The sequence below is a fragment of the Cryptomeria japonica genome, chromosome 3, assembly GCF_030272615.1.
Source record: "Cryptomeria japonica chromosome 3, Sugi_1.0, whole genome shotgun sequence".
In the NCBI taxonomy this organism is placed as follows: Eukaryota; Viridiplantae; Streptophyta; class Pinopsida; order Cupressales; family Cupressaceae; genus Cryptomeria; species Cryptomeria japonica.
Window position 1 is genome coordinate 631999722 of NC_081407.1, and position 72089 is coordinate 632071810.

A 72089-nucleotide genomic window follows, 5' to 3' on the forward strand; every position below is an offset into this window, starting at 1 on the left:
CTCTATAATTAGAGACATCGGAAATCTCTAGGAATGGCTCCATTTACAACATTATATGAAAGGACCACCAAATATCATTGAGAAGGATGGGAGTTGAGGAAAAGATAGCTGTGAGACCAAACTTATTTCAAGAAATGGGGTAACAAGTCATATAAATTGATCAAAGATTAAAGGAAGCACGTAATCAACAAGAGTTATGTTGATTCAAAGCGAACATGCAGAATCTTTGAAGTAGGAAGCGGCTGAGAAAGGGAATCGTGAGATTTTGAAAATCATCCAAGTTGTCTCTTACATTTATAGGACCCTTTAAGATTCAAGACCAAATTGGACTGCCCCATCACTTTATTACAATACATAACGTTATTTCCATGTATCTATGGTACAGAAATATAAACCTAACTCAACCCATGTAATTGATTGGTTTTGTGAAGATAGTGAAGAACTTAGATCGAAATATATACCTAACTCAACCCATGTAATTGATTGGTTTTGTGAAGATAGTGAAGACCTTAGATCATTATGTTTTTCAACTATGTTCATTTAGCATTGAATAGGGAAGAGGGGTCACTAGTTGTTTAGTTGTACATCTTTTTGTGCTTATAATATCTAGGCTTAACTTATATTATACCGGATATTGTAAATAAATAGTCTACATATAAAACGAAAAATAATCAAATGTTGATAAAAATGGATCAAAAAAAAAGTATAAATACATTCATTAACAAGTGAAATATATATGTTTATGTTTCAAATAAAATATCATAGCTATCAATTATAAATTTGTCATTTATAAAATAAGATACTCATTAAGACAAGTATTGTTGTCATAGTGAAAAAATATTATTCCTCTATGTACAACTATTAGGGTAACAACGATGCATGCATCGGAGTATTTCATATTAATAATTTGTCCTATCATGAATATAAAAGGGAGCACAATAAATACCTTATATTTTTCCAAGAAATGTGAAGGATTGTCAATAGATTTTAATGTTCAACCATTGGTCCATTTGTGTTGAATATAAGTTATATTTTATATATTAATATGTTGTTTTCATAAAAACAAATAATTTTTTATGTTCAACGGTTGGTCTATTTGTGTTGGTTATAAAAGTTAAAGATAACAAAGATTTATAGTTTTTTATTAAGGCAAAAACAAGTTTTGAAGGGACCCGAAACCCTTTACAGTCAAATTTTGAATGGCTCTAGAACCCTCAACCAGAAAGTTATCCTAACATAAGGAGCATGAAAGCACCAGTCAACCATGCATAAATATGGTACCCATAGCCAAATACATAGGTTTTTTTAAAAAATAGGCTCCCACAACCTAAAACAATGTTGCAAAAAGAACAACCAGCAGCCAACCTAAAACCAGCCCCCAACCAAGAACCATCAAGATTAACATTTAGAGCTACTCTTGTGGAAACAGAGAGTCGTGTCAAAAGAATGCTTAGAGAACTTAGCTTTCTTTCCGTTAATAGAAATCCAAGCCTCTTCCACTTGAGTTGCCTTATCATGCCAATGATAGTACTGATACTTAATATAAGTACAGATCCAATAGCCAACAAGATGAGAGGGGGGGGTGAATCATACAAACTTAATCTTCCATAAAAACATCAGATTCAACCTCGATAACATATACTTCATTAATATAACCAAAACTACTAAACATACAAACTCAAAAGCATATAAACATCATAAACCTCATCACACCAGATTTAACGTGGAAACCCAAATAGGGAAAAACCACTGTGGGATTTCGGACCCACTAAGAAATACACTCTTCTAGAGTATGCTCGGTTAAAAGCAAATCCTGTTAAAGATTACAAACACATTGCTAGATGTGACCCGGTTAAGGGATTTCCCTCAGATCTGTTAGGATCTTCACCTTGTTAGAAGTGACCTTGTTAAAGGATTTCAAACACTCAATCAGAATGTCACCTTGCTAGAGGGTTTTACAAATAAGACTGTTAAGTCCACTCGGTTAAGAGATTTTCTGTCACTTTCACAAAATAGCAGTAATAAAAATCTATTTGCAACTTCACAAATAAAATGCTAAAGCAGATTCTTATTTGTTCAATACAATCTAGACATAGAACTAATCTTGTCCATCTGCTGGGCTTCTATACTCTGTTATTCAAACAGGTCTTCAAGCTTCTGTGCTCGGTAATCACTATGTAGCATCCCTGTGCATACACTTGCCTGCATACATTGTTTATCAATAGTTCCCTATTTATAAACAATTAGCTAACCGCTTAATCTCATTGATCACATTTCCCATGATCAATCATAGCCATCAGATCTTCATGCTTGACCAGGTTTCCTTTATGTACTTGGATTGAGTAATGAAAATCTCATTTTTCATTTGCAGTATTTGTAAACCTATAAAATACTTTATCTCACCGATTAATGACATCTCAAATTCTTTGTTCATTTCATTTCCAAAGTTTTTACATAGAGAGTCATTTCCACAAAATATACTATCATCAACAAATATGGCTGAGATCAGTATTCCATTTTCATCATTCTTCATGTACATATTTATGTTCTCACTTGTCCTTATAAAACCAATCTTAATCAAATAAGAGTGCAATCTTTCATACCATGCTCTAGGTGCTTGTTTCAAACCATATAAAGCTTTGTTCAATTTACATACCTGACCTTTATTCTTGTCTTCAACAAATCCTTCAGGTTGTTCAATAAAAACTTCTTCTTCTAATATTCCATTCAGAAATGCAGATTTGACATCCATTTGATATACCTTGAAGTTTTTGAAAGCAGCATATGCCAACAAAGTTCTTACTCCTTCAAGTCTAGCAACAAGTGCAAAAGTTTCACCATAATCAATTCCTTCTTCTTGAGCATAACCTTTGCAAACTAGTCTTGCTTTGTTTCGAATGACCTCTCCTTTTTCATTTAGCTTGTTTCTGAAAATCCACTTTGTACCGATTACATTTTTGTCCTTCGATCTTGGGATTAGTGTCCATGTGTCATTCTTCTTGATTTGATCAATCTCTTCTATCATAGCATTTATCCAATCTTCACTGTTAAATGCCTCTTTCACTATTCTCGGTTCAAATTCAGATATCAGACATGTGTTATGTCTCAGTTTGTTCCTTGTCATCACTGGATCATCCTTATCTCCTATAATCTGACTTGGTGCATGATGTCTTCTGACATACTTGGCTAATACAGGCTCGATAGGCTCTGTATGATCTTCTTCATCACTCGGTAACTAGATATTCTCTTCATTTTCTTCAACAGTCTTCTCGGTAAGACTTGTCGGTTGAACATAGACAAATTCATCATAGTCTTCTGGTTCCTTGGAATTTCCTTCATCATTTCTTTCTGCAAATTCATCAATTTTCACATTTGCACTTTCTACTATTTTGTTAGATGATTTGATTAGACATTTAAATGCTTTGCTTAAAGAAGAATAACCTAGAAATGTTCCTTCTTCACTCTTCTGATCAAACTTGCCATTTCTATCATCTTTGTGAACATAGCATCTACTTCCAAAGATTTTAAAATAACTTACATTAGGTTTCTTATCATACCAGATTTCATATGGTGTTTTCAAAGTACCTTTCTTCAATTGTACTCGGTTCAGGGTGTAAACTGTTGTGCTTATTGCTTCTCTCCAAAATGTTTGTGGCACTTTCTTTTCAATCATCAGTGTTCTAGTACAATCCACAATAGATCTGTTTCTTCTCTCAGCTATTCCATTTTGCTATGGAGTTCTCGGTGCAGAGACTTGTCTTTTAATACCATGATCATTGCAAAATAAGTTGAATTCATCAGATGTGAACTCTCCTCCTCTATCGGATCTAAGACATTTCAGTTGTTTTCTTGTTTCATTTTCAAATCTTGCCTTGTACCATTTAAACATTTGAAAAGCTTCTTATTTATCTTTTAAAAACATTACCAACATCATCCTTGAATAGTCATCCACAAATAATATGAAATATTTATCACCATAATAACTTTGAACTTTCATAGGACCACAAAGATCAGTGTGCACAAGATCTAAAATTCCCTTAGAGGTGTAAGACTTACTTGTAAAGCTTGATCTTGTCATCTTACCCATCTGGCATCCTCAGCACATAGCATTCTCAGGTTTTTCAAGACTCGGCAGACCTCTTACTCGGTGCTTCTTACTTATTTTGATCAGATTATCAAAATTTACATGACAAAACCTTTTATGTCATAACCAGGTATCATCTATCTTTGCATACAAACACTTGTTACGAGTTGAGTCAAGGTAAAATGTGTTACCTTTTGTTTGTGTCCTGGTAGCAGCTAACTTTCCATTCTTGTCATGAACTTTGACAATTCCTTTCTGAAATTCTATTCGATAACCTGTGTTGTTTAACTGTGCTACGCTCAACAAATTGTATTTCAAACCTTCAACCCAATAAACATCATTGCATCTTGCATTGTCAAGAAGTGTTATAGATCTTTTACCTTTCACCAGACATGGTGCATCATTACCAAATCTTACATAGCCTCCATCATAATCTTCCAATATAACAAACTTGTGTTTATCTCCTGTCATATGATGTGAGCATCCACTGTCTATGATCCAAGAATCATTAGTGTTTATGTGAGATATTAGGGCTTTTTCTTCATACTTTTCTTCATCTGATCCATCTTTGATAGCCACATAAACTACTTCCTCTATATCAGTTTCATCCGATTTATCATCGTTGGATTCCTCATCAGCTATTAAGCATGTCTTTCTATCTCTTCTTCTGAAGTCTTGGTGTCCTCTGTAATGATTATCTTTCTGTCTGTCATCTCAGTAATCTCTCTTTTCAGTAGAATCTTTGTTAGGACAGTTAGAAGCTATATGTCCTATTTTATCACAATTGAAACATTTCAAAGGTAGTTTTCCTTTATACTTACCTTTGCCTCTCAGTAACCTTCTGGCTAATAGAGCTTCAAACTCTTCTTGCTTTCTGATTTCCTCATACAGTTTGTGTACTTCTTCCATGTTCTTATGAAATCTTTCACTTGCTCCACTATGATCTCCTTCAGAGTACTTATACTTTCTTTCATTGTAATCATTAGATTCATCAAGATGAAAAGAACTAAATGTAGATTCAACTTTATTTACCGAAGATCCACTGTTATCAAAGTTACTTAACTCAAATGCATGTAGCTTACCAATAGTAGCATCTAAAGAAACTGGCATATTCGGTACAGACCTCAATTCATTGATTGCAGAGACTCGGATTGCATAAGCTGGTAGAAGGGTTCTTAACAACTTACTTGTTATATCCTTTTCTTCAATAGTTCCACCTGCTCCTTTGATTTGATTGACAATCTCCTTTAGTCTTGTATTGTACTGAGTTATGTTCTCACCTTCATTCATCCTCATGGATTCAAGTTGTCCTCTTAGACTATCTACTTTTGCTCTTTGAACATGTTCATCTCCTCCATATACTGATATGAGCTTATCCCACATTGCCTTTGCATCATTGTAGCCTTCTAGGTCATTAAACTCTGAATTAGTCAATGCAGATGTTATTTCAATCATTGCTTGGATATGTTCTTGCTTTGCCTTTATCTCTTCCATTGTCAATGGATAGGTGCTCAGTGTAACAAAATCGTTCTCCAGATAGTATACAGCATATTCTCCAACTCCTGATAGGTGCAGCTTCATCCTTTTCTGTCATGTAGAGAAACTTGACTTGTTCATCTTCGGTGCATCCCTCTTATACATCTTTGGATCTTTAACTCAAGTGCCTTTAAACTTTTCTTCTGGAGTCCAAAGCTCTGATACCAATTGATAGTACTGATATTTAATATAAGTACAGATCCAATAGCCAACAAGATGAGAGGGGGGGGTGAATCATACAAACTTAATCTTCCATAAAAACATCAGATTCAACCTTGGTAACATATACTTCATTAATATAACCAAAACTGCTAAACATACAAACTCAAAAGCATGTAAACATCATAAACCTCATAACACCAGATTTAACGTGGAAACACAAATAGGGAAAAACCACTGTGGGATTTCGGACCCACTAAGAAATATGCTCTTCTAGAGTATGCTCGGTTAAAAGCAAATCCTGTTAAAGATTACAAACACATTGCTAGATGTGACCCGGTTAAGGGATTTCCCTCAGATCTGTTAGGATCTTCACCTTGTTAGAAGTGACCTTGTTAAAGGATTTCAAACACTCAATCAGAATGTCACCTTGCTAGAGGGTTTTACAAATAAGACTGTTAAGTCCACTCGATTAAGAGATTTTCTGTCACTTTCACAAAATAACAGTAATAAAAATCTATCTGCAACTTCACATCTAAAATGCTAAAGTAGATTCTTATTTGTTCAATACAATCTAGACATAGAACTAATCTTGTCCATCTGCTGGGCTTCTATACTCCGTTATTCAAATAGGTCTTCAAGCTTCTGTGCTCGGTAATCACTATGTAGCATCCTTGTGCATACACTTGCCCGCATACATTGTTTATCAATAGTTCCCTATTTATAAACAATTAGCTAACCGCTTAATCTCCTTTATCACATTTCCCATGATCAATCATAGCCATCAGATCTTCATGCTTGACTAGGTTCAATGTATCCTTCGATCTGAAAAATGTTTTACCTCGCCTTGGAACTTGCATATATTTATTGGAACTTGTGCTAGGGTATTGCGATTCAATCTGAACTGTAGATCTTCCTGCCGATATTCCATTGCCATAGATTCATTAACAAACTTTATTTACAGCATACCAATCATTTAATCAATTCCAGCTCATTAGATTCCTTCATTAAATAACGCATGTAAACATTTAATGCATTCTGTTACAGCTCGGTTACAACTCGGTAAATACTAAACTTCACTCGGTAGACATTCCGCCTTCATTAACCGATAGCGATAACCTTAGGGTTTATCGACTAGGTTCCTTAGGGTTTACCGACATCTTTATACTCTTCAAATCATACTTCTCAAGATATGGCAACATCATACTGAATTAGAAAATCAATTTCTTGACATCAATGACAAAATAATAATATCAAGACAGTAAACATCCTTAATCAGTTATATCCATAATCATCAACAACCTTCTCAATATCCTTATTGAAATGCCAACAATCTCCCATTGTCTGTTATAATGCCAAATTGCTAACAGCCAAGTCACCACACCATTGTCCTAAGAATGAATTCCTGCAACCATTGTCTTAGAGATATCATCAGTATTCCTCCCTGCAAGCATGGCCTTGTCAGAAAAGCTACCAGATTTGATAGTCGGATCCCTATCACCAATAATTGCATCTTGGGGCCCAATCTCTCTCTCTTTAGGAGTTTCAACATGATAATCTTGCATAGCTTGAGCAACCCCATCATTTATGGCATCCGAAGAGGACGCCCCAAGACCCTGTGATTCCAATGCAACCACCTTAAAAAAACTCCTATGTTGCTCAGATTTCTTCTCAACCGTATAATGTTGTTGAGAAGCACCTTTCCACCATGTAGTTGTCATTGACTTTTTCTCAAATCCACATTGTGCAACCGCATGGCCTGTTTTAAAACATCTTCTGCATCAGAAGGCAATCCCTTCATAGTCCAAAGATTGAGCCTAAGAACCCTTAGAAGATTTGAGTAAAATCTTAGCATGCAGCCCTTTTGAAACATCCATTTCAACCAAAATGCAGGAAAAGGTGGAGTGAAAAATATCAGAGGATTCATCATCCACCATCAAAAAATCTCCAAGGCCATACCCACTTCCTCTAAAAGAGGATCAGCCCATAAATGAAGGGGGATATTAGGAAGTCGAACCCAAATCGGGATCTTATTAAACGTTTCAAAAGAAGGGTTGAAATCAGAGTGTCAATGCTTAATCATCAACAAAAATCTGTCCTCCCAGCTAAAATAATGATCACATAATATTTTGTTTATATCCGGAGCATTATCAAACTTAACAATATAAAACCTCTTAGCCATGGGGAAAATATGAACTTTACCAATAATAAGAAGCTCCCACTATTCTAAGATCCAATTGTGCAGTTGAGGGAGGCTAGGCGAGAAATCCTTAAACTGACATATCACACAATGTAAGGAGAGAACAGAAGCATTATGATCTATTTCATCTTTCGTCTCTTCTTTCAGATTAATGGAAATGGCATTTGCAACAAGAATGAACCCACCATCAAATGGTCTTCTCCCTTTCCATGACCTCGAAGCCTCACCATTCCGCCTCTGCCCAACTGACACAGTCGCGCCAGCAGCGGCATTCAGCAGCTTTCCAGAAAGTTGCACTCCCTGTGGACCACCAGCGATAGAGGCACAGGGGTGGGATGAAACATCATTCACAGCGAAGATCTCCACTTCACCCACAGGGGAAGAGGCATGGAAGCTTCCCACACTAGTGGCAATGCCACCAAGATCCACTGCAGGAGCGACGGAGGCCAAGGGTCGTGAAGCTTCATCGATATTTTTTGAAATTGCCCCATGGGCGGGAAGAGTCGTTGCACACATATTCGAAAGTTTTGAAATGAAAATAGTTACTCATAGGTATTTGGTCCATTTAGATTACATATAAGTTACATTTTACATAAAAATATGATATTCTACTAATAACAAATTATTGTTTTTCAACTTTTAGGGGTTTTTTGGACACTTTAAAAAGTCTTTTTTTGGACACTTCTCACTAGACATGCTATTTTGATGAGTCGCATCTTCAAACCTTATTTATAGATAGACAAGTCTATATTTTACATATCTAAAAAAAATAGAGGTTTACAATATTCCATGTAGCGACTACATGTTGATGAAGTTAGCCCACATGACTATTGGTCCCTTTCCCCTCTGTTAAAGTTCAATGAAATCAAGACCATCCTGACCTAACCATTTTGAAAGGAAGCTCAAGAGGTTCGTGAGCTATATCCAAATTTAATTTAAACTTGGATTGTGGGAATGAAGTGCCCTAAGGGAGAATAATTGAAATACCCTTTTTGTTCCTAAAGTTTTCGTAGGGCTAGTAGTTATATAAGAATTTTGAAGATCATATAACCAAATTTAACATATCTTCTTAAGAATTATAACGAATGATATTATTTTTATTTGTATGTTTGTTCAGTATTTAAAATTGTGGATTTCAATTTAAATCTAAATTAATGTTTCAATTCAAAAGTTGTCACAAAATTGGATTAGATGAAATGTTTCTTTTAGCAATGGTTTAATTGTAATATTATGAAATATAAGTTAAGGACTAAGTCTTAAAGGTTAACTTTAAGCTAGCTATACCTATGTCACTTAATACATGAGATTTCATAGCATTTTTTCTCAGTGTATAGGTCATCACCGATGCAGAAGGATTAAACAAGTCAAAGGTGGACCAAATAGCTTTATGGGGAAGATTATCAAGTCTTCTAGTGATGTTGCATAAGCAACCAAGAAAAAGAAGAATGGTACAGCTATATGCTGAATAAAGCCAAGTGTCAAGAGTCATGAACATCATAAGACAACAACTTGCAAGAAACAACAATTACATTGTTCATGAGGATAATATGCAAGTGTAATTGAGTCTAATGAAATTGTGTGCATAAGTAAAAGAAATATCACCTATTGAACCAAACTACCATGCAAATAACCAATCAAATGAAGCCAAAAATCCACATGGCACAAGAAGTCTCAAAATGAAATAATGATTATCTTGATAAATAACCACTCTTCCTTTCCTTTAAAGTGAAGTTTTTATTGGTCATAAAATGTTTCTAGGATAATGGTTGTCATAGTGAATAACCTAAAAAATGTTGTCTTGCTACTAGAAGGTGTTTCCTCGTCATCAAGGTGGTTCTTGCTCACCAAATTTGGCCTTTGTAGAGTACCTTTTCCCTTCTCATACAATATGTAGTGGTTACGCTAGTGATTTGAGGCTTGGGTTGGTTATGATTGAATGCCACATTTGTCAACTTGTGCCAAATAGTAATGGTTGTCATCAAGCGTAGGGGTTGTTTCAAAATTCACTATTGCCAAGTTAGTTGCAAAGATTGTTACTCCTCATACACCTCATCAACACCCTTACAAAGCTAAATGCTCCATCATGAGGGTGGCTAGGTGAAAAAGCAAAATAAATACTTGTTGGTCATCAAGAAAAGAATTTTGCACTCAATATTTGTGTTTGGTGAAATTTAATCCTTTGCCCAATTTATTAGTTTTATCTTGGTTGTAATTTCTACATTGTATGAATTGTCCATGATAATCCCTTAGAATGTTTTCTACTTGGCATTAGAGTAAATTGAGCATTAAAATTGATGCTAAAGCATGTGGAATATTTTGTGCAATGAGCTCATGTACTTCAAGAGTGAAGATGAATTATCTTTAGATTCTTGGGTGTGTTTGTGTGTGGCCAAATAATATTGGCCAAAGTGTTTAGCTTCCATATAGCTTAAGTTAACAATAACTTATAAAATGATATTTGTATATTGTAAGATTCCATTCATGAAATAAGTTGAGTACATTTTTTGCCTCAGTGTGTCATAATTGGTTCAGGGTTGTGTATGAATCTCACCAGAAGGCTTGGAAATTTAGTTCTTGTATTGATATAGGTCCTCGATGCACTAATTTAACTAGTGAAATCTATAGTAAATCTTTGATTCGTCAATATAGGCAAATTGTAAATGGGACGCCAATTTAAAATAGTTCTTAATGTTATTTATGAAGTACTATTTTATGTTTCTATCAACTAACTTGTAAACTATATGATATGATCTATTGTTAAGAAAACCATGATAATCTCTAAATCCTGAAATAGTAAGCCTTAAGCAAGTGATTAATTTCCTGTCCTAGGTCAAACCCTTAGTAGTTGATTGTAAAATACTAGAGATCTTATAAACAAAGATGGTTACACATGAATTGTCTATAAAATGATTGATTCTCCATGCCAAAGGCCATTGTTTTTATTTTCATGAATGTTGTGATGACTTATTCTAATTTCAAACCAATGGCATAATTACCTACTAACACCCTTATGACTATCACTTTGAGAGTGTGCAATCCATATGGTGAGAAACAATCAAACCAATCATACAAGTCTAGGAGCTTGGTAGTCTCTTATAATATTGAGGATTGTGAAAGTTGCATGATGCATTTAATATCCAACAACCAACACAACCCCCAAAGACTTGAAATATTTGACACCATCTTAAGAGTTTATGGGTTCAACATGTCACTCCAATTATGATATATATATATATATATATATATATATATATATATATATATATATATATATATATATATATATATATCCTTAAATAGATCAAGAGGGGTGGTCCACCAATGATGATGTGGACTCCATTGATGGATGGTGCATCAAAAAATTTATGCATCTAGAATAACCTTTAAGAGATTGTGTGAATAATAGATGGATTTTTTTATCAAACAAATGGTGATATCCAAAGAGCCTAGAAGCTGTAAAAACTCCATGGAAAAGTGAGACCTTGCCATAGAGAATCCATTTAACATCATACATCATGTAATAGTTATAATTTACCTTAAACCCACAAGGTTTAACCTTACCCATAGTGATATCCCTTAAGGCATGAGCTCATAACGTAGTATCCACCAAAATGTTGACTTATAAATATAAAACCAATGGCGCACTTCCTTCTCTAATATATTTTTTATGCCTTGGGATTATGAAGACCCTATGATTTGAAATGGATATGATGGATGTCTCAAGCCAAAGACCTCAAGGATTCTAATAAATATTCTAAAGGTGTGATGGAAGGATTAGATTTGATCCAAGAACTAACATAAAATCAAGGGAAGAGTGCCGTTAGCATTTAGGATTATGAGGACCGCTACATCTTCCACATCATCCAAAGATCTTGATTCCTTCTAATGTCAACGAGTGCAATACATGTCTTCAATCTAGTCCCTAGATTGTATTGGTTGAATTGCCTAAAGTATACTCATTTGACTAGTTGACTAAAGCAAATAGAGTGAACCAAAGAATGTCAAGTGTTAATATCAAGTAGCCAAATGGCCAAATGGCCAAATGGCTAAACAAGAGTCACGTAATTATCATAAGCTCGTGTTGTCCCACTACACAATCTTCAATATTTTAATTATATCTATTCACTCGAATGCTCTGTGATTAATACGATTACCTAAACTTGCGCATGACACTCCAAGCTTGATGCTGCCTTTACCTCTAATAAATATTGTTGTTGCCCATGAGCAAATCAGAATGAATTTCAAAGGAAATCACTATATTTATTCAATATTTTGTTACTATACATCTTATGTATAATAACTTAGTGTTGGCAGGAAAATATGAGCTTCATTTTTAGTAACCCTATTTTGGGTGTTACATATGGGGTGCGAAACAATTATCAACCTCAATTTATGCACCATCTATGTGGGTACAAAATTATTAGTGTTGCTTCCATTAGTGACTAGCTTGCAACACTTTCCTCTCAATTTACACTTGATTTTTAAGAGGCTCGTCATCAATGATAATTCCTTATCACCATGTGTAGATTTCAACAAAACCTTGTATATCATCAACTTCCCCCAACCTCTAGGATTGTGCTTTCTAATTTACTGATTTTCATGCCTCCTTCATCAACTTGTGTAACATGAACACACTTCTCTAGATGTCCTCTCTCACAATCTCAACATACTCTTGAATATCTAGTGAATGAAGCACATCCCCACTAAAGACTTTGCTGCAACTTTGCATCCCTCCTTTCAAGAAGTATTAGATGTCATAGAGGAGGGGGATATTATAATGGCATTCGTACAGAGTAGAGGGAGGGTGATAGGATGACGTGCAATCAAAGTGACATATGTCTATGCCATGTTATTTGATCAAGAGACATATACTAAACACAGTCACATGCATGTTCGGTGTCACCCAAGATATTACACAAACCACATGTATTTAGGAGTTGTCTATGCAGGCACCAAAAAGGAGCCTAACATGACAGATTTCTTCATTTAATAATTAATTTAAAAATTAAAATATAACTGTATTGTAATTTTTAAATTAATTATTAAATGAATAAAATTGTCTTGACATGCTCCTTTTTGGTGTCTGCATAGACAATTCCCATGCATTTACATAGGTGGCTAGGGAGGTGGGAGAGTGATGTCCATAGGTGGATAGGACGATAGTGGATGATTAGCGAAGATTGCAGCATACGGTATGGGATATGCACAACAAGGTAAAACCAAACAAGCACTCGAATTAGGCCAAAGGAAATTCAATCAAAACACAAAATAATTGAAGCATTTCATGTTGAATATCTTGTTGCATGGAAATAGTTGTGCCAAATCAATCAATTAGATGTGTGCTCACAAAAAATTAATTGCATAACAACGCAATTGTGAAGATAATTGAATTCTTTCAAAAATGGCTTAAGTGTTGGAGGTTTTATAGATTTAGAGGAGCTGAGATGGAGGGCTAAGATGTAATGAAGAGATCAAGAGTAAGATTGAGTGGGATCTCTTAAGCTATGAGATTATGTCAAGTGGCACAATGGGAGGAGCTGAGAGGATAAAAGGTACATTTGAGTATCATAGAAAAATTTGCCACAAAGGCAATTTTCTCACTTGCACTCAAAAGGGACAAGTGTAGAATTTAAAATCACCCATTTATGAAAAAGACGAAGGGAGAGTCATGCCTCCAAGGACATGGGGTTTTTTCAAAAAAAAAAATAGTGAGGGGAAGAAAGGTTGTTGGAAGAATATTTGGAATGGATTAATCATGTATTAGGAATGTGAACATCCTAAGAGAGGATTAGGTGAAGATTAGGAAGGTAATGAGAAAAGATGGAGAATTTGACATGTGGGGAGAAGTAATGAGAGAAATTGATTCAAATGAAGATCGAGATGGGATGAATATTAATTAAATAATAGTATTATTTAATTAATATAAAAGATTGGGAATAAAACAAATTAGGAATAAAAGTGATCAAACGTAATGATCAATTTTAGGTGTCTACATTATGTCCCTCTTTTAAATGGCATTAGAATAATGTTATTTCAAATAAAAATAAAATATAGCCCACACAAAGAAAACAAAGATGGGGATGATGCCTCGATATGAAAGGAATTGAAAAAAATTGGCTAGGGTAGTGATGCCCCCTCAAAATAGTGGGTAATAAAAAGGGGGCCGAATGGCCTCTCAAAAGGAGAAAATTGCAAAGGAAAGTAGATGGATGAAAAATGAGGATGGATAGAAGAAAAATGGAAGAAAATGGAGCTAGGATGATGAAATGAGAAAACAAAATAAGATTAGGGGTTAAATAAATAGTGTTTATGGGGTAAAAAACTTCATTTAACTCTAGTTAATAGTGAATCAAGGTTGAGAGAAAGAGTGACCGAGTGATGGTGATCAATGTACCCAATGTGGAGCACCGAGTAGGCCAAGTGAGAGGATAGGAGTGGACACCAAGGAGCGGACCTTGGGTATGCAAATCGAAACTTTGGTTATGGAGTAGATAGGCACCATAAATACTACTAGAAGAAACATGTGGGAAACATTCATCAATCACAAATTTGGTGAATTCATTCATAATGGGGTGCTAGCATAGGTAAACAAGAAAATATGGAGCGAATGCACAAATTCACAAGATCTTGTGTGAAAGCGTGAAAATTGAGGTGGAAGGGTGGAAAGATAAGTGAATGCGTCAAAAAATTAGTGAATACTCTAATGAATTAATGAATATACAAGAAAAGGGGCAAAAGAGTCACAAAGTGTCGAATGGGTAAAAAAATGAGTGAATGCATTATGGGAGAGGGGTCAGTAGTTGTACAAGGTCCAATAGTTGCAAACCCACTTGTTCTTATAATATCCAGTCTTGCCGCATATTTATATTATATATTATAAATAAATAATCCACATGTAAATAAAATAAATATGTCCCTTTGTGTTTGGGGCCCAAAATACGCAAACGTAGTAACTTAGTAATATATACATCATGTTGGGTGAATATTTTGTCACCAGCGTACTAATGAAAAAATAAATGATTCACACACAACTATGTCAAGAAATTAATCTCTCCTCTCATCAAGGGGAGGTTCCCTTTGAAATTTCTTCTCTAATTAATAAGAAATCAAAATTTGTGGGTTGGTGTTGGGCATATAACTCTCTTTTTTCAGAGTCTATGTATTCTCCCTTCACCTTGTTACAATTTTTCTACCTCTTTAGATACTTAAAGAAAAGAACAATGAATCTAACAAACTACGCTAAAACTTACAGTCAAGTAGCACAAAGTCTCTCTTGAATGTAATCTTAACTCAAACTGATTATTACAAAAAGTTAGAAATTTAACTCGTAGCTCAAAGTCTTCAAGTATGAATTCCTAATTCTTTAAACTAAAAGTAACTGCAGCAATACAAAGCTTACCACTAATTACTTAATTTATCATAAGATTTCCCAAATATGCTAAGAGCACATAGTCTACTTGCACGATTCAGGAGCTCTTTAACCCACATAACAATATCTTCAAGATCAAAGAAATAAAGAACATATATAATCAATGGACATAAGAACATTAAATCATATAAACAATTTTCTTGATACAACACAAAGTTCGAGATCAACAAAATTGTTTTCTTTATTTGCTTGATAAAATTTTCACAACAAAATCCCAAAGTCTTAGTTGAGGTAAAAATTCTGCAGAGTTTTTGCTAAGCATGAAAAAGATCCATATTTACAAAAGAGGTCCTCCTTGAATAGGAAAAGAATGGAGAAAAATGTGGGCACAATTGACTTATTCAACTGCACAGTCCCACTTTACTACAACTACAGCATAAGGAAAACATGCAGCTGCAAGAAAACTAGCAGCATCTAATGATGCAACTATATAAAAAGAAAAAGCCAAAAAGGGGACGTTTTATTCATCTTTCTCCTCTCCTGATTTTTTGGAAATCTTCGAACATGGCCAGGATGGCTTTCATCTCTACTTCATCCGGCATTGGGGTAGAACTTGTGATCACTCGAACGCGGGAAATTGCATCTTCAATCTTTACCTGTTTCTTTTGCCCGTCCTTCAGCCTGGATGCAAGGACTTCAAAACTAACCTAGATCTACAATAGCTTATCAAATTTGTCAAGTGAGGAATCTTGTCCCATGCAATGATCTATTAAGGCAAGGAATTCTTATGTGATAGCTTTGCCAGTAACGAGATTTTGATTGCCATCATATAAGTAACAAGGAAGATCAGCAACTTTGGCAAAAATGAGATCAATCTCGTCATCACCTTCTTTCTTCTCTCGGTCCAGCTCCGCAATCATCAACCTTATTATCTCTTGCTTATGAGACAATAATGACTTGATCTGGATATACTTTTCCCTTGTGGGAATTACCTTATTTTCAACAAGGACATCTATCCTGAAGTCCTCCATTTTGCTCCAAAAGGTAGTACTTTTCTCAACTTCCTCAATCTCCTGTGATAATGTGAATCCTTGCATCTGACTCTGGATTACTTCATAATCTGCCAATAGTCCCACTGTCAAACTTAGAAGATGAGATCCTTCTGACCTTAGCCGTGAAATCCACTCATCCATCACTCGGCCTTTAGCTCCTACCTTTTCAATCTTCTTTAGAGCTTCGGTATCCATTGAGGATCCTATGGGCTCAATTTATTGAGAAGATTGTGTGACCTTTAGAAGAACATTGGTCAGTTGTTCACACTTCTGCTTCAACTCATTTTTCTCATCCCTCTCCTGATCCAATCTCCTCAACAAAGAATTAAAGGATGTCTGAGAATCTAATTTAACACTCTCATGTGTTTCCACCCCAAGCTCTATGACCTGCATGGTATAATCCTCAAATCGTATGTTGCCTTTGTCCTTATCTGACGATGGCACCATAACCTCAGCATACTTTCTCTTAGAAGTCGGGTCTACACCACTCGAGATACCATCTTTGGCTTCTTTGTTCCCTTAGGCTTTGGAGGAACCAACCACTCAAAGTCAAACTCATCTGGAGAAATTACATGTTTTTTCCTCTTAGGGGCCACTACTTCCATCCAAGGGGGTAATTCTAGATTGGTCGATGGAGTAGTAGCTCCTTGTTGATTTTCAGTTAAAATTTTAGGAGCATGTTGACTGGAGCTTGGAGCCGTTATGAGTGTTATCGATGGCACCAATTTTGAAGTATCTGGTGGAACACTTTTCGATGTTGTGATAGTTGTTGTTGCCGACACCTCTTCAGTTACTGATGGGAGGGTTGAAGGTGTCGTGGATGCAACTTCAGCACTTACCAATGGTGGAATTTCTATTGTGGTTGTAGTGACAGGTAAGTCTACTGAAACCTGTTCTACAAGTGCCTCTTCTAAGGCTTCATTAAAATCCATCATCGTAGATTCAATGGTAGATGAAGGGATATCATCCAGATTGGAGAAGTTGGCTAGTGTGAAAAGTTGTTGAGCGGCCTCTGATTGCACCATGCCCATACTTAGATCCCCATCTAGAAAATCCTCATCCTCTTGATCAAAGTCAAAGTCAATAGAGTGGACGGTTACCTGTGAGGTGATTGGGGCATCAACTCTAGCTGGGTGTGATGTTTCTTCAGCTTGTACTTCCTCTCGTTGAGGAATTTCACCTTCTTCAATCCCCTTCTATTTTTCAACTTCACTGGTAGGCAGTTGTTCTGGTTCTTTTGCCACTGCTTCCTGTACTATCGATGATGACTCACCCTTCTTGGAACCTTTAACCGTGAATTTAATCTTGGGCCCTTCCCCCTTAGATCATATCACCGGAGCTGAAGGTAGTGCTTGTGGATCTGCTTTGCTCTTTGTTCTTGTCTTAGCAGTAGTTGTCTTGCCGGCTGGGCTATCACTGTTGTCATCATCTCCTGAACTGGGAAGAAACTGTTTCATCCTGAGATTATTCTTTATCAACCATGCATTGGTGTTTGCCAGGATAGGAGCAATCCTCTAGGTGATAGATTTGCTTTCCTTCTTTGACCATTGTGCAAGAGGAAGCGGGGAATCAGCAATCTTCTTCTCATAATAGAAAAGGTCTATTATGTCATCTGTGTCTTCCATGGTCATTGGGATTTTTGCTAAATCCAAGTTTTCAATTTGTTCCAAGGTAAGATGGTTGAAATCCATCCTTCTTATATCCTCCTCATTCTGGCAATTTGCCTAAACATCTTCAACCCTGTAAACATGTGTATAACTCCTCTTGAGTTTGTTCTTTATGCCATGAAAGTCAAAATTGTTTCGTGCCTTGAATCTTCGCATAGTATTCCATTGCATTTCTTCCTCCATGTTCTTGGCTTTAGGGTTGGTTAGGACTGAGTACCTGTCGATTGACTCTGGGAACTTCAACCTAGTCTTATGTGCTTGTGATTGTTTTTCATGCATATTAATTAGTTGTCTACACAACTCCATGAGAATTATCTTGTCAGAAGGAAATCTTGGTAGAATAAAAGGCTCACCTAAGAAACATCCAATTCGGATATAAGTGAAAGTAGGAAATTGAAGGAAAACACATCCAAAATGAGATACCCTATTATAAGTAGCCTCTGATATTCTCTGCTTCTGCAGGCCCTTATCAAACATGCACTTCCATACAACGAAGAAGGCATCATTAGCTCTTATGTAATGGCTACCTTGATTCTTGATAGTAAGCTGATCATAGTACTCCCAGACGGGCACCAACCTCCTATCACCCCTAGTAGATAAGCCTGAATATTGCCTCATTGAAGCAGCCGCATAAACTAGGTATGAGGTCATATAAAATTTCAATGTTACTTTGACCTCCTTTAACTAAGCACAAAGGGCATCGCTGATCTATTCACCCCAATCAATTCTTGCAGCTCCTTTCCTGATAATTTTCATGTAGTAACACATCGAGCTTTCAAAGTAATGAGAGTCTTTTAACCCCCTCACCCTTGATAACATGGTGACCATGTCATTGTACTCCTCATTGAAATCACTCCTGTGAAAGCACTTGGGGCATCATGAGGTTAGGGAACCTCTTGCAGTAGAGAGGAAAACAGTATTGATCACCTTCTTGCATTTATCCTCGTTTTTCTCATAGTACTCTTGAGCACTTTCTTGAGAAATATCAGCCACCTCTTCCACTTGGGAACCTTTGAAGACACTATTGAAAAATACACTATCCAGGGTCATGATGACATTCTAATCTGCATCTTTCACCTGTCTTGTATTTGGATCAAAGTGATCCGCTACTACAAGCACAAATTTAGTATCATGAGCTACAACTAGAAAGGATGCATATTTATGCAACTTGGAGTTGATCAGATTAGTTAGGCGAGCAGGAGCCTTCTCAACTCGGTCAATGAATTCTTGCATATTAACATGCCCGATCTCAGTATCTCTGATTTCCTTGATATTTGAATCCACTGAACTCTCTAGGTACATATTCAAGTACTTATCGTACTTGTACTTCATCTTTCTTGATGATGTTTTTCCCGGAGAAGATTCCAACTGACTTGAGGAAGGCTCAGATTTGTTGTGAGAGAGCTTTGACATTCGTGATGACTGCATCCAACACTAAGGATTAGCTCTTTTGATAGTTATTATCATCATCAAAATCAATTTTCTTCAATCGGATAAAAAAAAATGGGACTCAAAACAAGCTTAGGAGTAAAACTGCCAAAAACAGCAAGTCGGGGAAAAAAGTCCAACATGCTCTTTTAGAAAACAAAATTTGCACATCGGACTTTAAAGTCCAATGTGCAAGGGAAAATTATCTTGATTATCACATCGGACTTTAAAGTCCGATGTGCATACTCGAGGTAAGTTATCAGCACATCGGACTTTAAAGTCCGATGTGCAATCCGGGGAAGATCAATAGCACATCAGACTTTAAAGTTTGATGTGCAAGGGTAAAACCTTTGGGCAAAACCCACACATCGGACTTTAAAGTTCGATATGCTTATAAGGGGAAAAACCTTTGATTGACATGTCGGATTTTAAAACTCGACATGTCAATCAAACCTTCACATCTCTGCATATCAAACTTTAAAGTCTAATATGTGAAGGTAAATTATCTCGCATATCGGACTTTAAAGTCCGATATGCGGAGATTCCTCCATCCAACTGCATACCAGACTTTAAAGTCCGATGTGTAGCTTGGAGAAGGATGACTTTGGAGGGAAATCGAATTTTAAAGTCCAATTGTCCTCTCGACACAAGGCAAAACCCAGAGAAAACAAAACAAGGAAGAACAAATGGGAAGATAAAACAAAACAGGAAAAGAAACCTGAAAAAAGAAAGAATAAAAACCCTACCTTTTTTTGCTATGAGCAATTTGGAAAAAATCCGACGACTGGAGTGATTGAATCCACAAGATGGCGAGCGAAACGAAGGAGGAGACACGCAGAGGAAGAAATCACAAGCAACAATGAATAAATAAAATGCAGAAAGTGATTAAATAAAACCCCAAATTTAACAATTAATGTCACATTTAATGACCAACTTGCAGTGCATGTCGGACTTTAAAGTCCGATATGCAGGGTAAAAACTTGTGCAAGTTGGACTTTAAAGTCCGACATGTACTCACCGGCCAAACAGTCTGCAGTTCGAACTCAAAGGAAGACTACCTACAGGTCGGACTTTAAAGTCCGAACTGCAGGCAAAAACCAAACATGTACACATAGAAAGACCCTGTAGTTCGGACTTTAAAGTCCGAACTGCAGGTAAAACTGCAAACTTTAGAAAAACTAAGAAAGCACTTAAAACGAAAAGCAAGAACCTAAACGAGCTAACCGACAAAGTCGATCCAACTCTCTCAAAGGCCATAAGGTACGAAACGGACTAGTTTCGTAGGGTTGCCTCATGATTTTGGCTACGCTGAAATTGAGGACAACAGCTAGCACATCGGACTTTAAAGTTCGATGTGCAAGGGTAAAACCTTTGGGCAAAACTAGTACATCGGACTTTAAAGTTTGATGTGCTTATAAGGGGAAAAACCTTTGATTGACATGTCGGGTTTTAAAACCCGACATGTCAATCAAACCTTCACATCTCTGCATATCGGACTTTAAAGTCCAATATGCGAAGGTAAATTATCTCGCATATCGGACTTTAAAGTCCGATACGCGGAGATTCCTCCATCCAACTGCATACCGGACTTTAAAGTTCGATGTGCAGCTTGGAGAAGGATGACTTTGGAGGGAAATCGGATTTTAAAGTCCGATTGTCCTCTCGACACAAGGCAAAACCCAAAGAAAACAAAACAAGGAAGAACAAACAAGAAGATAAAACAAAACAAGAAAAGAAACCTGAAAAGAAAGAATAAAAACACTACATTTTTTTGCTACGAGTGATTTGGAAAAAATCCGACGACTGGAGCGATTGAATCCACAAGATGGCGAGCAAAACGAAGGAGGAGACACACAGAGGAAGAAATCACAAGCAACAATGAATAAATAAAACACAAAAAGTGATTAAATGAAACCCCAAATTTAACAATTAATGCCACATTTAATGACCAACTTGCAGTGCATGTCGGACGTTAAAGTCTGATATGCAGAGTAAAAACTTGTGCAAGTCGGACTTTAAAGTCCGACATGCACTCACCGGCCAAACAGTCTACAAAGTCTGAACTGCAGAGGAAGACTACCTGCAGGTCAGAATTTAAAGTCTGAACTACAAGCAAAAACCAAACATGTACACATAGAAAGACCCTGCTTGAACTGCAGGTAAAACTGCAAACTTTAGAAAAACTAAGAAAACACTTAAAACGAAAAGCAAGAAGCTAAACGAGCTAACCGATGAAGTTGATCAAGCTCTCTCGGAGGCCATAAGGTACGAAATGGACCAGTTTCGTAGGGTTGCCCCACGATTTTGGCCGCACTAAAATTGAGGACAACACATCATATACACCAGCTATTATGAGTTTGATGTTTACCTATTTATGTTCCTTTTGTATAAGAACTCTAGCTTTTTTTAAACACTTTGCAAGAATAGTCAAATGATTTTGTATCTTGTTTGCTTCAAGTTCATGGTTGCCTTGTTCAAATACAATCGTTGTCACAAAACAAATCTCTTCTCTTGCATGGAGATCAGCTACCTTGGTTGACTAGCTTTATGATTCACACCTCTATCACTAACAATCTGCTACCTTTCATTCTTTATGTCATCAAGAGATCTATGTTTGTCTTTAATAAACAAAGCATCGACTTAATTTTTTATCTTATTCACTTTGAGGAATTTCATTGGTTGACTTTTGCAAAGCCTCATCATGTAAATAGATATTCTTCATTATTCATAGATTCTTCTTGATTGGCATATGAATGAGACTATCTTAATTCTTTCCTTCTTCATAAATCTTGATAATGTAATATATTCTTTCTTCACTCTTTAGACATCAATGACAACAAGTTCAACTCGCCTTTGACATAAATGACAAATTCTAATAGAAAGAAGCCCACCTAATCCAATTGAAAGGTTAATGCTCTCTTGACATAGTCTTAAATGCTGCAATCATCTTGCATCCTATCCATCCCTTCCATAGTACTTGGGAATGGATCCAAATCTCCAAGTTCTAGCCTTGGTCGATTTGCAATCATTTTGATTGCCCACTTGAATAGTTTGTTCACTTCCCCATTTCCTTCTCGGTAAACGTGTGAAACTTTCAAATCTTCCATGCCTTTTATGCATTCCCAAATTTGTGGAATGAATTTCTTGAGCTTCGACTTTGGAGTATCTAGCCAACGAATGGCATTGATTGTATGTAGTGAATCCTCTTCCAAGTGAAACTTCTTGTATCCTAGGCATCTGCACATTGTTACTCCAATCAAGGCCGCTTGCAATTCTGCTTCATTGTTTAACCCATCTGGTAGTTTCACTGTCTCAATTGCAACATGTTTCCAAACTGATCTTTGAGGATGCATCCAACCCTTGATGGTCCTGATTTACCTTGAGAAACTCTGTTGAAATTCACTTTTACCCATCCTCTTTCCAAGGGAGTTTAGACCACATTTAGTCTCAAATTGTTAGAGGGATTAACCCCACTTGCCACATAAATTGGGGAAGTTAATTTTTAACTTAAAACTATGGCTTCAAATTTTTTTATAAATTTAATTTTTAATTAGGTTTTAATTTTTAAAATATAATTAATTCATTTGTTTTAGCAATGTTGTTGGGTTTTTTCAAAACTGAACCCATTTTTTTTATCAAATGGGTTGTCATATTAGAGGGGGGCATAGTATGCACTTAATATACTTATGGATTGACCTTGTTGCTGTTGACTGTAATTAGGTAGGAGGGGCGGATTCCAATTGCCTTAGGCAACATTGAAATCCGCCCAAAGGGTTGGCCCTTCTTTAACGTGTAGGGTTGGGCCCTCTCTCACACGCCACTCCCTAAACAAAGCCGAACCTATTCCTCACGCCACCCTAAGGGAAACGTGTTCCCTCTAAATAGGGTCAACCCTATATTCAAAAGACAATTCGCACAAAAGAAAAAGGATAAAAAGAATTAATGTCAAGCCGACCTAAATAGGTCCCTCGCCTCATATAAATAAAGGACAACTTGACTTCATTTACATATACAATCATCTACTCTCTCATATGTGAATCTGATCTAAAGGACAACGAACTTAGTCTTTTATCTGTTGGGCATAAAGCAATCCATCTCTGTTGTTAAGGGAGTGCTCTTCATCAAGCGATCTGCCAATTGAAGGACCTATTGTTCTGAAGTTGATTACAGTCATCAGCTGGAGACATACATTTCATTTCAAGATCAAATCCTTGGTTGCTAGTTGATACAATAAAAGGCAAATCTGAAACTAGTTAAGGGGCAGATCTGAAACCACTTGAAGATGCCATTAGCCCTAAGGGTGAACTGAGATAAGTATTGTAATCAAATTATTATTCATAATCCATAATCAGATCTGAGGATCTTTTCTGGCTGGGTTTTTTTCCTCCTAGGAGGTTTTCCTAGGGTACTTGTGTGTTGTGTGTTCATTCTATTCATTTCTCTACTTTTTCTTAATTCTGGAAATTCCTAAACACTAACAGCAATTAATATTAATCTGAAAATTAAGATAAATTTCTATTTTCTGAGTATTGTATTAATCTAAAAGACTAAACTCAACATAGTTTTATATATATTTTCTGAGTATTGTATTTGGCAAGTGGGGTTTTATGTATATTTTAGTGTTCAACAATTGGTCCCTTTGTGTTCAATATAAGTTGTATTTTATATATAATATGTTGTTTTATAACAACAAATAATTTTTTGTGTTCAACTATAAGTCCTTTGGTGTTGGATATAAAAGTTAAAGATATTAGACATTTATGATTACTAATAGGTATTTGGTCCATTTAAATTGCATATAAGTTATATTTTACATAAAAATATGATATTATACTAATTGCAAATGATATTTTTTATTCAACTACTAAGGAAAGTTTTGGTCGAATCTTTAAAAAGTCATTTTTTGAACACTTCGCACTAGACATGTTATTTTGACGAGTTGCATGATGAGTCACACCTTCAAACCTTAGTTGTAGATAGTTAAGTGACCAATTTACATTTCTAAAAAAAAAACGAAGGTCTTACGATATTCCATGCGACGGCTACATGTTGACAAAGTTAGCCCTCACAACTACTAGTCCCTCTACCCTGGGAAATCGCTACATGGTAAAAAAGGAGGCAAATGTGCCTAAAAAAATGGTGAATAGTGGAATAACAGTGAATGTGCTTTATGGTTAAGTGAATATGTCTAGGGTAGAAAAAGGAGTAGGGTAGAAAAAGGAGAAGTAGATGAAATATAGGAAGAAAATTTTGAAGTATGATTAGAGAGGTTGAAGATTGGCTTGGATGTACATGAGAGACTACTTGCAATGGTGAAACATGAGAGATCATGTGTGTTGTGACTCATGGAGGGATTCCAGGGTGTAGATAAGGACTTGCTCAAGGCATGTGGCTTATATTGTATAGCTCGGATGTGAACCATTCGAGCACATGGAGCTCTATGGATGACACTAATGAAGAAGTGGCAGAACGAGACACAAACCTTCCATCTCCCTACAAGGGTGTATGGAGATGATAGTGACACTAGAGGATGTGTCGAGGATCTTTTGGGTCTCGATCATGACATGTTTGCTTAATATGATAGGTCAAGCAGTACATGTAGTATTGACATGCTTGTTCAGGAGACCACACAATAGAGGTTTGCATGGGGAGCCTGCATATTGGTACATCTATATAGGTATTTGTGTGTGGTTTGTTATTTTCAAGTATTGACCATGTCACATTGCTACAAGTGTGGGCATGGGAGCACATTGCAATGTATCATCCCATATGACAGGATAGATGGAGATGTGAAGGAGCATGTGGCCTATTGTTGGGGAGGAATATTGAGGTATAAGGAGATAGGTGGCATGAAGCATAAGTAGCAAGTATTAGATGACATAGAGGAGAGGGATATTGTATGGCGATCGTATAGAGGAGAGAGAGGGTGACAAGATGACATACATGCACAGTGATATATGTCTACACCATGTTATTTGATCAAGAGATATACATACTTGATCAAGAGATATATGCCAAACAAGGTCACATGCCAATTCGATGTCACCTAAGATATTACACGAACCACATGTATTTGCATATGTGGCAAGGGAGGTAGGAGTGAGGGTCATAGGTGGATAGGAAGATAGTAGATGAGTGGAGAAGATTGAAGCAAACAATATGGGATATGTGCAACAAGGTAGATGATGTGAGCATGACAGTCGTGTATAGGGCATGATGTTTGTAGGTGACATGTACTTGAGTGATTTACAAGATTGAAGAGGATCAAGATGGTGGGAAGGATACGAGCAACCATAGAGGAAGTATGGAGGAGAGTAGTGGTGATACAACGAGGGAGAGTTGGAGGGAGGAGGAGAGGGAGAGGCTATCATGGAGGAGATTGTAGAGGAGGTAATCACTAGCAGCAACAACCATAGCAACAATGATAGCTTATCCAGCTATTTAAACAAAGCTAAAACCGAACAAACACAAACCAACCAAAGATTGCAATTAGGCAAAGGAAATTCAATCAAAACACAAAATAATTGAGGCATTCAATGTTACATTTCTTGTTGCATGAAAATGGTTGTGCCCAATTCATCAATTAGATGTGTGCTCACAAAAATTTGATTGCATAACAACGCAATTGTGAAGATGAATGAATTCTTTCAAAAATGGCTTAAAGTGTTGGAGATTTTATAGATTTAGAGGAGATGAAATTGAGGGCTAAGATGCAATGAAGATATCAAAGGTAGAGATTGAGTGGATGGAAGGTACCTTCTAGTACCATAAGAAGATTTTCCATAAAGACAATTCTTGTCGCTTGCACTCAACAAGAGCAACTGGGGAATTTTAAATTCCCCATTTATGAAAAAAAAAATGAAAGGAGACACATCCCTCCAAAGACATTGCATCTTTTTCAAAAAGAAATAGAAGTTAATGAGGGGAGGACTAGGTGGTTGAAGGAAGATTTGGAGTGGGTTAATCATTGATTAGAAATGTGCACATGCCTAAGAGAGAATTAGATGAAGATTGGGAAGCTAATTATAAAGGATGGAAGATTTGAAATATGGGGAATAAATTAAATAAATGAAAATTATTTATTTAATTTTATGGAAGAAATGGCAATGGTAGGTAGTGATAGGTAGATAATTAAAATTAGGCTAGTACTTAGGGGTAATTGAAGAAATTAATTCGAACCAAAATTGAGATGTGGTGGATATTAATTAAATAATAGTTTTTATTAAACTGATATAAAATATCAAGAATAGAGCGAATTAGGGATAAAATTGATCAAATGCAATGATCAGTTTTAGGTGTCTACATCTTCCATCACTATTACTACTATATGTTTTGTAGCATCAATTACCTTAAGCTACGCTTGAGCACATCAACTAAATCTGCAACAAATGTTGCTCAATTGTTTCTTGCACCTTCTCTTCTTTGTCAACCATCTCCTCTGGTTTGCATACAATGTGACAATGCTCACACAAATGCTCAAGCTAATGCAAATTCTAGCTAGCTCACCTTGAAAACTCAAAATGCTCCACCATAATATCAAATCAATGTAGCAACCAAATACAAGTCAAATGAACAACAAATGAATAAGCATTTAGCAAAAGGGAAGGGTAAAGACGTATCATCAAGAACATTCACCCTTACCCTCCCTTGGCGACTCAATAGGATGTAAACATGTTTTAAGAAATGGGAAGGGGAAAAGACATCATCAAGAAATATGGGAGGAATAGTGAGTGAGAATGCAAGAAGTGTAAAAGGGGGGATGCAAAAGAGGAAAATGTATCAAAGCGATGTTGAGAGGGAAGACATTGAAGGGCATAAGTGTGTCTTGATGATGAGAATAGATGCCAATAAAGTGGGTGAAGATTGGGTAAAGTGAGAAGGCCCATGAGAATGTAATGAGAAAAAGGATTATGTATGCCAAAAGGAAATCATGTGTTCAAGAATTCAAGGGTGAATACAAAAGAATTTGCAATAGAAGTGAGGATTATGAAAGTTGGCATGATGAGAATAGGGAAAGGGGAGAAGCCATGGGAAAGGACCAAAAACGCAAAGTGTTTGTGTGAATCAAATGTAGGCAAAGAGAGGAAATGAAGGGCTATAGAAGGATTTAAATAATTGTTGAGGGGTCTAGTCTAAATGTTGGCAAGAGTAGATAAGAGTGTTGTGAAAGTAAAGTAGATTGTTATCAACAGGTCAGATAAAAGGGTGGTACAATTACAAAATGCATTAAGGCCAACAAGCAAAGCTTTTAGCCATTAAAAGTTTGAATTCTAGTAGAGGACACTAACATAGGGTCTCCAATGTTCAAGATAACTAGTGTGTATGTGCTAATGTCCTTGTGGACACAATTGTGGAAACAATGAGGAAGGTTCGGTTTGTAGCAAGGTCCTCGTTTTGATTGCATGGCACATCAATGACTAGTACCAAGCACAAAAATAGGACACATGAGCTCTAAAACATGTCGGGAATGAGCACTAAAATGAGTGCACAACATAGAGAAAAGTGCAATGTACATAAATTTTGACTCAACAATTGGATGTGATTTCTTTGTTGTCTTTATACCCTACCAATATATTATTGTTATTTTCCATACTTGTGGAGTTTGTTCTTTGTTCAGTCATAGACGTGTATTATTCATCTCATAAAATAACTTCTAATGGAAATTGGTGAGATGTTTAAGCTTGCAATATTAATCCTACCTCTTTCTCCATAGTTATTGAATACCTTATAACAAGTATCATAAGTGCCAAAACCAGAACAAACTTGTATGAGACTGTCAGGACTGATATTGATCTAATAAAGCTACTTGTTGCAACTAAAGGATTGAGTAACGTACCTGATAATAAGTATTGACAAAAAATATATTTACTCTAAATGGTGAGCAAAAACACCGAAGACACTAGTCTCCTAAAGTCATTAAAATACACTTATTAAATAGATTTCTAGTCTGGAGATCCTCCAGCTGGCACACTTCCCAAAGAAGGAATCACGATGATGAGAAAACAGGGGGCAGGCAGTCCGATATCTAAAGTTACCCAATCTTCCCAGGAAAATATTTGCCATCTCCCCAAGCGATATTCTCCTAGAAAATGCAATTTCATTCAGCTCCCTAAGAACAAGTACATGAGAATTATTTTTGACATGTTTTTACTCTGGAAGTTGAAGATAGCACCCTAATCTCGAAAACAGAATGTGAGGGACTGCTACTTGATTCAATCTTAACCCCCAGGGTCCGTAACAGCACCTAAAGAATAGGTAAATTGAATCTTTTTGGAAGTTGGAAGTCAACACCAAAATCATGAAAATAATAGCGACTGCCATTTGATTCAATCTTGACTCTTTAGGGGCTGTAACAGCATCAAAGGAATATGCAAATTGAATGTAACTTAGGCATGTTATCATTTAAAGAGAATAATGGAATGAAAGGAACCTCAAACCAAAGTCCAATTTACTAAGGAATCTGAATTGTACTACACGCAAATTGACAGATTGGATCAAAATACACAAAAGGCAGCTTATAAAAATTATTTTAAACTAATATTACAGCATAATACAATTCTCACTTAAATTTTTCATGTTAAATAAAACCACAGTTAGTCCAGCATCTTTGTCCAATCAACTGCTTCCCATCTCCTTGCAAAGTCTGATGCAGCTTTGCGTTGCATTTCAACAGTCTCTTGCTGTCTACGCCGATACATATCCTCCTCTCGAAGTTGTAGCATGCCCCTGATGACATTGAGGCCAAATTGACTCTTGAAGTTCTTTTCATCATCAATAACATGGACAAAGCCTTTCTGCAGACCAAATTCTACGTGAAAATAAGGGAAATTTTTTGGAATGGAACCTCTCAAACCCTTGACACTAGTATCAATCAGCTTCTTGGCATTGTGCTGACTCCATTCATCTTCGGCTTCGTCAATTGCCTACAGCAGAACCAATTTAGACTTTCAGCCTACATTAGGTGATAAAATTGTAAATCCAAACTCACACAAGACAAAATAGACCTCTCAAATCCTTTCTAGAAAATCTTGACAGCCAGAACTCTTATACAATGAGTTACTGGAAATATATACTTTTAGAAGCTATAGCAGCACAAATAATTTTAGATTGACATGACCATATTTCACACGAGGAAAAAAAGAAGAGCAAAGAAGAGAAAAAGTAGCTTGCCACACACATCATATCTGAGAAAGTAAAGGCAACTAAACAAACACCAGAAAAAAATTGTTCATAAACAATAGAATGCAACATCGAAAGAGGTTTCTAACATTAGCTCTTGAGCTACTGACAAAACTATATACGTGGAATCAACTTCGCAAAGAGAGCAGAAGAGAAAATAAGTAGCTTAGCAGACGAGTCATATCTGACAAAGAAAAGGCAACTAAACAAAGACCATAAAAAAACTGTTAAAAAACAATAGCATGCAACATCGAAAAAGTTTCTATGATTAGTAACTGATCTACTGAAAATATAAACCGAACATGAAATCAAATTAGCAAGTGCATTGATCCACATTCATTGACCACAAATGTATCATAGGATTTCTCCAAGCCAAAGCTTCAACCCAGATAAACATCTGGGTCAATTCTCAGGAATGCTTGAATTTAGAATTTATCATCAAGCATAGAAGAGTAGCCAATCCATGCTCTAAGAAAATAAAATGCAACATCGAAAGAGGCTTCTAACATTAGCTCTTGAGCTACTGACAAAACTAAATACGTGGAATCAACTTCACAAAGAGAGCAGAAGAGAAAATAAGTAGCTTAGCAAACGAGCAATATCTAACAAAGAAAAGGCAACTAAACAAAGACCATAAAAAAACTGTTAAAAAACAATAGCATGCAACATCGAAATAAGTTTCTATGACTAGTAATTGATCTACTGAACATGAAATCAAATTAACAAGTGCATTTATCCACATTCCTTGACCACAAATGTATCATAGGATTTCCCCAAGCCAAAGCTTCAACCCAGATAAACATCTGGGTCAATTCTCAGGAACACTGGAATTTAGAATTTATCATCAAGCATAGAAGAGTAGCCAACCCATGCTCTAAGATGCCAGCCTAACAAAACATAACTAACCTTCTTAAAGTAATTTGGTGCTTCCTTAGCAATATCACTAGGCACAGGAATACATTCAACCACACAATGCCGCCGTTGCTGCACCAAACCCATCACAGTTTCAAGAAACAGTACATCCTTTTCCTCTGCTGCAAACATCCTGAGAAGACATTTTTTGAAGTTGCGAATCTCTTCCCACACATTGTCATCAAGATTTCTAGTCGATGCTTCATGCTGGAAAAAAAATTAGATATTTTTTTTGCTTTTACCAATCCACCAAAAAAAATCTGTGAAAAAAAACAAATATACATTGAATGTACCATACTAAATTTTAAAAAGGTGCCACGATTTCCACACCTGTAATGGTAAAATGTAGCAATGCCCAGGAACAACTGGTTCCCATGGAGGAAGCATTAGGTATGTGAAATTTGCAATTGATATTGTTAGATGCTTTGGTCTTGAAGGATTATCAAAACAGAGATTGCAACGCTCTTGCTGGGTTAAAATGCGCTTCTGAATTTTAACTGTTGCTTTCTTGCCTGGTTGTTGTGTTACAACTGCATTCTTTTCTTTTTTTCTACCTGCAATGTTATCGAAATCATACTCATCATCTGCAGCCCGAGAATCATTTCTGAACTGTTTGTTACGCATAATCAATGAAGCCAAATGTGAGTCTCCATCGTCTTCCGCTCTTTGCTTGGCCCACGCACTGATCTTCTTCAAATCAGATCTGATACAATAAGCATGTAATTAGATATAGGAAATAGAAAGGGAAAACAAAACTAGCAAACGCATGTTATGTTAACATACCTGCCATTATCTACTCGATTCACGGCATTTTCTTCAGTAGAGTTGCATGCCTTTGCAACGTTTTGTGACTCTTTCTGTTATAGAGGTTAAAACACTTTACATTAGACAAGACGACATCTTAATAGTTTATATATATGGCTGCTAAATAGGTCGTGATATAACATAACAAGACACATTAAATAGTATGATTGTATGAACACAATAGAAAAGTATAAAGGAGACAATTGTGGTTTTTCGAAAGTGACACACTAATGACTTAGAAAAGTATAACTTCAACAGAAAATACTGACAAAATATGTATACACAAAGATAAAAATGGTCAGTGGAAGAACTTTTCATTCTGTTTAATGAAGTCTGCCATAAAATCATTAATCATCTCAAGAAAGTAAACCTCAAAAACATGACTTTAAAATATATGCAATGGCCAGTGATCAGGATCACTCGGCTTTCCATTTTACTTCGGAAGTCTATCAATGAATCAGTTAAGCATAATCCAGTAAAGAACAATCAAACAATTAGTCTAAGGAGCAATCCAGTAAAGAATCAAACAATTAATCTAGGGAGCCAGGAAGGAATTGTTTTCAGGTAGGCGACCAATATAGCACCATGGTTACAACTTACAAGTGAATTAGCACCAACAAAACCTATATGTGCTTAGAAAACTACTTCATTTTTTGTCATTTCAAGAAAAAAATTCACCAAGATTTTGTGCACTTGTCTTACATACTCGTGAATCATCTAAACCATAAGTGGCTTCATGAGAATTCAGAATATGCAATTTTGGTTTGACAAGCTGATTTACTCTTCGAGAAAGAGACTTTTTATTTCCAAATTGTTTCCGACATTTTTGGCCAACATATTTGCATAATAAGTACCTAAAAACTCCATGAAACATTCCACAAGTTCTATGAACTTTGAAAATAATTGAGAATTAATGTGCTCATGATAATTGTACTGATGGTGAGAGCAAGAACCCTTCCCCAAACCCAAAGGTCCAGATAGATTACTGGGACAAGATCATTAAATTGAAGCCTTCAACAGGGGCTATAAATCTGTGCCTAATAATTTTTTTGTCTGGCATATCTCTGCCAGTTAGGTCATTACACCTTTAGAAAATCCAAAATTATCATTAGTTCAAGTCACTGACATTTATTAGCATTTATTTAGGGTGCCTCTAATAGGATGTGGAGATCCAGCATTATTTGGGGTGTCTAAAATATGACATCCAACCCACAAAATACATTTTTATAATCACAAAAAACTAAAAAGCATGGTAGCAAAAGACCTCCAAATCAAAAAGAAAATCATATTTTTATTTTTTCTATGGCTATATGTATAAAATGCTAGTTTTGTCGATAGTGAATAAACAGTAATCTACTCTCTCCAACTTTAATTGACCCTAAATCAAAAATTCTATCAAAGAAATATTTGCATTTTTTGGCATATATGCTTCAAAATAATTCAATGTCAATATTTTCCAAATCTCTGAACTTCCCATTTTCTGGAAACATGACCATTACGCAAAGAACTATAAAAATGTAATAGTCTACTTACCAACAGTTGGTCTGCCTCAGCATGCTTTCCCTTCAAACGTAGCTGCATTGCCTTAGCTGCCAATTGGTTTGCAGTTAATCCATGTACAATTCCAGCATGGTCAATAGAAGTAGCCTCAGCTTTGTGAGGAACATTTTCTATGCCATCTTGCTGATAAGCATAGTCTGACGAAGTTTTTTCCCCTTTGGTGCTTAAATCTTCAGCAGATACTTTATCAGTCTCAAAAGCCACGGTTACAGATGAATTATCAACTTCCTTTGTTTGCGGTTTATTAAATTTCTGGAAGAAATTGCCATCATCAGCATATTTATTTAAACTAGATGCTGCTGTTCTAATAAGCTCTGCATCTTCTGGACGCACAATATGAGCATTTTTTTGGCTTCTCCAAGATAAGGAATTGTGTATTTTGGGTGCTTTCATGCGTGAAATATGAGGAGAAACATCTCTCAAGTAGTCTCGATTGTTACTCCTTATCATATGATCATCGCTGTCTAAATCCTTATCATTATCTCCCTTGTTAACACTTGCATGTACTCCTCGCCACTCCCCTTTCCTCTCCCTAATAGCATGCAAATGAGAATGAGCGGAAGCTGCTCTTGTAGTCGCTACAGATGCAGTGTATTGAGCAAGAGAACCCCAACGCTCTTCTACAACCTGCAAATGTGAAAAGAAAAGCAGTTTTTCAAGTGTTTAGAAAAAACGTGGCCCTAAAGAACATTGAGCTTAAAATTCGAACAATGACCAACTCAAATACTCAGTACTCCACATTTGAAGATATTGTTCATCACTCACCTCATCAAGCTTCCGCCCTTCTCGAGCTGCCTGTTCTTTTGCTCGCTTCAAAGCTTTTAGTCGCCAACTAGCACCTCCGTCACCAACAATTGAGGGAGGTGGCAACTGGCTTTTCCCCAACTTCTGAGCTGCATTTTCGTCATCTTCTAGATGGCCAGAACTCCCACCCTTGAGGTGTGGGTTCAATTCCTTGGGATTTAATTTAGGCTCCTGAAAATCAATTACACAAACTGTTAAATGCATCTGGGAGGGAAGTAAAAGACTTCTTATTATATGCATTCAAACCAATTATCTCTTTTGAATAAGCATAGTAAGTTGTCATTTTCTTATTATTCATATGATATGAATATGCATCTCAAAGTTTCCACAGAAATGAATACTAGCATTTTGAAATTGTTCATTGGTAATTTTAACTTGAAAATACTGATATATAAATGAAAACAGCCGTAAACTAGCAGTACAGGATATATGTATTTACAAATGCGTATGGTACTTTTCTTCATATTTCCTTTCTAACTTTTTATTTTCTTTGGGAAAAACTCAGAATTGAGAAGGAAGCTGATTCCTAGTAGGTTTGTGAATAAGATTACATGGTGACTCCGTAATCAGGTCTTGTGTTAACATCTGGACCATTGGAATCATGTCTTAAATGTGCAGTTCTATTGTAGGACCAAAAACAGTTGTCAAATGGTGTCAACGGTTTAACATTTTTGCATATTCACATTCCCAGATGTTCATTGCCATTGGGTGTTACAAGAGGTTCTGGTGGTTGTACTTTTCTTCCTCCAAGAATTTTTCAGCCTAGCCTGCTTAGCCTTAGCCATTTCCCTATTAATATTAACAGATCCCGCATTGACGCTCTTATGGTGGCTAATGAAAATTCCCAAAGTTCTTCTGGCCCAACCTTTGCAACAGACATTTAGCAGCACTAACTTGCAGCCTTAGTCTCCACATTCTTGCATCAGAACCTCAATCTGAGTAGTAGCAGCTATGTTTGCCAAGCCATTTTGAATTTTATTTATGTTTCAATTCTCTTATATTCACTCACCTTTCCTTTTCATATATTGTACTATAATTTTATTTTTTCTTGTCTATTAGAAATTACTTAGTAATAGATGAAGTTGGTCAAAGACAAACAAGAAACAATGCACAGAGTTGGTACTCTATTGTCTTGATTTATAATTTGTCAGTTCAAATATTCCCTTGGAATTTGCAGAACATACATGCCATTCCTTGATATTGCCTTCTCCAGATGAAATTTAAAAAACTGTGTTCTTTTACGCTTTACTTCAGAAAAAGAATTTTCAGTTAATTTTTATTATTTTGTTAGTAAGAAAGCTGGAAAATGTGAATAATCAGATACATAATTCTTGAAACAATATTTCTTATGAAGCCCCTCAAGGCAAGCAAAAAGGCCTTCACTAGCATGATTGTAGCTTCTGCAATAATTTATAAAGGATCTCCAATATAAACATAGAGAGTCATCCTGTACTGGAACGAATTTGTGAACAAAGATTCTGTTGATGGTAATTTATTTTAATTGTATAAAGGTGGATGAGAAGGATATTTTAGCTTGATGTTCTAGAGTTCAAAATTCCTTGTCCTATCAACATACAATGTTAGCATCTGTCCTTTAGTTAAATAATTTTCATCAAAATCCAACTTTACGTCATGTTTTCATGTATTCCAGGTGTAAATAGATTCATTTAGACCTATAGTCTTTGAGACAGACTTGTAAGTCCTGGAATACAGGGATAAGGCACTGCTCAAAATGACTGCTTGTGTATGTTATTGAATCCCTTCTAAATTCAGTGTCAAATACAAGAAAATCATTCTCAATCACTTTTAACAGTCTGACATGATGGATAAATAATTGCAGTTCTACTTCAAAATCTTTATGCAAAATGGAATATTACAAATTACTGAAAAAGAACATCTACACTCACCTCACTTATCCAAAAGAAATTAATATGCAGTCATCATTTCAGCTAATGGTATTTTGGATATTAAAAACAGATGGTAAGCATGCTTATAACTTGGTTTATACCATAGTTACTAGGAGACAAGGGTACTTGGAGACATTGGAGACTGGTAATAGTACCGGTGTGGCTAATTTTCAGAAATAGGAGATGGGGGTACTTGGAGGCACCTTTTTTTAATATAATTTAATAATTTCTAGAAAATATCATGAGATAGAACTTTGAAAACAAGAATAGTAAATCAATCATACAAGAAACATTAAATAGTGAAAACAAAAACTGGCTACGAGTACCCCCAAGAACATTAAATAGTAAATAGTAAATTCAAGAAAGGTGAGTGAATAGTAAATAGTATTTTTAATAGTAAAAACAAAAACAAAAACTCACTAAGAGTATACTGAAGTAAAATACGAGAGGTGGACTTTATTGGATACAATAACCTTCCAAACTGTACTGTGGATCAGAATCGATCTTTCTTGGGAATCCTAAAACATAAAGGTTAGACTGTATAAACCATGGTTACCTGGCGACCCTAAAAGTCAAAAAAGACCAATTTAAAATTGGGTCAAAAGCAAAAACTCAACTCTAAAATTCAAAGACACTTAAAACCAAAAGAAAACAAGTTCCCAGCCACCATTTTTCACTTTCATTTTCTCAGGTTTTGCTCCAGGCTGTGAGAGCTTGCTTGTCGGAAAAGATATCGGCATGCTCTAGAGGAGAGATTGGACTGATTAGAGGAGATCTAGGACTGATTTTTGCCTTGCTTCAAGTCTGAAACAAGTTCCCAGCTTCACGTTTCAAACTACAGCCAAGGTATTTTAATTTTTTTTAGTTTTTTTTTTTGGTTTTTAGCTTGCTAGTGAATTTGTAGATTGAAAATATTTTCATTGATTTGTTTTCAGACCTTCAACCATAAACAAAAACATACAAAATGAGCAGTGACAGTCATGAGGGTAGTGAGAATGAAAATGAAGTGACAATGTCAATAGACACTTCTTCTACATCTGAAAATCCAACCTCAGGTTCTGCTGCACAAGACCATTTTGCATGCCCTACACCCTCTCTTCAAAAGTTTGCAAAAAGGCCCTTTCAACTGCAAGAAACCATTGCTTCACTTTGCCACAAATGTCACCACCAACAAGTACAAAATACAGGGTGCAGGAAGAAGTGGCTTGTCATGTTTGCAACACTCATTACTATGGGAGTTATACTAGGGTTACAAGCCATCTAGTGGGTGAGAGTCGAAAAGGTGTTAAGAGTTTGTGAGGCAATAACATTGGAACAGCAGATTGAAATGGCAAAGTTGGCTAGAATAAGTGAGGACAAAATCATTACAATTCACAATAAGAAATCGCCAGCATCTATTGATTTGCATGCCTCTTCCAATTTATTAGTTGGAGAGAGTGGTGCTAGAGGGAAGAGGAAAGTAAGTGAGAAAACTTCAGTGATGGGGTTAATGAATGCGCAAAAACGTGAGCAAGCTGATGTAGTGGCCAAATTCTTTTATGCACATGCTCTTCAATTTCATTTGGCAAGGTCACCTTATTTCAAAACTATGAGAGATATATTTACAGTTGGACCCTCTTATGCCTCCTTGGAGAACATAGATTGTGTACCTCCCTCCTTGACAAACAATATTCAAAAGCTACAATGATGATGGAGGAGATGACACAAACATGGATTAGGACTGGCTATTCCATTGTCATGGATGGGTGGACTGATATTTGACATAGGCCATTCATTAATGTTATTTGTACATGCCCTGCTGGTTCATACTTTCTTCGAGCTAGCTATTGATTGTTCTGGAAAAGTTAAGGATGCTGATTTCTAGTTTGGCATTTTGAGGGAGGCCATAGAGGAGGTTGGGACTTCTAATGTTGTGTAGGTTGTGACAGATTCAGCTCATGTTTGTAAGCTAGCTGGTTTGATGATTGAGAGTTCTTACAAACATTACTTTTGGACTCCATGTTGTGTACATGCTTTGAATGATGCTTTGAAAGACATTGGCAAAATAGATTGGGCAAAGGCAGCAATGGCAGAGGCTAGAGACATACAAATGTTTGTATGTAACCATCACACTTCGCTTGCACTATTCTGGTCTTATTCAAAGAAAGAATTCCTCAAACCAATTAAGACTAGATATGCTAGCTATTTTATTTTGTTGGAGAGGATGTTGGAGGTGCAGGATGCTCTACAATCCATGGTCGTTTGTCCAGACTGGAAAAGGTGGCCTCAATAAAAGACAGATGAAGGGAAGGCAGTGAGAGATAGATTACTTGATGAGTCTTGGTGGGCTAATATCAAGTAAGAAATCTGAAAAAAAAAAAAAAATTATTTGTCACACTTTGTATTTTAGAAGTTCTAATTTTTAAATGTTGATTGCAGGTATATTTGCTCTATCATATCAACAATTTCCAGGATAATCCACTACGCAGATACAAACTCTCCTAGCCTAGGAGAGATCTATGAGACTTTTGATAGCATGCTTGATCAAAAGAAGTAAGCAGTTCGTCAAAAGGATCTTGAATTGCAATTATATGAGGAACATATCAGACCTATTGTCAGTGACGTCACAAAGAGGTGGAACACAATGAACACCCCTCTTCATATGCTTGCCTATGCTCTTAATCCAAAGTGGTATGCACCTAGACCTAGCCGAGTTCTTCCTTGTGAGGATGAGGTGATAGACGGTCTTACAGCAGCCCTTGCTAAAACGTATATCAATGACCAGGCAACCACTCTTTGAGAGCAATGGCTTCAGTTTGCTGATCTTCAAGGTCCTACATTCAGCAAATCAGAGGCTAGGATAGATAGGGCCTACCATTGCACAAAAACCCCATTGGATGGTGGAAATTTCATGTGAGGAACACACAGGAATTGAAACAACTTGCCATTCGTTTACTCTCCCAGATTGCTAGTTCCTTTGTTGCAGAGAGGAATTGGTCCACCTATGGCTTCATCCACTCCATTAAGAGAAACAAGCTTACTTCAAACGAGCTGAGAAGCTAGTTGCAGTTCATAGTGCCTTGAAACTTCACGACTAACAGACTACTGAGTATCAACAGACTCCAACAATGTGATGGGATGTCAATCCTGAAGATGTTAGATTAATGAGGAGGTGCCACCAGAACTAGTCGAGCTGACATTGGATGATCCACTTCTGCTAAAGGGTAATAGTGACTCAGATGGTTCTGAATCTTTGGATATAGATAGCTCAAACAAAGCTTAATTTCATAGACTCTGGTATAATGTGTTGTGACGTTTTCACACAACACCCCCTTGCAAATGGGGACCCCTACTTTTTGCTTGGTAGCATAGTGGTTTTAGCTTAGTCATCTAGCTTGGCAGTAGTTTCTTTAGTCTTTACGCTTTTACTTGTGAGGAGATGCAGTACCTTGTCATCCAGAAGTGATCAAGTCAGGCAGTCTAGCAGCAGTCAAGTCTTCCTCTAGACTAGTTTGGGGTCTTTTCAGCTTTGGGTGCTCAGGTGATAGGTGAGAATCAAGGTAGTCTTTAAGTGATGCTTCACAGTGCAACTTCCCGGTCAAGTCAGAATGAGCCTTAAGTGTGATGAGCAGTCAAGCAGGCAAGTGGATATCTTTCGGCTAGAACATAGAAGCGAATATCAATCAAGGAGAGATAAGCAATCAATTTCGATAAATGGTTGATGAAGATCAACCAAGGCCGAAGTGATGATGAAAGAAAAAGAAAACACCAAGTCAATCTTATGAGCAAATCATTCTACACTTGGTGAAAGCGTTGAAGTATTCAACTTAAGCATGCAATGAAGTGATCAACTCGGGGTGGAAGTAAGGAACTTTTCCTTGAGGTGTCAAAATCCACACCTTGTGAAGGTCAAATGATTGAGTTTTAAAGGCAATGTTAAGTGAAAGTGATGCTGTATAAATGCCTTGGTGAATGAAGATAAAGATGCTTTGAAGTAAATGGAGTGAGGAAATCTTGGTGTGGAAGGTGAACAGCAACAATTAATTCATGTCTTGATCAACCTTCCTTCACCCTTCCAAATCCACAGCCATGACTAATTCTCCTTGACTTGGCAATGGCAAGAGCAACATTGATATTTGATCGAGCAAATGAATGTAAAAGTGATTAAGGCAACTACAACAAAAGAGGCAAGCAACTTCTTCCTTGACTGGCTGAAATCCACGGCCATCACCAAAATCTTCCCTTGCAGCCTAAAGTCCCAGGCCATCCTTGACAGATTCCCTTGCTACCTCAAAACCCCAGCCATGATGGAAGTCGTTCCCTGACCTGCCCAAATCCACGGCAGTCTCTGACATCTTCCTTCACACCTTGAGATCCATGGCCTGGTAAGGAACTTCCTCACCTCTCCAAATCCACGGCAGTCCAAGGAAGGAACTTCCTCACCTCTCCAAATCCATGGCAGTCCAAGGAAGGAACTTCCTCACCCCTCCAAAATCCCCAGCCAACCTAGCAGACTTCCCTTACCCACCCAAATCCACGGCAGTCTTGGTGAAGGGCAGCAATTTGCCTACCAATTGGTAGAAACACCAATCAGACCTCTAAAAGGTGAAATCTCAAACTGAAAGCCCCAATCAGACCTGGAATCAGTTAAATCAGACATGAGATCAAAAGTGATAACATCATTTTCCAAGTGAAAATCAGTCATTTCCAAATCTAAGTGAAGGTTTGAAGGCATGATTTAGGACAGTATGGAGCACTTTATTTACATAGTTGTTGATTTATATTCGTGCTCTTTTCAGGTTATAGCCATAAGTAAGGCATATGAAAGGGAGCAAGTGAGGATGTGACAGCTATGAAGGGGTTGAGGAGATTCAATCACTTGAGAGATCACACTTGCAACATCAAAGAAGACAACAATGGCAATGAGAAGGAATTCAAGTATGACAAGAAGATCCAAAGAAGAAGGAATGATGATGAATCAAGGAAGGAACATCTCAACGTAGCAAGTGTGAGGATCAACATAAGGAAGGAATTTTACAACTATCTTGAATTTCTGGAAATCCAAGAATTGTTGCCAGTACAATAGGGGAGTAATCCAAGACAAAGGCTTCAAGTGAAAGAATTCAGGTCTAATGCAAGATTCAAGGTGAAGCACATGAAGGTGAATTCCCAAGTATGAGGAAGGATGGGTGATGGTGATCAAATCAGATAAGATGATGCAATTCGAGAATATCTCCCACCATCATCACCTCAAACGCTTGGAAATGTTGAGTATCAAGAGATATTGCTCAAATCACAAACACTTGTGATGAGTTACAAGGAGTAAGCTGAGGTGGTGCTTAGTCATCACCAACCCAATCACATCATTCCAAGTCGAGGCGTCAAGATGCAATACACTTGACTCATCCAACAAGGAGGATAACTATCACATGTGGAGGCACAAAGTTCGATGTACCTAACCTCATCATTCATTGGTCAGCATTCAAGGAAGGACATGTGTCCTAAAATGTAATTTTATCATTGGTCAAGCATTAAATGTTATGAATGGTTGTAACAAACCCTAACTAGGGTTTCTATCTTTCAATCTAGGCCATTGATGTGGATTTGATCCTAGCCATTCAATTGTATTGAGAGCACTATATAAGGTTCCACTCCCTCATTTGTAAAGGGTTAATAGTTGATCAATTGATATTAGATAGCAAGTTAGCAGTTAGAAGTACAGTAGGACAAGGCAGAAATTGTTGCCAAGCTTATAAATAAACATCCTTTTCATTGAATTTATGGTGAAATGTGTTGTTTCTTCTACATATTGCATGGTTTCTAGTTGTATCCTCATGTTAAATGAAGTTCATTGATTGTGATGGAGTAATGTGTGGATGTTGATAATTCCTAAGTTCATACCATTTGTGGTTGGATGATTTTCAATTACAGTGCATAGTTAGTCTGAACGTTAAAATGTGCTAAGTTCAATTGTGGATATGTTTATTCAAGTTACGCTAGTGTATTGGGTATTTGGATGAATGTTCATGATATGAAAACCTTTCATTTCCCTTGGACAATTGCACCGGTTTCGTGGAGTTGTTGGCAACCTGGCAAAGCAAAGCTCGGTTTAAGGAATGTGTCCATCCCAACATGATCTAGTGTTTTCATTGATCTTAGGAGTAGTGCAGTCTCTCTTAACCCTTGTCCTTTTTATCTTTTTTCAAGTCAATTAGATCTCAAGTCCCAGCCACATTCAAGCAGAGTTCAAGCAATATGTAAGTCCCCCTTTGTGATTCCACCAATATCACATCAACCATTGAGCTTATCCACACATCAAGACCTGACAGTAGAAACCTTGGAGTCAACTCAAGTGATCACTTAGTTCAGCATTTGAGGAGATTTTGTTCAAGAGAGGATAAGATACCTTGGTATTTTGTTCTGTGTATGAAGTGCATAAAAAACACATCAACACAATGTATTCTGGATAGTGATACATGTTTGAGACTTTTGGATATTGATAGACAATGGTTTTTTGACGTTTAAGATTGCTGTTATAATGCTTAAGACTACTACTATTATGTTGTTATACTACTACTTGCAAGATTTAGTTACATTTTGATATTTCTGTTATCAATTATTGACATATATATCTCTCTTTCCCTCTCTCTATATAATATATTAATATATTTTGAAAAATTCATAATATCTAGTATACTGTGATCCCCTATCATCCCCTATTTTTGGCCCTCTAGGAAACGTCCCAGAAATGCACCCCCTGCCATCCCCCCGTCCCATATAATTTTCTCTAGTTCCGCCGAGAAAGGTAGTTAGTCCACCCCCGGTAGATTAGTTGAGCCGCCCTTCCTTCCACCCCCAGGTAGAAACGTTCCCCTGTCCCTGAAATGCCATGGAACATATAAAAAAAGCACTTCCTTGATTACCTATGTTCTTATTAAGATCCCTTCTAGGATTTCATTTCATAGAACCAACTTTTTATCAGGTAGAGCAGAATGCAAATGAAGTGGTATGCTGCCCCTTCAAATTTATAACCATTTAGACCTGATCTGACAAATCAAAAGCACTGGCATGGTGCAAGTTCTGAATGGGAATGAACAGTTAAGAATTGAGAAAATAAGAATAATGGTGCCTTTTTGACAGAAAGAATGGTGAGGGAATGAGAGAGGTTGTGAGAGTAATATGCTATCAATTTGGTCATTGTTTTATTAAATTATCAAGGAGGAAACAAAAATCTCTGCACTGAGGTATAAAGCAACCCCTTGCATCTGTCTCTTAATTTGAAATGTGTTGACTTCTAGAGGAAAGAGATAATAAGGAGACTAGGAGAGCTAGTGTTTTCAAGAATCTGCATTATGGGGGTGAGAAAGTGGTCTTGATTCCTGATAACCCACCCTGCATGAATTCATTGAGCTTATTCTGTCTGTACAGAAAAATGAAATGGGTATGATGGCAATTTTTACTTCCAACAAATAAAAGATTGAAATATGGTTTGCTGATTGAATAATTGACATTTCTGTATACAATTCCTATTATGATAAACTGCAAAATGTGGATAGCAACAGTAACTGTCAGCGCAAAGTTTCTTACTTCTGAAGGGGAATTAGTAAGATGAGAGTTAAAAATGTTACGATGACAAAAAATCTTTCTATCTGTATTTTTTTTGGTTACCACAGAGGTATCCCTGCATCTCAACCCAGAAATTCCCACCAGTCCTTGCCTTGGTCTTTCTATCTATATTTTTAACAGCTATTTTGTTGAATATATGGAACTAACCGAAGACAGAATTTGCTACACCCTTAATCCTATAGTGTATATAGAATTCTGAGTGGTCAACGTAATGACCCTAGGATCCGATACTCTGCCTAACCAGTCTCAAATAGATGTTAACAGATCAAATCTTCAAACTTCAACCCACAGTGAAATAATCAAACAATTTCTTTTGCTTCAGCTTACACACTTAACCAAATTGAAATTTCAATAACAAAGTTGAACAGATGATAACAGTATCCAGTTATTAATTAACTCAGATCTGAGACAAAACAATAGGTATGGACTCATATAATTTTGCTGCAGGTGAGGCAGTTACAATCATCTGCACATGGACCAATATAAACCCGGCCAGAAAGCTGACCCATGAAAACCTCTCCCTCCCTGGACCTGATCTGCAGTTGATTTGTAGGATATGTAACTGTAAAGTTGAGGGAAGTGAGATCTGAAAATGCCTTCCAGCTGGTATTCTCCCTATTTGAGATGTGAAACCCTCAAATTCTGCGGTTTACTGATAATTGACCTCTGGTGATGCATGGGAACAACTTTCCCAGCACCGCTTGATGCCAAATTCAGGTAGATGGTTCCATCCTTGGTAAAATGCAATGCCAATGCTCAATTCTAGGCATTTGGATGATAACAAACTGTTTCACCTGAGTATCTGCCTTACTAGTAACCTGGATCTTAGTTCTTCACTATAGAAACTCGGCCAAACTAGTTCTTTCACTCTGCCAACTGTTGGAAGTATGTCTATACTTCTACTACATGTTGATAGCAATCTATTTTCCTTTGTATTCACCCCCTTGACTGTGGATGGTAGGTATGAAACTTACCCACCTTGTTATAAACTATTTTTGATTGCTCCCTGGTAGACAATTGGGGTGACCTACAGCCCATAGGTCTGCTCTATGACCCTCTTGCAAAGATCTAGCTTGTCTTGTCAATAGCAGACTATGGCCTCTCAAAGGAAAAAATGCTTCAATCGCTTGGTTGAGGGTTTTCTTCCTCTACATCGAGTCACTGGATTTATGCCAGTTCCATAGTAGAAAATAATGATAATTCATGCCAAAATTTGAAAAATGAACTTGCTAATATACCTCTCATGCAAAATAGGACCTCTTGTGACCTTTTTACACATCGCCCCATTGCAAATGGGGACCCCCTCTTACCTGCTTTCCGCTTTTGTTAGTTTTGGGCTTTTGGCAGTCAGGTGGCAATTTTGAGCTTTCAATGCCAGTCTCATTTTTTATGTGGTCATGTACAGAGATCTTCAATGTGCAAGCAATGTTAAATTTTGAATTTTGAAGTCAATAGGATCAAAGTGTTGGAAAAGATTTTAAAATGTTAAATGATCCTAAGTTTTTCTCAGTGTTGAGGTTGCAACTAGCCTTTAAAATGTGAGCAAAATGTGTTTAAAATGTCGCAAAATGGTGTGATTTTTGTGCGCAAGTGTCAAAAGTCCCTATAGGAATCGTTTTTCCACTCCTAGGAGGTGAAATAAGTTAAAAATGCCCAAAGTCCCGATGGACGTCTATTTTCCACCCCTCAAATCTTCCCGAAATGTTAAAAGTCCCAATGGAAATAGAATTTCCACTCCACAAAATGATAAAATTTTATAAGTTTGGGCTTTTAAAGTGTGAAAATCATCACAGTCCCAATGAAAAACGTTTTTCCACCTTGCAATTAAGGCATAAAAGTGGAAAGTCCCGATGGGAGGCATTTTTCCACCCAGCTATAGAGACTAAAATGATGAAAGTCTCAATGGAGCATGAATTTCCACTCCATCTTGAGCAAGAAAGAGTTGATTTAATGATGAAAATGGACACAATCCCAATGAGTGCGTTTTTCCACTCCTAGACTTAATATACAAATGATTTAGTGGAAAGTCCCAATGAATCAAGAATTTCCACTCAAGGCAAATAACATGTCCCAATGAGGGTCGTTTTTCCACCAGGCCTACAAGAGCAAAATGCATGAAGAATGTGTGTCCCGATGACCCACATTTTTCCACTCAGGGGTAAATGACCAAGTTAAAATGAAAATTGAGTGTCTTCATGCAGTTTGATCTTCCATTGAAGGGAACATGAATGAAACGAAGTAAAATGATGATAAATTTATGTGTCCTTATGGAGGTCAATTAGCCACTTGGGACAAAATGTGAAGAAATGACAAAGTTTATGTGTCCTGATGAGGTTCGATTTCCCCTCGGTGCCATTATGATGGATTTTGATGAGATTTTAATGGGAAATTGAGTCCCGATGAAGGGCGAATCTCCACTTGTGGGTATTTTGCATGAATATGATCAAATTTTAATGTCCAAATGGGGGTCGATTTTCCACCCAGAGTATAATCTTCAAGATGGGACAAAATTTAATTGAAAATCAAATGTCCCAATGACCCATGATTTTCCCCAAGTGACTGGAAATCAAATTCAAGTGAAATTTTGAGGACAAATGTGTCCCAATTGATATCAATTTTCCACCATATGCATTTGGTGGATATACAAAGTGAAAATGAGGTTAAGTGTTAACATCCCATTGCATATCGATTTTCCTATGTGGCTGGTGAGTGCAAGTTTTATCCCACATTGGCTGTGTGGTGACTTTTCAAGGTAAAAATGTGAATAAATAACCCAGGCCAGCAATCATATTGTTATTATTAAGTGGCTGATGTGACTTTTGGCAAGCTGAAGGAAGAGGATTGAAGTCGCCATTGCTGGTCCAAAACACCATTGTCAAGTCTGAAATATGTTATTTCCAGCTACCTCCTAGAGACAAAACGTTGTTTCCAGCCATTATCTATGCCCAAGGTGTGGCGACATTTCAGCTGATTGAGTGAAATTGCATCAAGTGTATGCGGCGCCATGAATATGAGGGTTTCCAGCCATTGAAATTCAGTTTGCAGAGGTGTTTTCAGAACTTATACTAAGAAAATCAGACCTGATATAGCATTATTGACATCAAGACACTTCATTTTCTGAGTATTCAGAGGAGTTTTCAGACTTAAGATTGCAAGCAGACTTTTTTTTAGTCTGAAACTCAAGTTTCTAGAGGGCAAAATGCCCACATTGTGATCAAAATTTCCATTATTTTCAGAATTTGTGTTATAAAGTGTTAAATTTCTGGTTTTAAACATGAAAAACATTAAAAATAAGAACTTACGATAATTCTGAAAATTGATTATTTGAGTTATTTTACATGTTATTGATTTCCAGCTTCGTACAGGTGCTATGTCTAAAGCGGGGATAGCTGCAAGGAAGACTCAATTGAAGAATGTCCAAGAAGGATACTACCCAAAGTCGCAGGTATACTCCAGGTGGAAGAAAATTGGAGATACAAACATGGAATACCTAGATACAAAGAGAATGAAGCGGAGATGGTACGGAACGAAGCATCATCTACCATCTGCTTTGGTGGTCAATATCATGAAGAGTGAGATTTACCATGCTGCTCGTTTTCCACCATCTATTCAGTGTAATGAACTCATGGTTGAGTGTGCAAGGTACTATGATCCACAAACCCAAATGATCAAGACACCTAAAGGGTTAGTGCTTGCATACCTAGCTGAAGCGTCAATTGGGGAGGCATTTGGAATCCCTAAATATCAAGACATGCAAGAGAGACCCAAGGAGGACACCCAGCCTAATTTGAAAAGAAATCAGAGTCACGTTTGACTGTTATCAATAACCAGTGGGTCCTTGAGACAAGGCGGCACCACTCTAAGTTACCCAAGAGACATCAAAGAGGTTGCTACAAGGATTCTCATTGCACAATGATCCCAATAGTTCAAAGAGGTTTTGTTGGAAGACAGACTCTTTGTAGCATATAGAGAGATTGTTCCACCCTCAAACCCAAGATTCTTGAGAAGCTCCATGGTTCTCCAATTAAGGGTCATTCAAAAATTTTGAAGACATATCATCGAATCAAGCAAAAAAAATTTAGGAAGGGCTTAAAGATGATCAAAAATTTAATGGCAAAATGTTTGGTATGTCAAAGATATATAGGGGAGACAATTAAGACACTGTAATGTCCCCTAATAGAAGATGCCCTAAATTTGCCCTAGTTCTAGATTCCTATATGAATAAGTGGATTTAAAGAAAAACCTTTTTATCCGCTTGAGGCCCTGCAAGCGTATTAAAAAACCTCTTATAACAATGATCTCAGTAAGCAGATTAGTGAATTCATACCAGAACAGGAAATGAGATTTTAGCAGCAATTCAGACTAGTGAACAGTAAATCAGTTTAGAACGGTGAATCAGATTAATGAGCAAATCAGATTAGTGAACAGTAAATCCGATTAGAACAGTGAATCCGATTAATGAGCAGTAAATCAGATTACCATAAACGGTAGCAGCATTATTAAGTCAATTATCAAAAATTCTAATGTCTTGGAAGGCATCAATGAAAAATTGATTGCTCAAATAATTGGATTCAACGATATACAAGCGTATATATAGAGATTACAAGACGACGTTCTAAAATAAGAACTAATCATTGAAGTGAAATCAAATAAGCTAAAAAACTTTAAAAAGCTAACTCAACAAGCTAAATAAGTCGACTAAAAAGCTAAATAGCTAAAAAAGTCGACAACTAAGATGACTGCTAAAAATAGAAGATGACCATTATAGAATAGATATTAATATCATTTTAACACCCTCCCTAATGGTCATCGTACTCAATACCCTACAGAAGACACTGCAGGTGTTATTATCACAAATCCAAAGAACACTTTGCTGCTACGGAGACCCTCCCAGGGTCTGCAGAATGTAAATGACCAAGAGTACCAAAAGCCATCCAAGGTAATGTAGCTCTCACACACAAATTAGAGATCTGACACACGCGAATTACTGATGCCTGAAACCATGATTTTGAGGAAAAAACAGCAAACCCTTTTGCAGAAGAGTACCAACTCCAAAACAGACTGCAAGATACCACGCTTGCAAATGTTCGCCCTGGCAGGTGCGACCCAAACTGACTACAACAAAGCACGATTTTTGAGGAGAAAAATTGATCAAAACCAGAGAACTTCGCGAATCACAAATCCCATGCGAACTTCGCGTATTACAGATGATTTTTGAGGAAAAATCGTAAAAAACCAGCAAACAACTTTTGAAGAAAAAATCGTGAAAACGTAGAAATCCCACCCAAGCTTTGCGGATGACAAATAATAATTTTTAAGGAAAAAATTTTAAACCCTGCCAAAAATTTTTGAGGAAAAAAATGTGAAAACCAACCAAACAGGAAATTTGTTTATCACAAAGCATAGAAGGTTGACTCCTTCTGTCCAAAATGCTCTGCAACATGAGCCTGCTCCTGTTCCTGAGACCCTCCCAACCTAGATTGCACGGATGCCAACAATTTCCTATGATCTTTCTTCATATCGCCAAATTGGTGACAGTAGTTACACTGTACACTTTTCTTCTTCGAAGACTGCGAATATTGACCTTGCCCCTTCTGCAGGAAGGACTGACCTTTACCCTTGTTCTTATCCAAAACTTTAGTTGTGAAGGCCTGTTTAGTGGATGAACTAGCGTTGCTTCCATCGATCCTACTCTAGAAGGTTGTTGCAGAGATCAGGAAACTTCAGATCAACACTAGTAGATGAGATATTGAGTATCAATGAAAAGCTCGTAGGATCTGGGAAGGCTTTTCAGCGTGATCACTACCATATCCTCTTCCACCATAGTTCAGCCTATAGCTTCCAACTGGTCACGGATCTCCTTGATCTTTGTGAGATGTGCTTGGATAGAAGACATCTCATCAATCATGATAGAAAACAACTTATTCTTCAGAAAGAAAGCTCGGCTCTTGTCGGGCGTTTCATGAAGATCCTTCAAAAGATCCCAGATCTCTTTAGCTATTTTACCTGAAGGCACCTAAGGGAGTTGATCATCTATGATTGAGAGTTTGATAAGCATGACAGCCTCTCGATTCTTCGTATCATGTTTGTCTTGATCTTCACCTACTGCTGTAGGACAAGGAACCTTACCAAGAACAATTTGATCAAGGCAACGATATTCAAATATCAATAACATGCGTTGTTTCCAGGTGTTGTAGTTGAGGCCATTGAACTTCTAACTGTGTTCCAACATAATGTTAGTCAAAGATGCCATCACGGAAACCAAAGTTGAACGAGTTCAGCATGAATCCCAATGCACGAATTGCTGAAAAAACAGAAATTTTTCTGCAAACCCTAGAGAACAGAAAAATAATCAGCAAAAAAAGAGGTATGGAACCCAAGGCATGAACTACTGACAGGGAACCCAAGGCACAAATTCTAGAAAACCCAGAAGATTTTCTAACAAACCCAGAAAACCAGATTTTCTACAAATCTGAAACCTCAATTTTTTTTTAAAATAATCAGAAATTCATAATCTGCAAATAGTAAATCACGATGCAGGAAGTCATAACTAGCAGAAAACCCAAAAAACTTCTGAAAACCCAAAAAATTCTGGATCGTAACTGGCAGAAAAGAAATGGCCTCTGCCCAAAAAAAATCCCGCAGACCCACAGAAATCGCAAAAGCCCACAGGTCGGAAGAAATTGCGCCGTCTAGAAGAAAAAACTCGTGAAAAAGTCTGTAAAAATCGCGGAAAATAAAACACAAAATCCCGCCGCAGCCACAAACACAGATCTGAAAAATAAGACAGTCGGAAGAGGGTAAAATGCGAAAAAAAAATCGCATCCAAATTTGCGGATTTGTGTGAGAAACCCACCGAAAATCGCCGCAAAAAAAATGAAATCGCAGGAAAAACCATGACGGCCAGCAAAACCCTTGTCGAAAAACGTGAATGGAGAGGATATCATTTGCAGAGAGTACGCGAAAATCGCAATTTACAGTGTCGCTGCTGCTAGGAATAAACCTGCAGAAATCGAAAATCGCAAAAGATAGGTCGCGAAAATCCGTGGGGGAACAATCAACCATAGGAGAGCATGAGAGAGTGTAGTTTTGATGGGGTGTCTCAGACCCTCCACCTACGACATTCTAAAATAAGAACTAGTCATTAAAGTGAAATCAAATAAGCTAAAAAGCTTTAAAAAGCTAAATATAGCTTAAAAAGCTAAATAATAAAAAGCTAACTAAACAAGCTAAATAAGTCAGCTAAAAAGCTAAATAGCTAAAAAAGTTGAAAACTAAGATGACTGCTAAAAATAGAAGATGACCATTAAAGAATAGATATTAATATTATTTTAACAATCAACCATAGGAGAGCATGAGAGAGTGTAGTTTTGATGGTGTGTCTCAGACCCTCCACCTAGGCACAAGAGCAGATAAACCATCCCCCTTGGCCTCATGTGGCCCATGCCATCCAAATGAGGTGGTCTACCTAGTGAGGTGTCCCATTTCTGTCATCCCCTCACCTTGCCAGCCTTGTTCTCCTCTTTATGATTGGTTTGTGTTTGTGCACCCTGATTGGAGAAAGAGGTTGCAAAAGGGTGCCCTGGAAATCATCTCCTCTAGGGCAAGGGGCAGTACCCTCTTGGCCTCATGGGACCATCTATGTCCCCTCATAGAGGTGGCAAAACTAGAGGAATGCTCCTTCACCATGCCCCTCTTACAGACCCACTCTCCTGCTATCATGGCTGAGGATATTCAGACAATATGAAAGAATCCAATAGTATATGCATTCTAAACAGATAATAAGTTACAGACGTGCAAATCAGATATAATCTATTCGCTATTATGATGTTATTGTAACAGTGATGTATGATTAATAGTGGTGCAGTAGTTTATTGATTAATGCAGCATTCATTTCCATTATGAACCATGAAATCATACCAACAAGGTTAACCAATCGATATGCTGTTTTAGGTAATGCCTCTGCCCAGAATTTGTGTCTTCTTGGATGCCCTTCTGACTGCTGGGCACATTTTACTTATATTCTTTCATTTGGCTTGTAGGGTGGTGACCCTTCCTTCAGGTGTGATCGTTTGGAATGGAGCATCTGTCCATATCGGATCACATCCCTTTAAAACTAATATTTCTTTTGTTAAGACTAACTACCTTTGATTAGTGTGAAGAAGGCTGCAATTAGAAGGGGTAAGCAATGTATGAAGAACTACGATCTTCCCAATATAATAACCACGATCTGAAAACATTTTGCTGTTCCTGCATGATCATCAAGAAATCGTGAAGTCTTACTGTGGTAAGACGATTTCTTTGCTCGGTTCTTGCTGATTAGAGGTATCAATTCGGGAGCATGACAGACACCTAGCCTTGTGCAACCCTTAGTTATTCCTAGTAAGCAGTGGGAAGAGATCTCCATGGATTCAATCACAAGCCTTCCAAAATCTAAAGGCAAAGGTGCCATCATGACAATGGTAAATCACCTCACTAAATATGCTCATTTTATTGCATTATCCTATACTTTTATAGCAAGTATAATGATAAGAGCATTTATGGAGAATATACAGAAGTTACATAATACCCCAAAGGTTATTGCAAGTGTTCATGATCCTATCTTTACTAGTCGCTTTTGGAAAAAATTATTCTCTTGTCTAGGTGCTCAATTGGCTCGCAACTCTTCATACCATCCTTAGTTAGTTGGGCAAACCGAGGTCGTCAATACGTGCTTGGAAGGTTATCTACGTTGTTTCACTTCAAATAAGTCATCTTAATGCACGAATTGGGTACCACTAGCAAAATGGTGGTATAACACTTTGTTTCATAGTTCTTCTAGATTTTCTCCATTTATGGCATTAAATGGACACCATCCCTCATCCAGCACATCATCATTGAAAGTGACACCAAGAATTTAGGTTGTAGAAGACCACATTAATCATCAATAATAGGTACATTCAAAACTCAATTAAAATCTGGCCATGGCAAAAAATAGAATGAAACAATAGGCTAATCAACATCATAACCAAAGAGTTTCAAAGTAGCCGATTAGTTTTCTTGAGATTGCAACCTTATAAGCAAATTTCCATAAAGCAACAAACAAAGAATAACAAGTTATCACCAAAATATTATGGTCCATCCCAGATCCTACAAAATATTGGCAATGTAGCCTACAAGCCTAAGTTATCTCCAACATCAAAGATACATCCAGTTTTTCATATTTTCCTTTTTAAAGGAGATTCGTCGATAGATCCCTACACAAATAATGCTACCAAAGCTAGATGAGGAAGGAAGAATCTTGGATCCAAAGTTGTTGAATCTCAAGAAAAGCACAAAGAAGTTGAGGGCTATGACAATCACAAAGTATCTCATTGGTGGACGAATTTGCCAATTGAAGATGCCAAGTGGGAAGATGAAGATTTTGTGCATAAGCATCCATAGTTGATCAACATTGAGGAAAATGCTTCTTTGAAGAGGGGAAGAATGCTACACCCTTAATCCTATAGGGTGTATAGGGTTATGAGTAGTCATCTTGTGGCTACCTTTGCTCTTAAATAAGTTATATGATCATTATTATATTCTTATTTAAATAATTAGGTTGTCCTAGCTGTTATGATTAGGTATCTAAATCAGCCTAAGTTGTTGTTTTGTAACTAGTTTGGAAAATATTTATAATGGATTCGAATTGCCAAAGGCAACATTCGAATCCATTAGGATTAAATAGGGTTGGGCCCTATCTCAATCTAATATGTAAAACAAATAGGGTTGGGCCCTATTCCAATGTCGTTTGGATCATTATAGGGCTGGGCCCTACTTCCCTTATATTCCTAACATATAATGTTCAAAACGCATGGACCTATTTACCAAACGTGCGGGCTAACGTGTGGACCCATCCTCATTATGTGGCGTGTGAATTAAAGTGAGTTTAGGCGCCAAAATGTATTGGGCCGACCTTATATGCATTCCCTCTACCTTGTATAAATACAGATTCATTTTGGAAGGACACTATTAAAAGCAAGTTCACAAAATACCTCTGCTCCAAAAGTGCGATTCAGATCTGCTCTAGGTGCGAAATCTCCAGCTGTGCAAATTATCCTTGAAGGTCTGCAAACTCAGTTAGGAGTCAGCGAATTGTCATTGTATGGTGTGAATTACATCTGCTGGGTGAAATCCATCTGCTGTGCATCTATTGTATGAAGACAGTGAACATCATTGATGGGCAGCACAGCATATCATCATAGAAGCACAGTGAACCATCATCGAAGGAAAGCAAATTCATTGTCTTGTGATTTCCTTGCATCCGAAGGACTGAGATAAGTCGGTTTCTATCTATTGTCATCTGCTACTATTGTGCCTTAGCTGGGTCAGACTTGTAACTATAATTTCTGTCTATTATAATCAGATCTAAAGATCTGTTGTTGCTGGGTTTTTCCTCCAAGGGGGAGGTTTTCCCAGGGTAGTCTTGTGTTGTGTGCATCTCTATTTATGTGCTTTATTTCTATTACTGTACATTATCTACTTCTGCACCTATATGTTAAGCGATTGCAAATCTGATTACTAAAATCTAACATGGTATTAGAGCCCTAGGTCTGTATAAGACGCTGTAATCAGATTTGTGCTTCCTTCTAACCTGCTGTTCAAAAGGTTAGTCCCCATGGCTTCTTATATCAGGTCTGAAGATAGGTTGGAAGGTCACACAAATTTCTCTTCTTGGAAGGTCAGGATAATGATGGCATTGAATGATCTTGCTGAATATGTTAGCAAGAATGCTAAGGAACTCGAGGCTGCAAGTGAGAAAGAAGATTGGAAGAAAAAGGACTTCCAAGCTCAAAGGATAATAATAGACTCCGTCAAAAATCATTTGGTGCCATCCATCTCCATGAAGAAGTCCGCCAGGGAAATGTTCTCTACATTGGAAAAGATGTACGAAGTCAACAATACCAGCTACATCCTTGCTTTAAGGAATCAGCTCTCCTACATCAAATTAGCGAAAGAAGAACCTGTTGCTTCTTACTTCATGAGAATCTCTGAGCTAAGAGATCAGCTTGCCACCGTTGGGAAGAGCATTGAAGACAATGACTTATCTATGACTGCCCTAAATGGTCTCCTCCCTCTTGGGAACCATTTGTTCAAGGAATCTATGCCAGAGTTGAGCTTCCTAAGTTTGATCAATTAATGGGAGTTTGCATTCAAGAAGAGTCTCGACTGGCTGCGAAAGGAAAAATTAAGAACCCTTATAATGAGCAACATGTCCTCTTGGCTAAGAGGGAAGGCAGCCATTGGAAGAAGAATGATTTTAAGAGAAATAGAGATTTCAACTCTTCCACCCCTCCTTCAAAGAAAAGACCAAGAGACTTATCCCACATCCGATGCTTCCGATGCAACAAGCGTGGCCACTTTGCAAGGGACTGTCAAATTCAGGATGAGCAAGAAGATGCAAACATAAATGAAGTATCAAATCCTCACAATTGTGAAGATTTCCTCCTTTGATCTATTGGTTTGTTGATCCATCCTTTAGTTAAATTTTGTTTTAGACTTAAGGTTGGTTCCAACTTTAAGTCAGAAATTTGTTGTGGATTTATCTTCTAGATAGGGTTTTAGAGGGAGTCTCGTGATATACTCTTTATCTTATTGCTGGTTTCTAATCATTGTGATCTTTTGCTCTAGTGATGGAATTGATAAATGTGTTACTTGATTATTGCAAATGTTTTCCTTTACTATATCTTGAAACTAACAAGTGTTCTAGTTATATTCTATGATACACTGGGTGTATCATCCACCCTCTGTGGAGTGCAAGGTGAGTCCACCCTCTGCAGAGTGCAAGGTGGCATTTCTTTCCACCCTCTGCAGAGTGCAAGGTGGCAGTTCCTTCCACCCTCTGTGGAGTGCAAGGGTTATTTCTCACACTCTGCGAATGCAAGGTGAGTTCACCCTCTGCAGTGTACAAGGTGATAGGTTGTTCTTCTCAGTAAAGAAGCTTATGTATCCTCTGCGGTTGTGCATGATTTATGGTTATATATATCTTTGAGTATTAATTATTGCAGGTGTGCATATGGAAAGGTCTCTGTCATCCTCTGCGGATGTGCATGATGAAAGATCATGGTGTTACATGCAGGTCCCCAGGAAAGTATAAAGTTATTAAGCGTTGGCTTCATCCTCTGCAAGAATTGCAAGAGAAGATCATGTAAAGGTTCATTGTAATTGCATATTGATTGTACTATTAGGGCTGGGCCCTAATCTTAAACATTGTAATTATTCATGTCATGGTAATGTCCATGAAAATCAGATTATGTAATTATTTTCCTCCCTAGTTAAGAGGGAGTGTTGTTTTGTAACTAGTTTGGAAAATATTTATAATGGATTCGAATTGCCATCTGCAAGAATTGCAAGAGAAGATCATGTAAAGGTTCATTGTAATTGCATATTGATTGTACTATTAGGGCTGGGCCCTAATCTTAAACATTGTAATTATTCATGTCATGGTAATGTCCATGAAAATCAGATTATGTAATTATTTTCCTCCCTAGTTAAGAGGGAGTGTTGTTTTGTAACTAGTTTGGAAAATATTTATAATGGATTCGAATTGCCAAAGGCAACATTCGAATCCATTAGGATTAAATAGGGTTGGGCCCTATCTCAATCTAATATGTAAAACAAATAGGGTTGGACCCTATTCCAATGTTGTTCGGATCATTATAGGGCTGGGCCCTACTTCCCTTATATTCCTAACATATAATGTTCAAAACGCATGGACCTATTTACCAAACGTGTGGGCTAACGTGTGGACCCATCCTCATTATGTGGCGTGTGATTTAAAGTGAGTTTAGGTGCCAAAATGTATTGGGCCAACCCTATATGCATTCCCTCTACCTTGTATAAATACAGATTCGTTTTGGAAGGAAACTATTAAAAGCAAGTTCACAAAATACCTCTGCTCCAAAAGTGCGATTCAGATCTGCTCTAGGTGTGAAATCTCCAGCTATGCAAATTATCCTTGAAGGTCTGCAAACTCAGTTAGGAGTCAGCGAATTGTCATTGTATGGTGCGAATTACATCTGCTGGGTGAAATCCATCTGCTGTGCATCTATTGTATGAAGACAGTGAACATCATTGATGGGCAGCACAGCATATCATCATAGAAGCACAGTGAACCATCATCGAAGGAAAGCGAATTCATTGTCTTGTGATTTCCTTGCATCCGAAGGACCGAGATAAGTTGGTTTCTATCTATTGTCATCTGCTGCTATTGTGCCTTAGCTGGGTCAGACTTGTAACTATAATTTCTGTCTATTATAATCAGATCTGAAGATCTGTTGTTGCTGGGTTTTTCCTCAAGGGGGAGGTTTTCCCAGGGTAGTCTTGTGTTGTGTGCATCTCTATTTATGTGCTTTATTTCTATTACTGTACATTATCTACTTCTGCACCTATATGTTAAGCGATTGCAATTCTGATTACTAAAATCTAACATAAGTGAGATCCAAAGCATAAGTAGGGTATGTATAGGAGCTCATGGTTAGTTTATTATCATCAAATTGTGAATTGTGTTCTTAATGGAGATATTTAGAGGTTTGTGTCCTAGTGGTTTCTTGTTCTCAAGTATTATCAAGTATTTATAGCATAGTTCCTATTATATTCTTCTGTTGTTCAAATTGTTTTATCATAGAATTTGTTATTAAAAGATCATGCATATATTGTAATACTTACCAAGTTGACAGCAAATCACTGCATCACACTAAGGAATAAGAGTTGTGACAGTGTTAAACTAGAGGAAGAATAACGGAATTAGAAAGTTCGAAATGGATGCTTCTTCGCTTCACATTAAGGCCTCATTAGCAACAGGTGAATAACTGCCATGACAACTACTTTCAAGGGATAGAAGGTGCTGAAGACTGAAGCAACTGTTTGCCTTGGTGCATTATAATATGTTCTTTGTATTTTGAGGTCCTGATAGAAATCTTTTTGTATCAGTCACTAATTTTTCACTCTATTATTTCCAGGTCTAGGGCCCCTGACCCTAGGTATTTTAACAAAAAAAATTGTTGTTACGAGTGTACTCATTGGAAAATCCAAAAAAGTATTGTATCAAGATAATGGTCATGGAAGGAACTGTGTCAAAAGTTGAAGGTGTAAATAAATTTCTTGGAGTAATGTCCAGGGTCAAGTTGCAAGTCAAAATGGGTAAGAAGGTTTCTGCCAAAATGTTGTATTGTGTACATCAAAAAGTTGACAATACTGAGAGTCATGCATAGAGAAAGCAACACCAGACCAAGCGATGGTACATCGTCTCTTTTTAAGTGAGGTACAATAAGCATACAAGAAATGTGGGAAGCTGTGCGCACAACTAGATGCATTGAAGTAAAGGACATTTGGCTTGGGGATAAGCACATTTTGACTATGTAATGCAATTCAGGCGACTGTCAGGAATATGTGATAGATATGTAATAGATTTGTACAAATTCTTTCAAACCAATTTTGAACGTGAATTGTTATGGTATGTGCAACTTCATTGGAGGTGATAACAATATACGGACCATCACTAACTAATTAGAGATGGTGTCAAACAATAATCAAGAGACAATGACTTTGTAGATTGCACACTAGCAGATTTACACTCTCAGGCTCTTCTAATCTTGAAACTTGTTATTACCTTTCCTAGGCCGTCAAATTTTTAGTAAATTTTGATTAATATAATAATAGTCCATATAGAAAACAAATAAGCTATGACAGAAAAATTGTGTGCATTGGGTTGATCTTGTAAAATTCATTCCTCAGTTTACATACCCAACTAAAAGTCAACTGTATAACTAACATTTCACATCATAATGTTAAAATTTGAAATATTTTTAAGTTTCTATACAGAAATGAAGTGCATACACTAGTAAAAAGGCAACCTCTTCTTCCTGGAGTTCTGGAGATGGTTCTTGTGGTTGTTGATGTGTGTCAGGTCTTTCTGAAGGTCTGACCATCCACTCCAACCCCATCTCTTTTCTAGCTAATTCTGTATCTTCCCGCATAGCACCTGTTTTCTCTTTATCCTCTGCAACATGATCACAACAATTGGAAAAATACATATAATTGGGCTTATGAAAAACAGAGAAAACTTCAACAGAATATCAGATAAGCAGGCATGGAGCTATGATTACAAAAAATTAATATATAGAAATAAAAAGTAGATATGATGCCATAAAGGAAAAAATTGAAGTGAAATGTTAAGCAATCAAAACCTGACAAGATTGCTTCTTGTTTTTCCTTCCTTTGCCTTGAAGAATTTTTATATCTATGTTTCCTTTGCCTGTGTTTCTCCTCAGACAAATCACTCTCAGATGATGATGAAGAATCCCACTTGGCCTGCTTCTTAGACCTTTTCTTCCTATGTTTTTTGTCTTCCTCTGAGAAATCACTCTCAGATGATGATGAAGAATCCAACTTGGCCTTTTTCTTCGACCTTCTCTTCCTGTGCTTCCTGTATTCTGTTTGTTCTGAGATATCAGAAGATGAAGAATAGTACTTTCTGCGAGATTTGTGCTGCCTCTTAGTTTTTTGGGGTGTCGAAGAATCCAAATCTGAATCATGCTCTACCTAAAATGGAAAACCAACAAAACTTATTGAAATATAAATAATTTGTTAAATAACATATACAAAAGGAAATTGCATATGTGCTTACCTGGCTGACTTTACCTCTTGAAAAGAATTTGACACCACTTAACATCTTTTACAGTTCTTGTAAAACGAAAATGTTGAGCTTAACGCGGCACTTTAACACCCTCTGTGCTTAGAACAAGGATTTGGTAATAACATTAGAGATATAAACCAAAAAAGCAAAAGTCGGCATTGAGTCGCGATTAATCGTGAATAATCGTGAATCGCCAGAAATGCCGATTTTTTCTTTGGCCGATTAATTGCGGGTAGAACTCTGCAAAATCGTGTTTAAATCGTGTTTAAAAATTGCGAAATATCTGCTCGGCTGAAAAAATGACATAAACCCTAAAAATCACCTGCGAAAATAGACCGATTCTAGGTATAGTTTGCATGGAATCAGTTAGGGTTCGAAATTTTTGTCCTTCAATTTTTTGCCGGACGTGTTAACCTCTGCAAAACCTTAATGACTTTCTGTATCGCTGAAAATTGAAATCTTAAATATTTTTGTTTGCATTCTGAATAATAGCCTCACCTTGTCTCGCTGCTTCACCTGGGAATTATAAATAACGTTTCTGCAACTGATAAAGCTCGAGAAATACGAGAATAAGCTTTCCGTGGTTTCCTTTTTTTGAAAACTTTATATTATCGAGAACTTTAAATTAATATCTGAACTCAAATTAAAAACTATGACATCCAAATTTTTATATATTTATAAAAAAAATTATAAGCGACAATCCTTACATTCATTTATATTATTATTTACTATATGTTTAATATATAATTAAAAATAATTTAATAATTAACATTATAAAATAATTTGTAAATTAAAATTATTATATATTATATTAGTGTGTCATTTATTAAACTATATAAAATAATTATATAATTTAATAAAATTGTAAATTATAAATTATAAATTTGTATCTTTATAGACCATTAATAAATGTAAATATAATAATATTTATTTTTAATTTATAATGTATATTATTTAATTTTTAATATATAATTAATATATATAAAATAATTTGTAAATTAAAATTATTATATATTATATTAGTGTGTCATTTATTAAACTATATAAAATAATTATATAATTTAATAAAATTGTAAATTACAAATATAAGTAATTTTAAAATTATAAATTGAAAATTCCTATCTTTATAGACCATTAATAAATGTAAATATAATAATATTTATTTTTAATTTATAATGTATATTATTTAATTTTTAATATATAATATATATATATTGAATAATTTGTAAATCAAAATTATTATATATTATATTAGTGTGTCATTTATTAAACTATATAAAATAATTATATAATTTAATAAAATTGTAAATTACAAATATAAATAATTTAAAAAATTATAAATTAAAAATTTGTATCTTTATAGATCATTAATAAATGTAAATATAATAATATTTATTTTTAATTTATAATGTATATTATTTCATTTTTAATATATAATTAATATATATTTAATTTATGTTATATTTAATTTTAAAAATATATTTATTTTTTAATATGTTTTTTTCGTACAGATGTACCAAACGTACTGAGTTCTTCCAAGAAAATTTGACATACCAATGTATTGTACCCACTTAACCCGATTTTGATTCCAATTTGGCAACCTACCTACATCTTTGTGCTATGGAAATGCCCTTAAATTTTAAAAGAAAGTATTATGTCTCTTTTTCTATAATTTTTTACCTTTTTTTTAATCCGATTTTTTGGCGATTTTTTCCTGATTAATTCTCGATTTTTTCAAAAAAACTTATACTTTTGTTTTGCTGATTAATTTCCCAAACAATTAATGCTTCTTTGATATAAACTATATTATTATTCTTAAAGCATCATTACTTGTTACAGCAGTTTAAACCATCAAACAAATATAAGCTTAATATGTTGCATGTGCAATATAATTGGATATAAACACATGTAATCAAAAGACAAGCAAGTTGTTTTTGCAATGATGAATAAAGAATCCTCTAGTCTACTGAGGCCATAACATAAATGAATTTCACAAAAATAAAATGCAGGCAAGACATTACTTTTTTAGTCCTGATTTTGGATTTAAACTGGGTAAAAAGCTTTCCAATAGAAATTTAGCATTAATTGAGCAACATTACTTGAGAATGTGTTGTTTTGATTGCCCAAGGAAACCTTGGGCCAACCCCTATATGGAACAACATTACAAATTTGTACAATATGCAATGGTAACATGTGCAGACATCAAAAAATGGTACCCTGTTTAGATACAATTGACTCTCAATAGCTCCCACAAAGAAACATGCAGACCATTTTTTTTCAACAACGAAAGGCATGTGACACTTTCACTCCAATTGCATATTCCAAACCAACATCTCTACACACAAAAAGCAAACATCTCCATCAACACAAGGAACTAAATATAGGTGACTAAAATATAATTAAATATTCTAATACCCTCCCTTAATGGTCATTCTATGTACTAACTACCCTACAGAAGACACTGCAAGTCTTTTTATCACAAATGAAAAGAACACTCTGTTGCGATGGAGACCCTACCAAGATCTGCAGAATCTAAATGACCAAAGAGTACCAAAAGCCATCCAAGCTAATGTAGCCTTCACACATGAATTAGAGATTTGACACACACGAATTACTGAAGCTTGAAACCATGATTTTGAGGAAAAAATCAGCAAACCCTTTTGCAGAAGAGTAACAACAATTGAGGAAAAAATCGTGAAAACCCTCCCATGATTTTTTGTGGAAAAAATTAGAAAACCGATAGATAATTTTTCAAGAAAAAATCGTGAAAACCCTAGGACCTATAAGACGAGGTCTGGCCTAAATCAATCTGATAAAGGTAACGATATTTAGATATCGTGAACATGCATTGTTTCTAGGTGTTGTGGCAACTATTGAACTTTTGACTGTGTTCCAACATGATGTTGGTCAAAGGTGCCATCACGAAAATGGAGGTTGAACGGGGTCAACCTAGTGAAAGCATGAGACAAAAGAATCTGATTCAAAAATCAAAATAGAAGCAGCTACACAAAAATTTGAAACCCTAGAGGAGAATTCTGGCATGAATTCTAAGGTGCGAATTTCGAGGTTTGGAAGAAACCCAGAAATTAAAAAACTTTTGCAAACTTAAAACAACATAAACAGTGCCCAGAAAACACCAAAATTCTCAACGTCCATAGAATTAGTAGAAATTGCGGACTGTTTTTAAATTCCAAGGCAAATTTGCTGGCATAATATTCGAGGCACGAAAAATGAGGCACCCCAAAAAATCTAAGACCAACCTAGAAAAGCTCTCGAAAAACTCACCAAGATAATGAAATCAGAATGCAAATTCTATGGCTCAAAATTGAGGCACAAAAAATGATGCACCTAGAAAAATCTGACGATGACCCAGTTGAGGTCTCGAAAAACTAACCAAGAATCTGCAACCAGAATAAAAATTCGACTTGAACTAAAGGGTCAAAACCCTAGTCGAAAATTGCAGAAACCCTAGGAAAATTTTCAATCTACAAAAAAAATCTCCAGCTTGCAGGCCCGAAAAATTCCAAAACCCTAAAAAAAACATGAATTGCTGCCCAGCACAAAGAAATTCGCCCACGAAGCTTAAACCCTCGAAACCCTCAAAAAGCCATCAAAAAAGCAAAATCAGTTTTTGATAAAAAAAAATCAATTAAAAAAAAATCTCGAAAAAATTCTAGAAAGAAGGCCATGAATCTTTATTAAAAAATTCGCCAAACTTTAAAGAATCCCATCGACCCACTCTGATACCATGAAAAATAAATTGAATGAATGATTCAATAATCGGATGATTACATTGAACGATATACACACATATATATAGAGGTTACAAGACGATGTTCTATAATTAGAACATAATGTTGAAGTAAAGGATTAAAGAGCCAAACGTTAAATTAAACGTAAAAGCTAAATTAAGCTTAAAAGCTAATTAACTAAAAAGAAAAAGCTAAATGCTAAATAAAGCTTTAAAGCTAATTAACTAAAAATCTAAGTGACCATTAAACAAGGAACTAAATATAGGTGACTAAAATATAATTAAATATTCTAATAAGTTTGTACCAAAGAACTAGAGTCCAACAATCAATTATTCAAGCATTAATTGCACCAAGCATATGCATGAGAAAATCCCTTTAATCCAAAATTGGAAGATTCTGTCAAACCACATTGTCACCCAAACCATGTATATGATCTGCAAATGAACTTGCTCCACAAAGTAACAAAAAAATGAACCTTGTAAGCATACCATCTTTGCAACAATTGAAAACCTCATTATGATTCACATTCTCAGACATAGCACTAACCAGATTGTAGGAAGGATAAAAATAACTATTAGCAAGAATCAAAAAAGGAAACTCTAAATTCTTATCCTTTGCAAGATGATTTTGGTGAATTTTCAAACTAAGATTACGAGACTTATTGTAAAGAGTTCCTTTGAAAGAAATTCCAAGGGACCTCCGAAATAAAACAAAAAAAACATTTTCTAGGTCAGACAAACAAAAAGCCCATAGTGGCTACAAAACAACAAACTCTTCCAAGCTTGCAACACTGCCTAAATCCTTCAAAACATACAGTTGTGAGTGAGAGAGATGCTCACCTTTGACATCCTTTGAAGATCACACAAACAACTAACTAAAATAAATAGCCCACTCCATGCTCAAACAGTGAAGACCCCATTTTTTGGAAGCCAGAGAAAATAAAACAAATCAGGTTTGCAATTTGAGAGGACTAGCTTCTTGGAGAGTTTTCAAGTTTCCCATGGCAATCAAAATGCAACATGCTAAAGTAGTGTCAACTGAAATGATACTCATTATTAGATATATATAAAATGCAAAGGAGACAAAGGCTCCTTATGTAGAGAATACAAGAGGATCTTTCTATAATGGAAACCATAGACAATAGAAACACAAAAGACAGAAAAGGAAACTTGCTAAAACTAACTAAAGAGGAAAGACATAAACGGAAGTTTCTAAATACTAACTAAATGACTAAGATGACCATCATGTCAATACTACAATATTATCTCAATACCCTCCTTTAATGGTCACCGTACTAACTACCCTACAGAAGATGTGACATAATCTGCAAGTCATTTGGTCACGAATGCATAGAAGGTTGTCCTTTATTTGAATGCTTTGCGAGATGAGCCTGCTACTAAGACCCTCCTTGGTTGGAATTTTGATCAGCCAAACGCTTTTTGTAGAACATCTTCATATGACCAAGAAATGGAAACCATCCCTCCAACATCATGTTGGGTAATGAAGCCATCGCATAAAAAACTTAACAATTCTGGTAAACCATGATTTTGCTAAAAATCATCAAAAGCAACAACACCCACTATTTTGTAAAAAGATCATCAAAAACTTTTCCAAAAGAACACTGTGCACCCCAAAAACCTTAGGTGCAACCCAAAACAAGTTGCAAGAAACCATGATTTTGTGGAAAAAAATCATCAAACCCTTGATGTGATTCTGAAATCACACACGATTTTGTGAAAATATTAGCAAAAACCTTCATTTTGTAAAAAAAAAACCCATAACCACGATTTTTTCCTAAAAATCATGCAAAACCCTTCCATGAATTTTTGTGAAGAAAAAAATTAGAAAACCGTCTAATAGAGAAAGAACCCATGAACAAAAAGATGGCCAAAAAACCCTTCATTGCGTAGTAAAACACAAACCCGCGTTTTTGTTCACAAAAAACCTTTAGCAAATGCCTTCGAAAATCTTCAATAAAACGCTTGATTTGTTTTTCAGAAAAGAAAAAAAATCAATCAAAAACCAGTCTGAAAATGTCTCACAAAAAATTCAGGAAAAAACCACAATTTTATTTTTTAAAATTGTCAAAACTTCTGAAAAAACTTTTTAGGTAACAACACCACCATGATTTTTCATAAAAAATCATAAAAAACTTCTAGAAATAAAATTCCAAGTAAATAACCACAAATTTTAAAAATAAACGTCAAAAAGACTTACTTAACCCGCTCTAATACCATGAAATGATAATTGATTATTTGATATATATTAATTACAAAGGAGATGAAGGCTCCTTATATAGAAAATACTAGAGGATCTTTCCATAACGAAAACGATCAAGAATAGAAAGAAGAAAGACAAAAAGGAAACTTCCTAAAACTAACTAAAGATGAAGGACATAAACGAAAGTTTCTAACAACTTACTAAATGACTAAGACGACCATTATATCAATATTACAATATTATTTAAATATCAGCACCAACTTCATACTCCAAAAAAGTCTCATAATTTGAAAAAATAAAAAAATCAGATGAGAATTGAAACCAATTTCATCTATTATGCGAAAAAAATAAAACCATCTACAACCTCCTTTTGTAGGCACTCAGCCCAAATATATTAGAAGAGAAGCATATCAAATTTGCAGTGCCCGGAATTGATTGCAGGGAAAATTATATTGGTTCTGACACAGCTAAGTTCCATTGAAGACAAGTATATGGGCTTTAAGAAAGATAAGTCTTAAGTGCAAACCATAGCACCCTCTTCTTGAAGTATTTAAAAGTTTATACTGGGGATCAAACCAGACACAATCCAAAAAACATACAAGATGAAGATCAAGAAACAATAAGGTTGCATGTAAGCTAGGAACGGAGTTGTAGTAGTATACATTCATTGATACTTTTCTTTCTAAATTGTATTCTTGTTTACAAAAGTAGTGACTTGCTTGGAGAGGATACGATAAATGCTTACAGCAGATGCTACATTTTTTGAGTCTTCCTTGCAAGACTTGTGATCAGCATGAATCGCGATACCCAAAGTGAAAGTTATAAAGAACAAATGTTTTTCAATATTGGTGCATTTTTTAAATCACACTGCACCCACAGTATCACAGAAAATTTAACAAGTTAAACATGAAAGTCTAAAGAGTTTTCTGAGTTCATTGAGCAAATGGCACAAACCTTGATAAGCATTTATTCATCGTATTGGAAAGTATGGTAAATTCTGCCAACCTAGCTCGAAAGGGCGGCAGATGATGATTGGACAACTCATTTATAATGATTGTTTGGCTTTTGATCTTGATTGGCAGAATTTACCATACTTTCCAATACTATTAATATCTTCCACAAAACATATTAATAGGAAGCAGCTTTATTCATTATATTAAGCAATCGTCTAATCTTTTATCTAATATTTCCCTTAAGAGGGATCTTGCAGCATACTCAAAATGTTGGAAACAATATTACACATTGGTAAGTAGACACATCATATTATGTTTTCTTGCGACAATCAGTATTCTTAAATAATTACCTTCTTATAAAGGTCATGTAAACTAAAAATGATCTGTGGTAAAAAGTTGAAAGCATACAAATGCTCTTGATTGTCCAAAACAAAAAAAACTCTGTTTTAACATGTAAAATTATACATCAATATTTGGGATCACATTATGTGTTCCACGGTTTCATCTTGATGCTGGATGGAGTAATACGATCAAAAATGTTGTGTTAGGACTCAATTCTGCAGTGCCATATTTTCCTCAAGTCCTAGTTTTCTATGCAATAAGGCCAAATTTTGATTTTAGAATATTATTGATCTAAGAAATCTTTATGTGAATTTTTCTATGTTATTTTGCCCAAGTCTCATCCCCTATGTGCCCCTTTGGTGATAAATGTTGCAAGAAATCCAAAAACGGTTCTGAGTTTGGGGTGTTTTATAATAAATTTCTCTAAGTCTATGCAAGCTATCAAACTCTCAGACTCTCAAGGTTACCCTTTCTGATCATGCTATCTAGCCCAAGTCCAACTTTTCCTTTATCTTTGTTTGGTTATTGGACTTGTCCATCCCCACATACCTTTCCCAACATTCCAACCCTTTGCTCATCGAAAAATTTCTACGTATAAAGTTTGGACTTCCAGATTTCCCCATCTTGTCAAGGTTCCCCTTCCAAGCACCCTTTTTCTCCATGTCTGATTTCCTTAGCTTTTCCCTTATTGGTGTTAGAGTGTTGGGCTTACCCTTACTAGGTACCCAATATGATTGACCTCTGATACCTAGTTCCCCCAATGTCTTAAACCCTATCCAAGTTCCAAATACCTTCCCCACCCTAATTTCTAGGATTCCCTTCACATTTTTTACCTTGTTTTGGAGTTCCTCATGAGCCTAAAAACTCAACACAACTTCTTATTTCCATAGAATTTAAACTCCCAAGGGAATGTCAAATCATTGCATCACATCCTAGGTCCAAGGCCCTTCCCGCTCTCCACACCCTACTTTCTTCATTTCCCACTAGAATTTGGACTTTCAAGAGACCCTTGTGTTATGACGTTTTCACACATCACCCCATTGCAAATGGGGACCCCCACTTTCCACTTAGATTAGGTGTCTTAGTTTTCTTAGTGTCTTTAGTTGTTAACCTTTGCTAATGAGTAAGAGATGTCAGGTTGAGGTCATATTGCAAAATTTCTTGGGTAGGTAGGTTGTCAACAATGTCGATATGTTGCAAGGATCAACCTAGGTTGTCGAGAAGGGTCAATTTTGGAAAGGCTATGTTTTCCTTGCAAATTATAGTTCTTCAAACTGAAGTTGATCAAATCTAGAGGGTGAAACCATCAAGTTTGAGGAATCAATCAAGGTGAAGAGCATTTCAACTTACGACATAAAGTATTAAGCCTGCGCATCAACTTAAGTTGATAGGAAGCAAAAAAATTGTAAGTATGAGACCCTGCAGATCAACTTAGGTTGGTAGGAAGTCTCTAAGTGTGCCTACAAATCAACTTAGGTTGATAAGGAATTCTAAAATATACCCTGTGGATTGATTCAAGTTGATGATGAGTAAAAATTGTCTAAGTATAAGACCCTGCGAATCAACCTAGGTTGGTAAGAAAGTGAAATTGCTTAAATGAACGCCAACCTTCAATGATAAGTAGTTAATCTTTACAAGACCATGAGAGGATGGCGAATCAACCTAGGTTGACAAGAAGAGTCAATTTCAAAAGGGCTTCATCTTCTTAGCAAATTAAAATAATTCTTCCCAAACTAAGAAGTTGATCAAATCTAAAGGGCGAAGTCACTAAGTTCGAAGGATTAATGAAAAACATTTTAACCTCCTGCGCACCAACTTAAGTTGGAGAGAAGTAAGCATGTACTACAATGTTACCTACGAATCAACTTAGGTTGGTCAAAAACTAAATGCCTTTTCAAACTTAACTCTCAATGATGAGAAAGAGGATGCACATCAAGGGATAGGAAGTCGATCTTCCTTGGAAGAGAAATAAACATTGGAAGGAAAGAAGTTGATTTGCATTCTACTCAAGCAAATTTCAAAAGCTAAATACAAGTTGATTCTTTAGGAAGATCAAAGATGAAGCTCTTAAGTCGCAAAGATGAAGGTTGACAGTATCAAAATCGAACTTCCAAGGGTGTAAGTTGGAGAAATTGTCAGAAGTTGATCCTTCAAAGATAATAAAACCTGCGCATCAACTTAAGTTGGTAAGAAGGGTGAACAATAAGAAAAGAAGACAACTTCCAATCATTAAGGGTGATCCGATTATGCTTTAAGAGAAAGAGAACTACACATTGGAGAAGAAGAAGTTGAGTTGCAAATGAATTTCGGAAACATCTGTCTTCTAAGGAAATGAAGGGTGAAACCTCCAAGTGGGAAAAATGAAGGGTTTTTAAGTATCAAAGTGGAACTTCTAAAGATGTGGGTTGGCAAATTACCCAATAGAAGAAGATGCAAATCGACCCAAGTTCATGGGAAAGAGTATCCAAGCAAGTAAGATCAAGATGAAATGTCTACACTTGGGGGGTTAAGTAAGGCGAATTTAAGAAGTCAAAACCAAGAAGTTGGAAAGATACAAGTTGGATGAGATGAAGTTCGCTAGAAGATAAGAGAGGTGAATTCACTAAACAAAGTAAGACTAAAACCAGCTACTTACAAAGATGAAGACATAAGACTTTTAAGCTACAAGGATGAGGGCTGGAAATCATTAAGCCAAAACTTAAACCTCTAAAAAAGCGAGTTAGACAAATGATAAAGCGAATTTGAGGGTAGTTCAAACCTAAACGGCTGGAAGTTGAATAAAATCATATGATTTAAGGCGATTTAAATTTCAACCTAGAAAATTTTTGATCCACTTGCTAAAGTCAGCTCTCTAAGGAACGTGAAAGAATGCGATTTTATTAACAAAACCATTAAGATGCTAAGTCGGCTTTCCAAAAACATGAAGGGGTGCGACTTCTAACCCCAAGTCGTATAAGTGTAAGGAAGAATACCTCTTGAATGACATAAATGCAAGTGCAGATCACAAATACGCCCAGCAACAAGTTCGATTAGCAACAAAATTCGCAGCAGAGAAGACAAAGCAGACTACAGCAAAGCAGAAGCAAATTCGCATTAGCAGGAGTGATTATGAATTCAGGACAAGGCAAATCAGATCCTAGAATATTAAAGTCAAGTCAGATCAAACTTAGAAACATATAAAGTTAGTCTTGAAAGACTAAAAAAAAATCAGACTATAAATAAATGCAATCAGACTCAGAACTTTACACTTTCTGATTTCAGAATTGAAGGAGGATGATATGTAAAGCTAGTTTGTTCATCCCAGGTCTGATATGAGGTGATTTTTTTCAAAATCATTAATTGGTGAAGAAGATGTACATTCAGAATTAGGTGAATTTCACCAAAATATTGATCAGATTTGAGAACTGAGAACAACTTTTTCAAAATGAAACTCAGTCATTTCCAGGTTTGAATGAATGTTTGGAAGCATAATTAAGGATGTAGCAAGAGTAGGAAGTACTTTATTATTACTACACTTATATGATACTTGATTCATAAGTGTTTTCTTTTCAGGTCTGATGCATGAGGAAGCATGTCAGCATCATGAAGAGTTCATCAAATTCAAGGCATTAAAGGTGATTGCAACATTCGAGACTTACAGCAAGGAAAGACAAATTTGTGTCATGATGAGGATTGAAGAAAAGTCAGATGGAGGACTCAGCCAATAACACTTTAAAGAAGAGAACTGGAGATCAAGACAATGTTGCATCAAGAAGGAACTTCACAGCATGGAAAGGTTTTGCAACAGCAACAGATTTGAGACTAAGGTTTGATGCGAGGATGGAAAGCTAGGAAGGGGAGGATTTGACAAGAATGATGAAGGAGTCGAGCTGCACAAGGTCAAAGTTAAGAGGAAAACTACCCAAACATGAAGGAGACTTCACATGTATTCCAAGAGATGAAGAACTTTTCAACACAATAATCAGAACATTCCAAGGGAATCACCAAGTGTTTGAACTTCTAAGTGCTATACAAGCATGGTAAGGATGCGAGAGAGTTGAAGCAACATTGCTCCATGTAAAGATCATCATAACCTCAATCAAAAGGAGGAAGCATCATCAAAATTTCACCAAACAAAGGATTCCATGCATGAGGTTAGGAATTACATCAAAGAAGTTCAAGATCAAAGAAGGTTAAGGAAGGAAGTACTTCAAGATTCAAAGGTTGAGGCTGGGAATGCATCACAAGGAAGAAAATTTCCAAGTTAGAGTAAAGAAGAGTGAACGTGATCAAGGAATGGAGATAGTTTTAGACGAGGTTGATGTGGCATCCTAGTCACCACTCCACCAATCAAGAAGTTCCACAGCAACATGACCAAATGCAATGCACTTGACTCATCATAAGGAGGAACAAGCTCCAATGTACCTACCCTCACTATCTATTGGTCAAACATTCAAGAGGACATGCGTACAAATGTTGTAATTATTTCATTGGCCAAAAGGAAGTTTGTTGTAACAAACCCTAATTAGGGTTTTCATCTTGTAATCTTGGCCATTGATTTTGTGAATCAACCTAAGCCATTCATTGTAAAGAGCTAGCTATATAAGGCTCAATTTTCTCATATGTAGAGGGTTAATAACAAGTCAACAATATTAGAAGAATAAAAAATAGCTAGCAATTAGAATAGAAGTTAGATTAGGAGAAGGCAAAGATTGTTGCCTAGACTTTGTTGTAAAGAGCATATAATTTCATTGAAGCTATGGTGAATTAATGTGTCATTTCAACAAGTTGCATGGTCTCTACTTCTCAATTCATTTTCTTTCATGTCGATTAGATGAATGATAGGAATTGTCAATGATTGATGGTGAAATACATTTATCCATACCACTAGCAATTCGTTGATTGTAAGTTTGCCTTGTGTGGTCAACCGTAATCCTTAATGAGCTTAATTTCAATTGCTATTCATACCTTGATATGTGTTGCCTTGATGGTATCCTCGTTATTAATAATGATTTGAACATCATTTTTTCCTTCCTTAGAAGATCGCACTAAGCTTTGTGGAGTCGTTGCTTTGCATGTCAAAGCAAGGCTTAGTCGAGTCTCACCAAAGATTGTCCATCGTTCCTACATTCTTAGGAGTAGCATAGACTTCTTAAACCCTATCCTTTTGCCATTTTATTTTCCAAGCAAGTAGTTAGAATCTAAGTTCCAACAACATCCAAACATTCAAGCATTCAAGTATTCAATGTAAGTCCCCTTGGATTACCAGCAATCACATCAACCAATTGAGCTATCCACATGTCATGACTTGACTATAGAAACTTTGGAATCATCTTGGTTGATCATATAACTTAGCATCCAAGAAGATTTTGATTAAGAGAGGATAGAATACATTTGGTATTTTATTCTGTGTTTGATTGTGCCTAAAAAACACATCAACACCTTGAACTTTGGCACCAAGTTCTTAGTGCCAACTCCACCCCTAACTCAAATATCCATCTCGAATTCCTTCCCACCCCTAAAGCCTACTACCCTTGTCAAGTTGAACTCCTAGGATAACCCTTCACCCACAAACTTACCCTTGAATTCTAGTCCAAAGTTCTTCCCCAAGCCCATGAACCAATCTTTTCCACATTCATTTCCCATGGTTATGATCCCTCTTAAGACCCAACACCAATTTTTTCCTTCTTAACGACTCCCTAATGCTAATTTCTTTCCATCTCTTTAATACCGACCTATTTCCTCACTCGACTTTTTCAACACAAGGTTCCCAAGTCCATCCTAGACTTTGACTTTCACCAGGCACCTAAGTGCTTGAGTTCTCATTCCAAATGTCCCTCTTGGAACCGATAGTTTGCCAAATGACCTATTTTGACCCAACACCCTCGAGACGCATTTATACCTACCACCATGGCCTACAAA

General features: G+C 36.3%; 1 protein-coding gene across 3 annotated transcripts; it reads right to left on the reverse strand.

Annotated features, from left to right (window-relative positions):
- Positions 1 to 28921: 28921 nt before the first annotated feature.
- Positions 28922 to 59462, reverse strand: LOC131033028 (uncharacterized). Of its 3 annotated transcripts, XM_057964141.2 has the most exons (11): positions 59420 to 59434; positions 59244 to 59337; positions 58913 to 59161; positions 58473 to 58827; positions 58140 to 58285; positions 33716 to 33925; positions 32924 to 33577; positions 31370 to 31443; positions 30917 to 31289; positions 30581 to 30793; positions 28922 to 29418 (listed from the first exon to the last, which is right to left on the reverse strand). In XM_057964141.2, the coding sequence occupies exons 3-11, from the start codon at positions 58955 to 58957 to the stop codon at positions 29089 to 29091; spliced, it is 2400 nt and encodes a 799-aa protein (XP_057820124.2). In that variant the 5' UTR covers positions 58958 to 59161; positions 59244 to 59337; positions 59420 to 59434; the 3' UTR covers positions 28922 to 29088. The 3 variants fall into 3 exon arrangements, with proteins under 3 accessions (XP_057820124.2, XP_057820126.2, XP_057820121.2); XM_057964143.2 differs by having other exon boundaries at positions 58913 to 59014; positions 59244 to 59462; XM_057964138.2 differs by having other exon boundaries at positions 59244 to 59456.
- Between the last annotated feature and the right edge of the window lie 12627 nt (positions 59463 to 72089).

Bases quoted from the DNA above. Each gene is read 5' to 3' on its own strand.
- LOC131033028 (XM_057964143.2), bottom strand. From the start codon at position 58,957: ATGTTAAGTGGTGTCAAATTCTTTTCAAGAGGTAAAGTCAGCCAG. The intron at 58,286-58,472 runs GTTTTGATTGCT...ATCATGTTGCAG, and splicing joins ACAAGAAGCAATCTTGTCAG to AGGATAAAGAGAAAACAGGT. The intron at 31,290-31,369 runs GTATGTTAACAT...TTATTGTATCAG, and splicing joins AATCGAGTAGATAATGGCAG to ATCTGATTTGAAGAAGATCA.